The 70,387-nt window shown below is 51.8% G+C and overlaps 1 protein-coding gene and 1 long non-coding RNA gene across 2 annotated transcripts; one reads left to right on the top strand and one right to left on the bottom strand.

The window, feature by feature from the left end:
- The first annotated feature begins 10,872 nt into the window (after positions 1 to 10,872).
- Positions 10,873 to 18,449, top strand: Mrpl23 (mitochondrial ribosomal protein L23). The gene is made up of 5 exons (XM_057779079.1): positions 10,873 to 11,020; positions 13,356 to 13,478; positions 14,373 to 14,455; positions 15,081 to 15,154; positions 18,223 to 18,449. The coding sequence occupies exons 1-5, from the start codon at positions 11,004 to 11,006 to the stop codon at positions 18,364 to 18,366; spliced, it is 441 nt and encodes a 146-aa protein (XP_057635062.1). The 5' UTR covers positions 10,873 to 11,003; the 3' UTR covers positions 18,367 to 18,449.
- A 34,722-nt stretch (positions 18,450 to 53,171) lies between these two features.
- LOC130880036 (uncharacterized) lies at positions 53,172 to 55,813 on the bottom strand. Its single transcript, XR_009057587.1, has 5 exons — positions 54,479 to 55,813; positions 54,261 to 54,397; positions 54,053 to 54,178; positions 53,854 to 53,974; positions 53,172 to 53,770 (listed from the first exon to the last, which is right to left on the bottom strand). It is a non-coding gene; the product is annotated as an uncharacterized LOC130880036 (long non-coding RNA).
- Between the last annotated feature and the right edge of the window lie 14,574 nt (positions 55,814 to 70,387).

Raw genomic sequence — 70,387 nt, 5'->3', positions numbered from 1 at the left:
CCCAAGACAATGCGAAAAGATGTTCAACGGAAATAAGATGTATAACTTCTGGAAAGGAGGAGACCGAAATACCACATTCTTGCGGCCCCCAGAGAACCAGCGGAAGAGTTCTCAGGATGGACGAGGGGTTCAGGGAGCAGTCAGATGCAAAGTGTGTATTGTAAATCAATATATTTTATTATTTTCCACCAGTAACCAGCCAGAAGATACAGAAGAGGGGAAAAAGTTTCCGTTTAAAAAAAAAATCATAAAAACAACAGCCGAAACCAAAGGCATAAAAGTATTTAGACACGATCCTCCTGAGAACTGTTCTGGTCTGCAGAAAGAAAATTTCAAACTACTAAAGCATGCTAAAATGAAACTTAAGGAAAAGATAAAACCAGAAAAAAAATCATGCTTTTGCACAGAGAGCTTGACTCTTAAAATAATCATTTATTTTTCCAAAATTAGTGCATACTGTATGACTTACCAGATTTTTAATCAAAATTATTTTTGATTTGATTGTCTGCTTGTTGGGATTCATGTAGTCTAAGCTGACCTTGGACTCATTACATAGCCAAACCTGCCTCCACCTTCCAAGCGCTGGAATGGTAAGTTAGTGCTCCAGTGTTCAGGGTCAAGCAAAATCTGAATAGAGTCTTCTTGAGGGAAAGTTTGAGCCAGGGGTAAGATAGCCTTTGTAGTAACAAATCTAAGACTCAATACAGAGGAAATAGGCAGATGCAGCAGAGAAAGCGCAGGGTCCAGTCTCCTAAGGTGTGTTCCCTGCCTGCTGCGATGCACAAAACACCCTTGCTCTTTGTCTCCTGTGACCCTCACAGCAAAGGAAGTGGACCCTACCATCATTTGGATTCCCAAATGAGCGGCACACAGAAGCTCAGGCCAGTCCCCACAGAGCCCCCAGACCACCCAGCTACCAAGTGACAAGCTCAGCCGGAACAACCTGGCCATGCCTTCCATGCCCTCTGCTTTTCTCCACTATAGAGTTCATCCTTTCCCCACAGCGTGTATCAGCATACAACTGTGAACACATGAGAGTTTAAGGAGGGGGTATAGAGGCCGCCCAGTTGAGAAGGGGATATATTTAACAGAGGAGGATGGGAAAACAAAATATAAATTTGGGAAGAAAAACATGAGAGAATGAGATTTTTGCTCTATGCCAATAACTAAAGGGAATTGGGAAGTTCAGCAGAAGAAAGATTGTCAAAAATCAAATCCAGGTGGCTGGAATCAAGGTACATTGAATGTGTGAAATGTTCAAAGAATAAATAAAATAGTATTTTAAAACAAAATAAAAATTCAGATGGACAGTAAAATCTGGTTTTGTTTGTTTGTTTTGTTTTCAAGCTGAGAAGCATTTTCCCCAGCTTAAAACAAGCAAACAAACAAACAAACAAAACCAAGAATTTTGGAGGAAAAGGAGGTTAGTAAATTCTACTTCTTAAAAGTTAGTGTTTTTGAAAGAGTCTCAGGTAGTCCAGGCTGGCCTTGAACTCACTGTGTAGCCCAGGCTGACCTTAAACTCATTACGTTTTCTCAACATGACCTTGAACCTCTGATCCTTCTGAGTCCACTGCTGGGAAACTTTAAATTTCTATATGTCAAAACATTGTCCACCAAAATGAAAAGACATATTTCCACTCCTGGCTAAAATGGAGTAACAGAGACCGGATTTACCGGCCTGCCTGCAGCAGCCAACAAAACAACAGAACAAAACAAAACAGACACAAAGCCATGAAACAATGGTGTCTAGGGCCAGCACATCAGCTGGCAAAGACAATGACCCCTGTGCAACGGAAACGTCTAGGGGCCTCTCGCTGCCCAGCTCTCTTCCCTGAGAGAATTCCCAGGCCTTAGGCAGGAAGGGAGCAAGGTGGAGCCTCGGATACTTGAGTGAAAGAGCTGAGCAGAGGGTCTGAGGGACTGAGGTAACTGGAGTTCAAGAGACAGCCTGGAGAGGGGGGAGGGCAGCGCTGCACAGTGGGAGAACCTGGGGTCCTGCAATCGCATAACAAGCATGGCTGGGGCCAACACTGAGCCTGGGAAACAATCTTCTGAGCCCTGCAGCTTCCCAGGCCCAGGAATGGTGGCTGTTCCCACCAGCCGGGGCAGAGGGCTGCAGGCTCACAGGTCTTGGGTCTGGGAAACTTTGCCCAAGACTTAGGGACCTTTGGCCTGGAGCTGAACATTCTTCCAGACCTGCCTGTGAGAAATCATAAAAACAAGACCTGAAGGATCCAACTCCCAACTCCCCCCGCCCAACCATCCCCTGCCTCTGTGTATATTTTGAGATAGGGTTACAGCCTGCTTACTCAGTTTCTACAGTGCTAGAGATCAAACCCAGAGCTTCGTGTGTGCTGGGCATGCAGTCTATCAACTACAAAGCTCAAAAATATTTATAGAAATGTAAAGATATTAGGCACTTGCTGAGGCAAAACTCAGGATGTCCAGGGTCCCATAAAACCCATCAAGCAGAAACAAAGCAGGAAAGGGGCAGGGGTCACCAGGCCAAAGCAAATGGGGTGAAGCTGAATGAGACCCCAAGGTACCCCACTGAGACAGACTGCAGGGGTCACAGCTGGAAGGCACTGATGAAAAAAAACGGGACGAAGAGATGAAAATAAGTTCAAATCAATGCAAAGTGGAGTTGGGGGTAGGTGGGTAGGGGGCCATGGGACAAAACAAACAGCTGTGAAGACTGCAGGCTGAAAACAGTCCTGAGCAAATGGCAGGGCAGGCCAGGGTCGCTCAGATAGAATGTGTGCTTAGCCTGCACAAGGCCCTGACTTCCATCTTTAGCATCCAAAACGCAAAGTCAGACAAAACTAAGTGGTAGGTCCAAACATCCCAGGAAAGAAACAGACTGCAAACTGAGGCTGGAGTGTAGCTAGAACCGTAGAGCACCCGCCCGGTGAGCACGAAGCCCTGGCTTCAATCCCCAGCACAGCATAAATGCAGGGTTGTGGTGCACAGCTGCCATCCCGGGAATACATGTGACAAACCAACAAAACAGTTACTTTTTCTTATAACAGCCCATACTCATACTCCTGGGTGTGTTTTTTTCCTTTCTTCTCTTTTCTTTACTTTAACCCTTGTGCTTAAAATTATTTAAAACATCTTTTTAGAAACTAGAGAGACGGCTCAGTTGTTAAAAGCACTTGCTGCTTTTTCAGAAGACCTGTGTTTGATTCCCAACAGCCACATGGCAGCTAACAACTATCTGTAACTCCAGTCCCAGAGGATCCAATGCCTTTTTCTGCCTTCTGGGGACACTGCACTCACTTGGTGAACAAACATACATACAAGAACACATTCATACATACAAAATAAAAATAATTTTAAAATAAAATAATTTTTTTAACAGATCCAAATCTGTTTCATACTGGCAAAGAAAGAAAGGAAGGGGGAAATCAAGCTTGCCAGACTGGATGTAACAACAGCAAAAAGAAAGGACACCCCCCTTCCACCTCCTCACCCCACTCCCCCATTCCCAGCACCCCCCACCATCCCCCTAGTGCTTTAAATGTAGACACAAATGGTTTAAAAGAAATAACAAAGTTTCAAATGATGCCAGCAGAAACTCAGAGAATTGAAAGGAAGAATAAAGGAATCCCCAGCTGAGCCAGGCTGCAATGTGCCCAGTGTGCCATGACCATCCCAGCACTGGAGAGGCTGAGGCAGGAGGATTGGTAGTGTGAGGCCAACTTGGATTATATAGTGAGACATTGTTTCTGAGAAAGACAGGGGTGAGAAGCTCCGGCTGGTGGTCTAACACTTTAGTGACTGTCTCCCAGTAATTAACAGCAAAAGAGGGCGGAAAACCAGCAAGCCTGGGGTGGACCTGACCATACAATCACCTTAGGTGGCCTGATTGACAGTGGCAGGGCATCCCCTCCGAGGCACCTCTTCCCAGTGTGTAGAAAGTACTCTCTCACACACACACCGGCCCCAATTCCGGGCCTTTACATCAGCCTTAATAGGTTGAGAAGGATTCAAGCCCTATAAAGTATGTGCTTTGACCATAATGGAATTAAATTATAAATCAATAACAGAAAGATCCTTGGAAAATCCCCAAGTATTTGGAAACTCAATAACATACTTTTAAACAAGAAAAAACTCAACAAGGAAATTGGGGAGTGTTCTCAACAGGATGAAAATGAACACCCAGCGCTGAGGGCTAAGAAATGCCACTCAGGAGGCACTCAGGGGAAACGCTTGTCGCCTGAAGGCCTGTGTGAGAAACTGAGAAAGGGCTTGACCCGGGGATCTCAGCTCTCACATCTCACAACACAGAAAAAGAAAAACAGCCGGACCAAAGGAAGCGGGAGGAGGGAAATGGTCCAGAAGGCAGAAAAAGGCATTGGATCCTCTGGGACTGGAGTTACAGATAGTTGTTAGCTGCCATGTGGCTGTTGGGTAAAGCAAGCTGCTTTTTCAGAAGACCTGTGTTTGATTCCCAAACCTGGTTCTTAGAGAATCAGTACAATTGATCAACCCCTGGCCAGTGTAATGAGGTGGGTGTGAGGGACCTAGAAATTGCCACCATCAGGAAAGAGGGAGGTGGCACCATTACAGCCTCTAAGGAAATATTTTGAACAACTTTATGTTAATAAGATTGACAAGTTAACTAAATGGATACATTTCTTGAAAAATTCAAAATGCCAGAGCTGTCAGAGAAGCAGGACCCTGGGAGTGCTCACAGTACAGAAAGTAACTCAAGCCTTTCCACCCAAACCCCCTAGGCGCATGGCTTCTCCAGAAGAATCTGACCAAATATTTAAAGAAGCTAGAATAGCCATTACATACATTCTTAAAAGAATAAAGAGGAGAGAGGTACCTCCCAACTGCACGAGGCCAGATTATCCTATACAAAATCAATGTCATTATAAGAAACCAAAAGCGTGGACCCCAGCAGAATCCAGCACTCCATAAAAAAGAGAATGCATGGTGATCAACTGTGGTTCATTTCAAGAACTAATGAAAAATTACTCTAACACTGGAAAATCAAAGCGATCCATTGTATGAGGAACCCAAGGAGGAAAAACACAACTGCCCTTTGGTTGTTTGAGACAGAATCTCAGGCAGGCCCACACTAACCATGTAGCCTAGATTAACCTCAAACATCTGACCCTCCCACCTCCACCTCTTGAGTGTTGGGATTCTTAACCACCCATGAGGCCCTGCTGACATGATCATCTCATTAGGTATGGGAATGGCATTAGCAAACATTCATTCCTGACTTAAGGGGGAAAACAGCGGCTCTCAGCAGTGGTGTGGCGAGAATTCCCTCAGCTCCTCCAGGAGGTCCAAGGCAGCCCTCCCTGCTGCTGAGAACCAGAAGGGGCCTGGGATAGCTGACGTTCCCCAGGCCCCTGCTGTGCCCTCTTGCATTTCTCTGTTGGGTTTGCTCCCTTGGGCAATCCAGGAGAAGCGGCTACAAATATGAAGGTAAAGTTGAATGTGGTTTTGTTTATAGATTACACGGGCATCTTATGTGATAAAATCTACACCCCCAAAATTGCAAATATGGGTTTGGTAAGGTTGCAGGAGACAAGATGGATACACAAGATCAAGTTTATTTCCACAGAATGGTCTGGCATTGACATCTTCAAGATGTCACTTTCCAGTGATAGAAAAATACTCCATGCTTAGTTCTGACAGGGTGAGATACCAATGCCTCAAAAAGAAAAAAAGGAAAGAGAAGAAAGAAAAGAAAAAGAACTGAAGGACATCCTTGAATAAATGGGGCTGCTGAGGGCTAATGTTGATAAGCAGCCCATTTCTCCCTGAATTTGTAAAAATTAACTGGCGATTGTAAAATTTAAACTGATGGAGAAACCTGCTGAGACTGAGATAAAATTGTTCTTGTCAGACCCAAACAACTTGAGAGCCGGGAAGCAATAAAGACCTCCTGCCTGACTGGCTGAGATAACTACTTTCTCAGGCACATTCTGAAGGCCCACCAGAGATTCCTTCTCATTCCACACCCCCATCGGCTCTGCACGTATGCACAGATTTCTGCAACAAAGTTTATCTTTAACATTCTTTAAGCCTGCGGCAATGCCTACAAGACACTCTGGACAGAACACATAACCCCACCGAGGTACCTCCACCAAGAAGCTGGCGCCAAAGCCGCCCCTGGATTTTCAAGATTGACCGCTGAACTTTGTTCCCAGGGAGCTTACGTAAATGTCTCCCTTTTTATGCTCTTAAAAACTTCCCGTTCGTTCAACTTTTGAATGCATGCATACTTTACAGTGGCACCAGAGCTTCCTTACAATGTTCTGCAGATGAGATCCCCTGTAAACATCATCACTGATGATGTTTTTGTGGACAGATGGCCCCAAACAGCCCAAACATCCTTGAACAAGAACAGTAAAATCAAAGAGCCCATATTCTGAGAACAAAAACTCCATAACAGGGTGGCATGGGTATAAAACACCGGAATAGGTCAAAGGAACAAGATGGTCCAGAGATGCACACGCAGGGACTTGAAAACAAAACATTTTTTATTGCATGTTCTTATTTATTTTATGTGGAGGGTACGCACGACACAGTGCTTAGGTGGAGGTCAGAGGCCAACTCTTCCGAGTTGGCTCTCTCCACGTGGGTTCTGGGAATCCAGTTCAGGTAGTCAGCTCACATAGCAAGTGTCTTTACCTACTGAGCTGTCTCTGTCTTTTAACACAAGGCGCAAAGACATCTAGGTGCAAAACCACTTATTTGAGAAAATTGGCTAGAACAACTGAATATCCAAAACCAAACCAAAAAAAAAAAAAAAAAAAGGAAAAAAAAGAAAAGAAAAATAGCAAAGTTTATACGTTATACTGGATGTAAAGTCTATTTACAAAGGAATTGTAGGAATAGACTATAAATGAAAATCTTTGTGGTTGGGGGTCATTCAAAGAATGGTAACTACAAGGAGGCTGAGAAGACAAGCTAGGAGCCAAGAGAAAGCATCTCTGCATAGCATGCAATTCATTAGGTCTGATCCAGGACCCTTCAGGAGCTCTCAAAAATCAATGATCAAAAAGCAAACACCCAAATGCAAAACGTTTGGCCAAGATTTGAACAGCAAGACAGGCAGATAGAAGCTAGTCAAGCAAATGTGGGACTGGAGAGATGTGAAGTGGAGACTCGGTCACACTAGACACTACAGGGCAGGCTGAAATGAGAAGATCACCAAGGCCAGCCTGGCAGGATGATGGCTCACGCCTGTGATCTCAGCACTGTGGAAGCAGGGCAGAATCATTTTGGATAGTTTGAGGCTAGCCTGGTCTACCCAGTGAGATCCTGTTTCAAAAAGCCAAAAGAGCCAGATGTGGTGGTACCTGGCAGGATTTTTAATTTGGAACATTCTACTAGGAAGGCAGAGGCGGGTGGATCTTTGTGAGTTCCAGGTCATCCAAGAGTACATTCTGTCTCAAAAACAAATAAATAAACAAGTCAAAAAAGGGTTAGAACTGTATGTAGCTCAGCTGGTAGAATGCTTGCCTAGCATGCCCAGCGTGTTCAATACCCAGCACTGCTTAAACTAGCATGGTAATGCATGCTTGTGAACTAATACTCAAGAGGTAAGGGTAGGAGGGTTAAGAATTAAATGTCATCTTGGCTATATAGTGAGCTAAACAGCATGAGATTCTGTATCTATCTGTATATATATATACATACACACACACACATGTATGAGGAAGATTTAAAGGAGGAAGAGAAAAACAAAGTGGCAGAGTCTGGGGAGGACAGATCACGAGGGTAAACACTAACTGTATAGCAACCTGGGAACCTGGGCGATGAATCCTAGCAGAAACGTACCGCGAAAGCTGTCAGACAGAAGAGACCACACCCTACAAGCTCATTTTCATGACACGTCAAAAATGGCAGGGAGCATGGGTCCAAGGAGATGTGGGAAGGACCACAAAACCATAGGGATGCTTCGTTGGCATCTCACACAGCAATCTGTGTTAACACAAATCCAAATGCCCACCGTAAATATGGCCTGTCAATTATACATTATGAAAGCCACCTTCAAATTAAAAGGCTAATGACAAATTGGAAAAGAGGTGTGTGTGTGTGCGTGTGCGTGTGTGTGCATGCGTGTGTGTGCGTGTGTGTGTGTGTGTGTGTGTGTGTGAGTAAGTGACAGGGTTTCTTATAGTTCAGGCTGGTGTCCAACACATTATGTAGCTGAGGATGACTTCAGACTTCTCGTCCTCTTGCCTCCACCTCCTATGTTGTGGGATTACAGGCGTGCCCCACCATGTCTGGTTTATCCAGTGTTGGAGATGTGGCTTGCTCAGAGGCCACAACCACTACATTTGAGCCAGAATGGAGCCGAGGTTGGTGTTAGGAGCCCCTGAAGTCCTCCCCTACGCTGTCCATCTTCAGTCCCAGAATCATCTGACACCCTATTTGAAAATTCCAACCAGAAGAGAAATGTGGCACCTTGGTGGGACAGGCTTGGGGTAGGCAGTTGAGGTGGCATAAAATCCCCGTTTACAACGTGTCTCAAGATGAGTTGCTCATGACTCTCCAAAGGCCCTTACTTCTCTCTTTCTTTTCCAAGCCATAAGGAACTTGGCTCCCAGACGCTGTGGCATCATCTCCCTGCTCTGCACCTTCTTCATTCCTAGTCCCTTCTACTCCTGCCCTTTAGGGAGTCTTTTCTCCCTGAGTTATACACCATCTATTACTTACATGGTTGCCTCATACTTCAATGCTTTCTTCCCAAGGGATGTCTTAGAGCCATCTTGTTTGAAATCGGGCCAACAGGATAATTCAGTTTGGGTAAAGGTGCTTGTTTCCAAGCCTGATGAACCTAAATTCAATTTCTGAGACCCAAGTGGTCTATCAAGTCTATTGTCCAGCAGGCATGGCCAGCTTTGAACTCAGTTTTGGGCTACAAGCTTGAACCAATCAACTGGCAGCTTAAAATATAGCTTCCAATAATGCTTAATAAGGAAACACCTTTTCTGGTTCTCATGTCTCCTCTTCTAGCCAGTGGCCTCTTAGAAGAGATGTGGGGTGTGTGTGTGGGGGGGGATGTGCACAGGGCCGTGGTAGGGCAACAAGAGAAGGGAGAGGAAGGGGGAGAAAAGTCTGACCTGGAGATGTAGGGAAAGAGGCCTCAGGACTCAGGCTGGGTTAAGACCATCTGCTGCTAGGGCAATGACCTATCCAGCCAACAGTCTCGTGTGGGTCATAACCACACTCAGTGCATATCGTAACACAGGAGGCCTAGATATGGGCATATGGGAAGGGACCTCTGTTCATTATCCCATTACTCATCTTCAATTCCTTCATCCTGGGTAACCTCAATGGTCATTTTCATCACTAAACAGGTGGGGCGGGGGGAGGGGTGTAGTCCAGATGCTCCTCGAACAATGGTTCTCAACCTGTGGGTTGTGACCTTTTTCCCAGGGGTCTCCTAAGATCATGGAAAACACAGATATTTATATTATGATTCATAAGAGTAGCAAAAGTACAGTTATGAAGCAGTAACAAAAATAATTGTATGGTTGGTGTCACCACCACATGAGAAACTTTATTAAAGGGTCACAGTCTTAGGAAGGTTGAGACTCACTGTCCTAGAGTCACCACTGTTCTACCCAGCTAGTTCTAGTAACACAGAGCACTAACCGGCTAGGGAACCAGAGCCTCCTGGGGGTCCATTTAGAGAGTGCCTGATATCTCCACCCATGCCTCCTCCCCACAACCAGCCTCAAAAAGCAACTATGTTGCCATAGGGTAAAGATAGGAAGCTGGGAGGCGGGGGAGCTGTAAACCAGCAGAGGAGACCGGGTAGGGGAAGTGGGGCCCACAAGCAGGAAAAAGCTGCAATACCAAGCCAGGGGCAGGAGCTATGGACAGGGGTCCCTTAGTAAGGGCCAGGTTAGAGGGTCCCTGGCCTGCAGGGCAGAGGGCCAGTGAACAGAAAGGCCTAAGAAAGCTAGTGGCCTCTTGAAGGAGGTGTGGCCAGGGGCTCCTGGGACAGGGAGTATGCAGGGATGCTGGGCTGCAAATGTGGCTGGGCAGCCAAGAAAGGGAGGGAAGGAGAAAGGAGGGGGTCCTGGGAGTCTAGCCTGGGAGGGAAAACAACCCAGTCCGGGTTGGGAGAGGGGCCTTAGACCTCAGACAGGAGGTCCAGCCCACCCCACCCTTCCCAATCTTTGCTGCCTAGGCTGTGACTGAATTGTTGAGGAGGACTAGGGTCCTGTGTGGACTGGGGGATGGGGTAGCCTCTTGATGTGCTTGTTGTAGGAGGGAAAGGGACAAAGAGGTGGGCATAGAGGAAGGCAGTGTGGATGTTTATACAGCTAGGCGGTGGGACACAGGGTAGGGGCTGGACAACCAGGCCTTGGTGAGCCTTGTGGGGTGGATTGATGCAGTTGAGAAAAAGTGGAGTAGGAACAAAGGTAGTGCTGGACTACCTACAGCAAGGGGAGAGGAGGAGGTTCACAGGGTAGATTTGGGGGTGCAGAGTGTATGACAGTGCTTGACGGGACCATGCAATGTTGGGACGGGGAAGCAGGACAGTGAGTAGGTACCCTTTGTAGAATCTACCAGCCAGCAGTGCAGAAATGCAGGGTGACTCGTGGCAAAGCGCCGTGCCCTTGTGAATGGGAAAGCACGTGGGTGTAGGTTGCCTACAGGCTGAAGATCAGGGAGGTACAATGTACACCGAGTTGTGCGCGGGACTCTGCTATGTATGGGTCTGGGTGAAAAAAACGGGTGCAGTGTGCACGCGGGCTTTTTGCGGGTTCGGGTGAGGGGCGTGGCTGTGCATTGTGTGCCAGGCCTCCGGAGAGGCGGGGTGAACTGTGCAGGGGCGGGGCCCGGGCAGTTGGCGGTACACGGGTGGGGGTGGGGATTTGCGGAACACCGAACATGCGGGGTCCTGCGGTGCGGGGACAGGGGTAGCGCGGCCTCCGGAAGCGAGGGGGCGCTGTGCCAACGCGGGCACTGTGCGGGACGTCGCTCCTTCCGGCACGGGAGGTGCGGCTGCCATGGCGCGGAATGTGTTGTGAGTAACGTCGTCGCCGGGCTGAACGGGCAGCACAGGCCAGGTCGGGTGGGCGCGGGGCCCGGGCGGTCCCGAGGACCGGAAGCAGGAAGCAGGAGGCGCCCGCACTCGACTGGTTTCCCCGCAAAGGTCCACGCGGCAGAGCCACCGCTGTGTAGTGTACTGGCTGTCAATCACAGCCAAAGGCGCGGGTCTGCTCTGGCAAATAGCCAGAGCTGGGCTGAGATCGGAAGGTGCTCGCAATACTCCTGGTCCAAGCCCCCCAAAGTTGCTGCATTCACAGATCTCCACGTGGCCAGCAAGGCTGGCCTCCCACAGTCTAAGCAGGAAACACGTGTTCAGTGAACACGTGACCCACTGGATGGGTTGCCCTGGGTTGAGCATTAATGTGGGTTTGGGGGTTCTCATGGAGAAGGGATATGGGGAACCATGCACACAGCTGGGGAGAGGACTGTAGGAATTGCCTGGTGGGTACCCGTGTGATTTTTTTTCGCAGGCTGACTTAGGAGGGACAAGGGCCCTCAGAACCATGGCCGTGTGAGCCAGTTTGGTTCAGCTCCCGTGCTCATCCCCTGGCTTTGCAGGGAGCTAGTGGGACCCATGTGTGAATGATTGGTGGTGGGTGAAGACAGAGTGAGATCAGGGATAAGGCCTGAGCTACCGAGAGCAAATCACAGCCTAGTTACCAGTGAGGAGGAGACCTAAGAGTTTCACTTGAAGTACGCTGCTTGTGAAGAATAGCAGGAAGGAAGTTAAGGGAACCCTGAAAAGCTAACGTCAGAAGAGCAGCAAGGCTGGGACCAAGAGGAGGCTGCAGTTTTTCTAGGGGAGTCACCAGCCTTGGGACACACCCAGCAGGCAGTTTGTGGGGAGAGTTGTGGATAATGGCATATCTAGGGAGAACAGAGAAATGCAAATAGTTCACATGGCCCCAATGTGGTCTCAGGACCTCTGCTCTCAGGTCCTAATCCTAAAGATTCAGAGACTAGGAAGTTTAGTGTGCACTGTACCCCCCCACACACGGTTAAGGAAGGCCTTCCCAATTTTGTCCTCATGCTATGCACAGTTGAACCTTAACTGATAATGTGAGGCCATCTTGAGTACCACAACTGACCTGTACTTCAGGGCTCCATATCCCCCTTTTCTTTCAGGAGCTTCTCCCTGACCCCTTTGCTTCCTGTTCCTGTAGGGACAGAGTTCAAGGTCCTCTCAGGGAGGCTTCTGCCAGAGCATCAGCAGCAATCTCTAGGCCACTAGTCTGGCAACAATGTATGGATTTGATCACTGGGTTGGCTTTTGAGCTATCAAGTTTAGCAAATATTTAGCTACGGGTCCTGCCTCAGAGGCTCCCAGCAGGCTACCTTCAGAGTCATCTGAAACCCAGGTATCTGCTTCTCAGCCCTGAACACACACACCCGTGCCTGTGCTCCCAGGTTTGACCCACATGCCACACTGATGGTTATCAGTGGGAACTATAGGTGGTCCTGTGTACCCACCCTCCACCTGGGCATCATGGACCGTGCTCCTCTAGTAAATCCACAGGCCTTGAGTTTCTCCACTTCATGACAGTTCAGTGGGCTGGGAGGGTACAAGACCACCAGGCAGAGATTCTGCTTTGTCTGATAAGGGTGAAAAACAGTGGCTACCCCAAATCCTTAACAGCTTCTGCCTGTTTGGGTAGTTTTAGGAGTCCAGTGAGGTGCTGCCAGCTTGGAGCACCATGTTGGAAACACTGTTTTCACCAGCCTCCGGCCCATTGGTCTCCCTCTCAAGGAGCAAGGGCTCTTCTGTGCTGAGGGGGAGAAGAAAGGGGTCCTTCTCCCAGGCCATGGGGATATCCAGGAGCAGGAGTTGGTAGGCCTTCGGAAGACATAGTACCTTCAAGTGGAGTATCACTCTGCTCATGAGGTCCTCCCTCCTTTGCTCTCTTGCATTTTTACAAGCTGGGACTACGCCCATTATTCTGCCACCATGCCACACCATAAGCCTCAGCTCCTGGTTTTTGTTTTTCAAGCTGCCCCATTGCCCTTTCCGTAGGCAAGTTATAGTGTCCATAACCCTGGCACCCCAGAACGGAGGCTAAGGACTGAGAAGCTTCTTGTCCCCCTCCTGCCCACACATCCCAACCCACCCCTGCACTGATCAGACCATGCAGTAGGGACAGACCCTGTGAATTCCATGTCCTGATACAGGTCCTGTGTATAACAGCCCCCAGCTTGCCTTGACCCTACTGGTGTGAGTAGATACATGAGCCTGTAGCACTCTGTGTGTGTGTGTGTGTGTGTGTGCGTGCACACACGTGTGTAGCCCTAACCCCCTAATCTCTCCTGAACAGGTACCCCCTCTACCAGCTGGGTGGCCCCCAGCTCCGTGTATTCCGAACCAACTTCTTTATCCAGCTGGTGCGGCCTGGTACTGCCCAGCCTGAAGATACTGTGCAGTTCCGGATCCCCATGGAGTAAGTCAGTCCCAAAGGAATTTGGGGGCTGGGAGCAGCCTCTAGGATGTAGGTCCTGTCCTGTTTTCTAGCTCAGCTCCCCAGGGCCAGGCTTTTCCTGTGGTGGAAAGACCTGGGGCCACTTTGCTTGCTCAGCAGATGGTGGAGGGGCCTGGTGTTTGCAGAGCTCCAGGCAGCCAGAGAGCAAGCATGCTCTTGGCTGCTTTCCTGGCTCGCCCTCCACCTGGGGAAAGCTTAACAGAAAGCCTGAGATTTGTTGAATTCTTGCCTCCATCCTTTTCCCAGGAAAGGAGTCCCCAGAGGCTGGGTTGGAGCATGCCGAGATTTGCAAAGCTTCTAGATTGTTAGCCCGAGTTCCTCACCTCCTCCTGCTCAGTTCAGTGGGCCACTTTTTTAGGAAGGCGCAGTGCAATCCCAACTGCTGGTGCTTCTCTGAGTCCTAAAAGGGGCAGGGGGAGATACCTATAGAAGCTGGGGTAGGGTCTCTTCAGTCTTACAGACATGCACAGGAGCTTATGGTGGCCAGGGTTGTGCTGAAAGCCTAGGTGGGCTTCATCTACCCTGCCCTAGAGGCCCCTTTCTAGCAGCAAACATCTCTTAGCTCACAGTAACAAGTCTTTAGTCTCAGGCCTGATACTCTACATTTTATCAGAGTGAGCCCAGCTTGCTCCTGGTGATAATCAAGGACCCAAGAAGAGAGGACCAAGTAAACCAAGCGGTTGAAACCAAGCTCTCATTGCCCTAACTTAGCCCGGAGAGAGGACAGTACTGAGACTCAGATCCATCTGGCCACAACCGCTCCTGAACTCTCATCCTTATCCTTGGGTAGGATATCTTCCTTTGTATCTTTTATCTAGGCTTAGCTTAGACTTGTTTTCTTTCTGTCTCCTCCAGGATGACCAGGGTGGACCTCCGGAATTACCTTGAGCAAATTTACAATGTTCCTGTGGCTGCTGTGCGCACGCGGGTGCAGCATGGTGGGTACCCATGTTGGTGACTTGCCTCCAGGATACAGCCAGCTCTGTGTCTACTCCATGTTATCTCCAGACTCTCCATGAGGGGCTTGGGTGACTTGCCAGAGTCACATGGTGCTTGTCAGTGGAAGCCTGCCCCTAGTCCCTTGCCTTGTAGTTCATTGAAGGTCCCCAGAACTTTTAGCTGTGACCCTGAAATGTCCTCTGCTCCTTTGACCCAGAACCACCTCCTTAGCCTGGGCTGGTCCCTAGTAGGTTTCCACAGTCCCCTCCTGTAGTAGACCCTGATGTGGCCCATCAGTGGCAGAACCAGTGGCCAGGGCTGGCTGGCAGTACTGCCCCCCTGAGAAGTACCCTCCTTAGAGAAGCTACATTTCACCAGAGAGGAAAGAGGTCCCTTTTATTCATTTAAAATCTTTTGTTGTCATTTCTATTTTCAAAGACTATTTTTACCTAAACATAGAAACTAGTTTTGGTGGCAATCCTGGGAGATCGGTCTGAGATCCCTCCTGGCCCTTTGAAACCCCCACCTCTAGATGAGATCCGAGGCCTTGTTGGAAAATGGTTCCTAGACTGTGGGGCTGCTCAGGGGCCAGGAGCTAAGGTAGGGTTTGCTGTCCCCTCACAGGCTCCAACAGGAGGAGGGACCATAAGAACGTAAGAATCAAGAAGCCGGACTACAAAGTGGCCTACGTGCAGCTGGTGAGTAAGAGCAGCCCTGTTTCGGCTCCTTGTCACAGCTGGGTCCTGGGGCTGTTTGTGCAATACAGTCCACCTTTCTGGGACTTAGACCTAGAGACCTGGGGAGGGAGAAGCCGAGGTCCTGGTGCACCTCCGCAGAGCTCAGGAAGTCCATTCCTTCTTTTGTGGTAATGGCCAGTGCCTTGGCTTTGAGTTTGGTGAAAACAGAAATCAGAGGACGGATGTGAAAAGTCACAGCTCCGTGATGACCCAGCCGTGAGTAGATCCTGGGGCCTGGTGCAGTGAAGAGGTTGAGATCTCTGGGGCACAAGGGCCCTGCACATCCCGCTGACAGTGATTCCACAAGTACAGGCACCAGAACCTGGGGTCCAGGGAGAGGACTTCTAGTTGGAGCCTTTATTCACTGAGATGCAGAGTTCCAGGAAGTATCAAGCATTTTCAAGCCTGCTTTTGCTCTCCTATCTCCTGGACCCCAGGTCTTTGAGACCAGATTTTAAACCACCACCCTTCAGTCTGAGTGTCCAGGAAGAATCCCCTTTTACCTCTGGGAATCTTGGCGGGAAGACTCCACTCGGCAGGGTCCATTAACTAGCTCCCCACTGCTTGAACCCCACAGGGGGGCTTCCTCCAATTTCTCTAGTTTCAGTGTAAACAGCCCTCCAGGGAGCCCAGCCGCTGCAGCCGGCCACTAGATGGCAGTCATGCTATTAAGAACTGGCTCCTCTCACCCCGCCTGGGCTGGATGGCTGTTTGTTCAAAGACCCTGTGAGGGAGGCAGCTTTGCTGAAAAAAGAGCCACGGTTGTTCTAAACAGGGCCTAATATTTGCTGTGCACAAAATCAGCCATGCAGGTGGGAAAAGAAGGCCCATCTGAAGGCCTGTGTGTGTGCACACTGGGTGTTGAATCCACCCATCTGTCTCTGTCTTGGCCTGTGGGGCCACATCCACATGCTGGCATTTGCCACAAGTCACTTCAGAGAAAGCTACAGTTACAAGTGGCTTTTGAGACATCTGAGCCCCTACATTCCCCCCCTCAGCCCACCACGCTCGTGAAAGCTGGACTCGGTCGTTCTTAGATCTGGTGTCTGCAGCTGCCCTCAGACATGTCCATCTTCCTCTGTGAAATCGTGATAAATGGGGGCCCATCATCTCCCCACTGGGCAAGGCTTCTCGACCGGAATTAAAATTTGTAACGCACCCCGTTTCCCAGCTCCAGTCTAGAAATGGTTAGTGTTTGGGACTTCCAGGCTGTATCTGCAAAGACTGTCTTTGTCTTCTAGCATGGGGTGGGGGGCTTCTGGTAACTGCATTGTGAGGCTCAGGAAGGGGCAACCAGAGAGACAGTTCATTGTGAGTGTGGAAGGGAAAAGGCGGGTCCCACATGGTGGGCGTCCACATTTCTCTTCTGACAACCTGATAAACATCTTTTTGGTCGGGTGGGGAGGGAGCCTTAGCAAGCTCTCAGTCCCCACATAACAAAAAGAGCATTGACCGTGTTTACACAGAATGGTGTTTGACTGAGTGGTGCACACAGGCCCTGAGCCCTGGCTCCAGAATAAATGCTATGGGCAGGCACGGTCCAGCCCAACAATGGCCCTTGGGGCCCTGGGATTACTGGAGCCAGGACTGGCTTCTCCACTTTTCCCCGTGGCCTTTTTTTCTTTCATGCCTTGGGCCCCTCAAAACCGGCTCTCCCTCCTTGGAGGGTGGGTGGCTACATTTTTTAAAAAGTATGAAGTAATTATCTTTAGAGATATTCCTCAGAAGTCTCAGAAGTCATACGGGCACCCGTAGATGGTGAAATAGGTCCCTTGCTTGTTGTCTCTGCTCTTTCCCAATACCGCCCACATAGGCTGTCTTAGCTTTGTCTCTGGACCTTAGGCTATCAATTTGGGCTCCAGCTGCCACCAAACCCAGCTGTCAGTTCTAGGTGTACAATCAGCTCTGCTTCTGAGCTACTGCCTCCTTTTTTTTTTTTTTTTTTTTTTTTTTTTTTTTTAAAAAACAGGGTCTCGTATCGCCCATACTAGCCTTGAAACTCCTTGTGTAGCCAAGAATGGCCTAGAACTTCTGATCCCCTTGCCTCCATCTCCCCAGTGGCAATTACAGCACCAGGCATGAGCCACCCCAAGTTTTTGTGGTACTAGGGATCAAACCCAGGGCCTCATTCATGCTAGGCAGGAACTCTACTAACTAAACTATCTACCCAGTCCCAAAGCAAGTCTTTGGGGGCCAAGTGCACACCTCTGGCAGAGCTTACTAAGGGGCCCCAGATTCAGAATTCCCTAGTTGTCCATATACGAGACAAGAGGGAACGGTAGGAGGGGTCTCTGCCTCCAACTTGGATCTTTTGTGCCCCTTCCCTCTTAAACATCTTATCTTGGAGATGTTAGCAGGCTGCAAGTGAGCCTCCCAGCCCTGTATCTGCCTAGAGCCTTGCAGAACTAGCTCATTCCCCCTCCCAGGGCCTTCACTGGTGCTGGCCCACGTGCTTAGGGCCCCAGGCTGGGACGTGGCCATGCTGACACACTCTGAACTTCTAGTGAAAGACGTAAAAGCAGTTAATTTGCAAAGCCAGGCTTGATTTATAGACTGCTGCGTATGTAGGTTTCTCTGTACGTTGTGTGCATTTTATTTGCCAAGTTCGGAGCCTGGAGGAGGGCGGCCTTTAATGTGGCTGAAGGCTTTTAGATATTTTGGATGGAAAAAGTTTTAGCATGGCACCAGACGTCATTTGTGTCCTGTTTTTCTGCTCCTAGTTCCTGCCCCCAGTTCCACCGGCTGCTGCCTGGTGAATGGGCCTTTGCTGGACTACTTTTAATGAGCCCTGGGCTGGTGCAGACCCCTGTAAAGAGATAATGTCCATGAAAAGGGCCATTGTCCTGGTAATAGCCTGCCGCTGATAGATAAAGGTTGAAGGGCTGGCCTGCAAGGTGTTTGTTTTCCCAGCAGGAACCCGGCCTAGAGACACTGGTGGCTCATCATCCTGTTGTTTTGTCATCCAGGGTCCAGGATTGCTAGCTTCTAGGCATGGAAGCCCTCTACTAAGCCCCTCTTTTTCTCTCCAGGCCCATGGGCAGACCTTCACCTTCCCAGATCTTTTTCCAGAGAAAGAGCCCAGTCCTGCAGACCCTCTGGAAGAGGAGCCTCAGCAGCAGAGGCAGAGCAGCGACCCCCGGTGCCCTGGTATCCCTTCTTGGTTTGGCCTATGACCTGTGATAACAGGGACTGGACCACAGACCTAGTAAACACAGTAGTTCTGACAAACCCAAATAAAAATCCTTTGTGGAGAAAGAACTGGACACTTTGCTTTCTGTCATGGATGGTGCCTCTGGATCTTTGACACATGTGGTGCAGGAGGCCTGGCAGTGGGTAGAACTGAGGCAGGTCAGCTTTCTGGGACACAGACAGCAGTGTGAACGTTCGTGCCTGATAGGACTCAGGAGCTCAGGGTGGCTCTGTGGGTGCAGAAGCCCACCGCCAGGCACGTGTTTGAGCCCCAGGAAACAGTCGCAGATTGCAGCCCTCATTGGGGGGGAGGAGGGAATTGCCTGTCCAGACAGGTTTTGGTGTGATACAATGGCAGGAAGGACCAGAGAGGGATGGTGAGCAGGAAGGATGTGGAAGGGCATGAGGGAGATCAGAGGCAGATCTGCAGGCTTCAGGACCTGTGTCATCGCAAGGAGACAGCCAGACCAGACCACCATGACCAGAGGCTATAGGTGATGAGACATGAAAGAGCCGCATGGAGCCAGTGTGAGCACAGGGACGAGATTACAAGGAGCAGAGGGCCTGCAGGATTGATTCCTAGATAAAGACCCTTGCCTGTAAGTCTGGAGACCAGAGTTTGATCCCTAGAACCCACGGAAGGTGAATGTGAGACAGAGTAGACCCCACAAAATTATCCTCTGGTTTCCACACATATATGTAACACACCTGCCCACACGCACCCATCATATATACACGGACAATAACTTTTAAGATTTTATTTTATTTTATTTTATTTTTATTTTTTTTTGGTTTTTCGAGACAGGGTTTCTCTGTGGTTTTGGAGCCTGTCCTGGAACTAGCTCTTGTAGACCAGGCTGGTCTCGAACTCACAGAGATCCGCCTGCCTCTGCCTCCCAAGTGCTGGGATTAAAGGCGTGCGCCACCACCGCCCGGCCAACTTTTAAGATTTTAAAGAAGAAAAGTCATGTGCCTTTAGCTACATCGGCTGGAATTTTGAGAGTGTGCATCTATCGATTATCTTTTAGCCTTGATTCCTGAGTGTGTGTGTGTGTTTGGGTTTTGAATTTTCATGACAGGGTTTCTCAGTGTAGGCCTAGCTGTCCTGGAACTTGCTTTGTAGACCAGACTGGCCTCAAACTCAGAGGTCTGTCTACCCCTGCTTCCCAAGCACAGAGATTAAAGATGCGAGCCACCAAGCTGGCCCTAGTTTGTGTTTGTAACTGCGTCTTTATAGGACTGTGTCTAGGTGTCAAGGTGTTTGTCATTCACTGACTGACTGTGTGGGTCTCTGCCTGTGTCCGGTATTACGTGTGTTAATATATCTGAGAATATGACTGTTTCTCAGAGCATGTGTGTCTGGTTTTGTGACTGTATGTCGATGTGTGTGTCTGAAACTGTTTCAGTGTGTGTGAGAGAATGTGACCATGACTGTGTGTCATTGTGTGTGAGACTAACACTATGTGTTTTGGTGTGTGTATGTGTCTGTGACTTTGTCAGTGTGTGGGTCTGAGTATATGACTGTGTGTCGGTGTGTTTCAAACTGTCATTGTGTGTGTCTGAGTGTCCGTGTATATGTGACTGTCTCAGTTTGTCTGTCTCTGGGTGTGTGATTGAGTCTGTGTGTGTGTATGTGTGTCTGAGTGACTTTTAAGTGTGTATGATTTAAATTATGACTGCCTCGGTGTTTCTGATTATGAGTGTATATTGGTATGAAATTTAGTTCTAAGTAGGAAGTTTGCTTAGAGATTTGGGGAGCAGTTGTGGTATCACCAGATGCTGTGGATAGCCCAGTCTCATCACTCATCTGCCAATGTGGCATCTTGCCCATGTCTCTGGGTGTCTGTCTGCTGGACTTGGAATCCATGCTCTGCAACATGGCTCTGCTGTGGGCTCTGGGTTCTGAGCAGAGCTTGGGGCCCCCTGAAATGGAGTCAGTGTTCAGCCCCACCCTGCTGGAGTGCAGAGCTGGAGGGTGGGGGATGGAGAGCATGCTGATGGAGCCTGAAGGCCAGCAAAAGCACCCTTCAAGTGTTGATTTAGAGGATGGGGAAGGTCAGGAAGTGGGCAGGACAACTGTATTTTCCTTAGAGAAATAATTCATGGGGCCCCGGGCACAGAGGACCCTCACTGTTGGGGGAGGAGGAATCCCATCTTTCACACTGCATGCACAAGGAACTTTTTGCAATCTCCACAGGGGCACAGGCAGCCCTGGGGGCCAAGGTCACTCTTCATCATGTCCTGCTGGCTGCCACAGTCCCCCCACCAGTCTTGCCCCAGTCACACACACACACACACCAACCCCCACTATGGTCCTTACAGGCTCAGGCTACAGCCCACTCTCCTAGCCAGGGGAGGAGACAGGGCCTCCAGTTGCTGGTCCCTGCTTCCCCCATGCCCAGGAGGCTCCCCAGGTAGGGCAGTTGGGGTGTCCTGGGGTGCAGTAGTCACTCCAGTACAGAGCCAAGTCATCTAGGGTAAGGCGTCCCAGGAGGACACGTGACCTGGGGCATGGAGACAGGGTCACCTATCTCCTTGTTGCCAGACCCCTTTGCCATCTCTACTTAGTTCACATAAGCCCACTAATTCTAGAGGAATTGCATAAGGACAGAGCCCTTCTGTACTCCTGTAACTCACAGCCTCAGCCCCAAAGGGTATGCTCATGACAGGGTGACAAAAGACCACTATAGCAGGCTGTGTGCAAGTGTGCAGGCACATATACACGCACACCTCATGAACCACAGAGAAGTCACTTTTGGTTCCAGTCTGATCGAGCTTGAGATGGCCTGCCCCAGTCACTCAAGGAGTCCTGAAGCCTCTGTGTCTCCTTCTGTTCTCCGGCTGCCTTGTTGGCCCCTCAACCTATGAGGCTCATCTTCCCCGAGTGCTTCTTGTCTGGCTAATCAGAGCTGGCAGAAAAGCCCAGCCTCGCTTACCACACCATGGATGTTGCCTGAGGAGAGAAGTCCACAGGCTGTGACTTGGGGTGGGGTGTTCTAGAAGTCAGGAAAAGGGCCCTATCTGAGGCTGCCTACAACCCCAGGCGCACACTGTTCTCTGAGAGGAGCAGGCTGGGTGTCCCCTCTCCAGCCCCTAGTCCCTTCTCCCCAGCTGAAGCATCAGGAGGGGAGGACCAGCCAGTGCTTTTAGCAGGTTCATCAGTGTCCCTGGGTAAGATCTCCAAGGACTGACTTCCCTGTGACTCAGTGTCCCTTTCTCCTAAATAACCCCTCCATGAAAGTACCCCTCCCTTGTGATTCTTTTTTTTTTCTTTCAAGACAGCATTTCTCTGTAGCTTTGGTGCCTTTCCTGGAACTAGTTCTTGTAGAACAGGCTGGCCTGGCCTTGAACTCACAGAGATCCACCTACCTCTGCCTCCCGAGTGCTGGGATTAAAGGTGTGCGCCACCACCACTTGGCCCTCATGATTCTAAATTACTTCACCTGAATGCGAGGGCAGGAGAGAGGGACCGCAGAGACCACTAAGAACCCCAGAAAGTACTGAGAGTGGGTGCAGGAGGTTGGAGCTCACAGGTCTGGTGAGAGGCTGATCCCTCATGTTGTTACCCTGGGCTGGAGAGAGCTGGCCTTGGGACATTCATGTCTGCCTTTTATTTTAAATTATATTGATTGAACTGGAGAAATGGCTCAGCCTTTAAGAGCACACACTGCTCTTGTAGAGGACCTGGGTTTGGTTCCCAGCACCCAGATCAGGCTGTTCACAACAACAGTCAACTCCAGCTCCAGGGGGATCCAGTACCTTTGAGCTATGCAGGGGTTCACTTGTGTCCATCACACAGATGAACACATAGACACAAATTAAAACTCTTTCAAATAAAGTAAAATTACATTTACTTATTTATTTTGCATGACTGGGTGTGGAGATCGGAGGACAAGTTTCAGGAGTTCATTTTCTACTTCCAGGGAATAGAACTGAGCTCATCAGACTTGTTGGCAGGTGGCTTTACCTGCTGAACATTGTCCCCAGCCCCATCATTTCTGGCTTTGAAGCAGCTTTACAGAGAGAGGTATACTTCCCCCTGCACAGAGTGCACGTCCGTCGGTGTGCGATTCAGTGGCTTTGAGTGTGTTGCCAGAGTTATGTACATCTTCACAAACTCTCGCCCCTTAGCTGTGCCCCCCTCAGTTACTGGCACCCACAATTTACCTTCTCCCATCCCCGTGGATATGGTAATTCCAGGAACATCACATGAGTGGTAATACAGAGGACCTGTCTTTCCTATGGCTGGTTCCTATCTTTAAACAGTACCTTTAAGGTCCATCCATAGTGTAGCAGAGGGCAGGGTTTTCTTCCTTTTCAGGGCCGTGTGATAGTCTGTGGTATGGGTGGACTACATTTTGTTTATGGCCTAGTGGGCTCACAAGCTGTTTCAGCCATCTGGCCCTTGTGGCTGATGTCGCTCTTCACATTTGTATGTGGACATATGTCTTTGCTTCTCCCTAGGGGACTGATAGACCTTGATAGACCATGGCTAAGGATGCTGGCTGCTCTGTGAATATGGTCCCTTCCCTGATACCCACCCTTGTCTCCAGGCTTGTGCTCACTGTCCCAGATGCCGCTCCAATCTTGAGCCTCTTCAGGCAATACGCTCAGCTTCGAGCCTCAGGAGATAGCAGATTTCTGTACAAGGTTCAAGAAGCAGCTGATGGGCACATGAGTCTCTCTGCGGCAGCCATCTGTAACGTATTAGTCTCCTGGGCCTGGGGAGATGCGTCAGTGGGAATAAAGTACTTGCTGCGCAAGCATGAGGGTCTGAGTTGACTCTCTGGGACCACCATAAAAAGCTAGGCATGGTAGGACTTGCTTGTATTCCTAGTGCTGAGGAAGTAGGGTACCTGGGGCTCTGCTGGCCTGCCCAGCTAAATTAATGAGACCCCCCCCACACAAAAAAAGCTGATCTCTCTCCACACACATACACAGACAAAGAATTGTTCTGTACTTTGCTGCTACCCATCCCAGTTTTCAGGACTTCTGACTTAGCCTGTACTGCTTTCTTTGCTGGGGGGTGGGTATAGTTTGCCCCTCACACTTTCTGCCCCTGCTCCTCTCTCAGGCAAAGAGTTTCCAGAGACAAAGGGAGAAGGCCTCCCCAGGGACCTTACTTGACTCCCACGAGCTCAGCCTTGCAGCGGCGAGGCCACTGAGGGACCCACAGACCCCCATTTCACCTGAACCTTGGAGGAGCACCACCTCCAGTCCTGCCCATGAGGAACCTGCTTAGCATCTGCACTGGTCACCCCTGTCTGAGCTACCCCCAGCACCAGTTCCCCAAATGGCTTCATTATTTCTTTGTAAATAAGGTTTTTCTGTTGCTGCCACATCTGGCTTTGATTGGTTCAAGCCTCCGAGGGTGCTGGAGTTCTGCTGTTCCGGCTGATGAGGAAAGCTGTCCTGGTCCCTCACTCCTTCCCCCTCCAGACCAGTCCTTGCCCCGTGCTCTTGTCATACATCTGCATCCTCCTACTTCATTAGGTGGCTCGGAGCGGTGGGCCATCTGCTGAAGTAGAAATCAGCCTCTGTAGGGTTCGGGCCCTGAAGGTTCACCCTGGCCTATACTGTACCCCTCCTCACGCCGCCATGCCCTCAGAAGTGTCCCTACCCTTAGAACCAAGCCACCACACCACCTTCCCTTTCCGAGAGGAATACCATGTTGAAGTGTTCATAGCTTCTACACCCAGTGGTATGAGGTGCCACGTGGGGCTCCTGTCTGCCAGTACTGGAGTTGTGTGTGTTCACCACCGCGACATGTTCTGGAAAGACGAGGGGTCTGGAGTGGAGGCTGCCTCTGTGAGGCTCGAGGCTGGGAAGGTGGTGAGCCTGCTGAATCTAGCTATAACAGAGTGGTCTGGGCCACAGCTTCCCAGCAGGGTCCCTGCATCTTACAGAGCGACGACACAAGTTCCAGGCACTTACCAGCTCTCCTGAGACCAGGCCTGGTTCAGGGCCTCTGAAAGGCAGAATTGGTCCCTCCTTTCTCAGGCTGTATTTAAGGCAGCAGACAGCCTTCCTTCTTATGAGAGAGCCCCCAACCCTGGTCTACTGGCATCTTCGAGCCATGGGGGGGGGGGCAGTGTCTCCAGGGCCCTGTAGAGCAGAGGGCCTGCTCTTAGCCTTTGTGGGTACTAGCACCGATTGTGAAAGTGGAGTGCGCCCAAACACCAGTGGGACAAGTGGCTGTGTGTATGTGTGTGTGTACGTGTAAGCGTGCGTGTGTGCGTGTGGTGGGGGGATGCAATCTGGACAATAGAACAGAAACTGCTGTGTGATGGGAGTCTCTGTATCTGTTTTTCTCTGTTCATGCTTCCATGTGCAAAGCCAGCAGCTCTCCCAGGGTTATATGTGCTTGGATGCCTGGGGCTGTCCATCTTTCCATCCCTCTGCTAACTGCTGGACCTTTGGCTAGCCTTTCAGGGCTGCTCTGAGCTAGTTCAATTCGTCAGTCATTGTATAACACTTATGGAGGTGCTTCTCCACCTTTCTCATGCAGTGATCCTTAAATACAGTTCCTCATGTTGTGCTGACCCCCAATCAGAAAATTAGTTTCCTTGTTCCTTCATAACTATAATTTTGCTACTGAATGGTGTCTCAGTTCCTAAGAGAATCAAAAATGTATGTTTTCCGATGGTTGCAACCCACAGGCTAAGAACTGCTGAGTTAGTAGTAGGTCAAGCCTGCAAACATCGGGGCACACCATTGGGTCCCCAGCACAGATCAGATCTGTAGGAGTTTACCCATTGAACCTAGGAGGTACGGGGGGACAGTGGAAATCTGAAAGATCGCTAGGAGGGGTCTGACTTCTGTCCCTAGAACTCAAAGAATGCCCTAGGGGTAAGACACTTTGGGGTGTTGTTGGGGGCTAGTGGGACAACTTCTCGAACTCAATGGCTCTCTCTTTCCTGCTATAGTCCAGAGCCAGGGCCTCCCAGGCTGGCCTCTAGGAGTGAGAGTATGAGCTTGGCCCTTGCAGTTTTGGGGAACCCCCTCTTTCACTTTCTACCTTCACTTTATGAAGTGTTTGGAATTCCATGGGCCAAACAGCTGGATGCTCCCTACCCCAGTTGTCCCTGGGACCTCAGTGGTGGCTAGGACCTTAAATAATTCTTATAAAAACCATGTCAGCCCCAAACTGTGTGACACCTGATTTGTGGCACTCATAAAACTCCAAGCCTGCTGCCAGAAAGGGGGAGGGTTGAGACCAGCGCACAGAGGCCTCATTGCCTGCCAGTGTGTGTGTAAGTGTGTTCACAAGTGACTGAGGGATGCCCTGGGGGGAGGATCACCTCAAACAGTAAGACCCTTCAGCTCAGGTCTCCCTCTGTGTTTACCACCCCCATCAGGGACAGCTGGTCCTGCTCAGTCCCCATGAGTCCCAAAGGCTGACTTTGTCCAGCCTGGGGTGGCTCACTACTTCATGAGGCACAGCCGTGGTCAGAGGAAATCAAGATGGCTGCAAAGATCAAAGGAGCCCACCAGAATGACAATCTGCCTAGGAAGCGGCATGATGAAGAGGGAAGCTTCTGCCTGATGGATGAACAGTCTTGGGAAATGGACAAGGGGCTGCCGATCCAGCAGTTACTCTGAATCAGCTCCAAGAGAAAACAAGGGGCTGGACTGTAGGAATCTGGGGATTGGGCCTCTAGCCCCCAAGCTCCAAGGGAGCGTTCTGTTCAAGTAAGTGAAGAGCCCTCAGACCTGGGCTACAGCATATGTGTTCGTGAAAATTCCCAGCAAGCCCAAAATGATGAGAAGTAAAGAGGATCCAACCTCAGGCACAGAGATGCCCAGGTGACTCTGGGGACAAGCTACCCTCACAGACCATCCCCCTGAACTCAAAGGGAACATCCTCCCCCACAAGGGAACAAGAGCCCTTAGTGTCCACCCCAGGTGGCAGCCAGGCTGGTCCCAGGCCGGTCAGGTCATCGGGTCTGGATAATAAGCCTTGTGCAGGCTGCAGGCAGGATGAGAGGCTCCTGGGTAGGGGGTGTCGTTAAAGCCCCAGATCAAAGGGCCTGGAAACAGCTCATTAGGAAAGCCGGCCAGGTGGCAGGCACAGACAGGGTCTGCTGTTTCTGCGCTTTGCCTTTGCTGGATGAGAAAGCCCGAGCCCTCCCCCATCTCCCCACTGGACCATTCCCTAGGGCCACAGATTACCTCCTGGAGTTTTGAGGAGTTCAGGGTGGCCCTCTGGGCTCCTATTTTACCACCCCTCAGCTGTCCTCTCTCAGTTTCTGAGGATACGTGGGGAACCTGACCTAAAGGCCCTTATGAAAGTTTATGGAACACCCTAGGTGACCACAAGGGTGGGAATGACACCCCTTCTACTCCCCCACCCCTGACCTTGCTTCTAGGGTCTAGCAGACAGCAGTCACAAACTGAGCATTTGACACAACTGTGAACCCCACACTTAGGAAGTTCAAGTCCAGCCTGGGCTACATAGTGAGACAGCCATCTCAAAAAACTAAAGAAAGCAAGACAGTCAAGAGTCAAAATCTAGGCAGGGAGCCCTCATTGCTTCAGGGAACATTTGAGCTGTTGGGGGTCAAGAGTAGACAAGGTTGCTTCTAGGAGGGAAACATGACCTAAGTCAGGGTTCAGTTACCCCTCTAAGCCGCTGGCCTTGGAACTGTGAGGTCCTTATTTGTATAAAATGTGTCACAGCCAGGCAGTGATGGTGCATGTCATTAATCCCAATCAGAGGCAGGCGGATCTCTGTGAGTTTGAGGCCAGCCTGATCTACAAAGTGAGTTCCAGGACAGCCAGGACTACTGTTATATAGAGAAACCTTGTCTTGGAAATGACCCCCCAACAATAAAAAAAAGAAGTGTCATTAAGGCCAGATGTGGTGAGGTAGGCCAGTAATCCCAGCACCTAGTAGATGGATGTGAGGATCAAGAGTTCGAGGCCGGCCTCATCTTCATAGTGATTTCAAAGCCAGCTTTAAATACATGAGATCCTGTCTTAAAACAATGAACAGCAGTAATTACAAAAGAGCATCTTATAAGCTGAACATGTGGCTCAGTTAGTAGATCACTTGCCTGACATATAACAGGCCCTGGGTTCAATCCCTGGTTTTGTTGGAACCAAAATAAAACAAAACATGTGGTGTTATAATGCCAGTCACATGAGGCCCTGGCTGGCAGAACAATAATAGGGTGATCTTTTCCCAGGATTCCCTGGGATTAGGTTAGGGGATTCCCATTCCCCTAATGCCTAGCCCCTGTCTTCTGTCCCAGTGAATCCAGGAGTTAGGCAAAGCCTCAATGCCTCCCTGTCTAGCCTGGTCCCTGTCCCTTCCTCCCAGTGGCCACGGTGTGGCAGAATGTGGCCAGGCATGGGGCACCTCATGGACAAACTGCTCCTCAGAGCTGGCACGGCTCCTGCTGGCATGGAAAGGGAGCCTCCCTTTGTGCCGGCCCAGACCCCGACCACGAGGTGGCGTGGCCAGCCTGCCCAGTCACCAAGACCAGCTGTCATGCCAGTTGGAGTGATTCTATTTCCAGGATGGCCACGGCTTTAGAAGAGCCGTAAAATCCAATCCCTAAGACCTATCAGACCCCGGTACATCCTGCTCCCTGAAGGAGGCTCCCAGGTCTTAAGGCATTCCATAACACTATGCCCAGCCCCAAAAACAATCTCTCACTGGGCTGGAAGTAACCGAAAGGGCCCTGTGTCGAAGTGACATCACTGTTGTGAAGCTAGCAGAGACTCTGTGGAGGTCTTAGGGTCCTGCTGGGTCTCTTGTGTGGCTGTGGGGCTTCAACCGGATGTTCTCCACACTGCTGTCACTTGACTCTCTCGTAAAAGGTGTCTTCTTCCTCAGCCTCCAGAGTTCCTATTGTTGGGACACACATACCCACATACCCTGACTGCAGAACTCTGACTTTCCCTATGCCCCAACTCAGCTGAGTGGCCTTAAGTGAGTGGTTTATGCACATGACAGGGGAAGGAGCAACTGGCCTGGCTCTAGGGGTCTGGGGGACAACTGGGGCTCATGCTAGCTAAGGTGCAGTTGTGAATGAATGTGCCACTGGAAACTGTGCCCAAAGATTGGGCCCACTTGTCCCAGAGACCAGAAACAGACAACCCATTGGGCACTCTTGGATTTGAGGGGTCATTCAGATACTGGGGTATCCTGGTGTGTGAACATTCAGGGTTTTTCTCTGTGTCTTTGGGTTGAGGTAGCCTACATTCTGGAAGCGGCCTCCTAAAAATAAATCCCAGGCTCCAGGTTCTGCAGGCCCTCTGGGGTTAGGAGCAGCTGTTCTCCCCATTTTGGCCTGTCTTCACCTCCCAGAACATCCCCGGACTGCTGGGCCCTGGGCCTCACCCGAGCTAAATCCTCCTTGGCCCCTCGACCGGTACATAACGGGAAAAGTATGTGTTCCGAGCCTCCTTTGGGGTTTGAGGAGGACATGGCCACTTGTGCTGGGATAAAAGGAGCCAACAGCTGCCCAAGGAGGGTAATGAAGGATGCCAGGAATGTCCTTTATCCGAAAATATCGGATGGCCCCTGAGATGGCGGGAAGCCCTCCCCAGCCGTTCTCTGCTGACATAGAAGTGTCTCTTGGAGTGTTCCCAGTTGCTCCTGTCTGTCAATATGGCCCCAGTCAGAATGGTGCTTCCTATTGCCAGATCTTGGGAGGTTTCAGGGACTGTTTTTTGGGACCCCATGCCATAAAACCTTCAGAGGCCTCCCGAAATGAATGAGAGGGGCCACCTAGCTCCCCAGGTCTGCTGTCTCACACATAACCTGGATAGGAAACAGGGCAATGCGCCTTACATGTTCCTGCTTCTTCACAAGCTCTTCTCCACACCCTAGGGTCCCTACCCACTGACTACAATGAACAACCGTGGGGCCTAAAGACAGGGATGACCCCAGGATGTAGAGAAACATTGTAGAAAGGGGTGCCAGATACAAACGCTTTCTTTGTAGAGTTGTGGAGATATAGTGCAAAGGTCAGGGTGCTTCCATTTGGGAAACTGGACCTGCGAGTTAAGTGGCCTGAGGCTCCAAGAGGGACAGGGTGACCAGGTGGGGACATGGGGCTTAAGAGTTGGCGCCAGTCTGTTGGACTTAGTCTGGCATACTGAGCCGCGTGCTTGCCTATGGAGCTCATGGAATATTCTTGGTGGGTTTGGAAGGGTTGGGGCAGGGTACAGGGCACCTGATGTTGGCGCTGGGCCCCCAGCACCATTCGGTCATTTCTGAGATATGATTCCTTCTTGGGCCTCTGTATCATTGTCCTGGCAACACTGGGAGGGACAGGCAAACAGTAGCCTCAGGCCTGCAATTACTTCTTGGTGGGATGGGTGACAAGAGAGACAATTAGAAGAATTAGAAGTGTATACTGGCTTTGTGCAAGTCCTGCTTGGTCATGGATGCCCTGCCTTTTCCTGCCTAACCCACCCAAGTTAGTATTGCCATGTAGAGTTATGGGGGAGTCAGTGTGGGACTTGGGTGAGTGTGGCCTTGTCCCCAAGGTAGAGGTCTGGGTTCCCAAAATCTTAGGATCATATAGAGAGCTATGTGGTATCTCTCCCCACCCCAAGATTTTTGGGTTTTGTTGTTTGTTTCATTTTTTGGACAGGCTTGAACTTGTTCTGTAGCCGAGGACAACCTTGAACATCACATTCTCTTGCCTCCAGTTCAGAAATTACAGGCATGTGCCACCATGTCCAGTTTCTGCAATGCAGGAGATCAAACTTACGGTTTCATATATACTAGGCAACCATTCTACCTGCAGAGCTGTATCCCCAGCCCCTACCCACTGAATTCTGGAGGATCTGGGATCTTTAATTCAAAAGACAGCACCTCCGGCCCCATAGGTCTCTGTGTCCTGGTTCTTTCTGTTAAACATAGGATTCCCCCTTGTTGGGGTAGCTGAGTCTCAATCAAGAGTGCGCAGCAGGGTCTCTAGAGGAGCTGGTCCTGAGCCTTGGGCCACCTGAAGGGGGCAGTAAAGGCGCAGGCATGCCCAGCTGGGCTTACTGCTTGGGGGGCCTCCTGCCCCCAAGCCAGGCCAGTTGGTTCCACATGGCGCCTTCCTCCGCCCCCACCCATGGAATGCCGCTGCAGAACTGCAGGTCTGGCGCAAACACACCCAGGGCCCCGCCAGGGCAGCCCACCCCCACCCCATACCTTCCTGGCAGGGAGGTCTCAGGCTCTGTGCTCTGCTAGCCTGTTTTCTGATATGTTTTTTCTGGGTGGGGAACAACCTAGACGAGTTGGGTCTGCTCACAGGAGATAGGGAGCTGAGGCAAGAGCCAGGAGTTTTAGGTTCTTTGTCTTTGGAGGCTCATGCCTAGGGACGAGACAGTTCTTGATCTCCAACGTCTACATCCAAGCCGTGGTGGCTCTGAGGGTTGTGTGTACCCCGGGCCATGTGGTGGGTAGGGGCAGTGGGAGTATGGTGTCCCCAAGTCTTTACCAATGGTGGCGCTGCTGACCAGGAGGCAACAGGACATTGGCATGAGAGGTCATACACTCTGCTGGCCTAGCTGCCCTTTGCAGCTTAGCTGTTCCCAACCTGAGCCTTCCAGGACCCCAAATTAGTCTCTGAGGCTGCTGGTCAAGAGGCCATGGCGTCACTGCGAAACCTGAGCTTCCTGGGGCAGAGGGGTCCTGTCCAAAGAAGGGAAGACTGTGTCCACAGAAGACCAATAGCCTTCTAGAAGGCTCAAGTGTCCCTTTTGTGGATGTGCCCCCAAGGCAGCCTTCTTGCTGTTGCCTCCCCCTCTCCCCACTCCCAACCCTGCAGCCTGTGCCTCACAGCCTCAGGCCCTGCCTCCCAGACTGCTTTCTGTGTTCCAAGGATCGGGTTCCCTCCTGGCCGTGTCTTATCTCTGGAAAAGCGATTACAGGGTTTCTACATTAAATTTTCAGCGTGAAGCTTTTTTGTATGAAGTTTGAAGTGTTTTTTTTTTTTTTTTTTTTTTTTTTCAAATAACACCTGGAGAGGAAGCACACAAAAGAAGAATGTTGGCTCACAAACTCTGGGTTGGGGGTGGCCGTCCTGCAACCCTGCCTCACTCAGCCCTTAGTGTCCCCTGCCATGAGTTATTATAAGTTAACCCTGTCATGGCCTTCATTCTGCCCCAAACTCTTATCTGCCTACAAGTGGGTACCACAGCCTACAGAATCATGGGCGCTGGACCCCTCAATCATGCACCCGTTCACTGGCCTTTTGCTTGGTGTGCAGTCTCCAGGCCTCCTGGTTCACCTTTGCTTAAAGCTGGGCATGCCTGCTTCGGACTTCTCTGGGCCTGAGTTACCCCCGTCTGCAAAGCATAGTAATGGCTGGGGCCTGCTGTTTTCCTCTCTTGGTAATTGAAGGGGCCACTTGGGAAATCTACTCTCAAGCTTGTCTGTTGGGTCATTTTGATTTGGGGATTTCCAAACATTGCGGCCATGAAAGGTCACCCTGCTGACCCCAGCCTGCCTCATTATGTCACAGCCAGATTGCTGTGGTACCTGATGGAATCCAGAAGGCCTAAGCGGGTGGGAGGGCAGGCAGGCAGGAGGCTGAGGCGTGGGGGCAGGGCACTCTTTGGGCTGTGCACTGGGTCCAGCTCACCCCAGTTCTGAGCAAAGCTGCCTCCCAGTCTCCCTATTTTCAGAAACCTCTCAGCCTTGGCACCTCAAGTCTGGGCTGTGTGGGTCCTGACAAGTTTGCCCCTGGACGTCAGGCACCTACCTGCCTCTTGTCCTGACTTTTAGGCCCTTGGAAGGGCCTTGCCCCATCCAGTCTCTCACATCTGTCCTTACCTTCTTCCCCACTTCTATTGGATGAGTAGCTAGCTGCCTTTGGCCAAGTTCATAGGCCCCTAGTCCTCCTGCAAGCACCTTGACAACTTCCCAGCTCCTTAAAGCCCCCATGGGCCCCTTGGCAGCCCCTACATAGGACTGTAGGGATTTACCCACCCAGCCAAGTGAACAACACTTCAAGACACCCAGTCCCTTGCTCAGCTTGTCTGTTGTTTTCAGCAATTTGATGAGCACCTGGAGGGTCCCCTTCTGTTCCACATTATAATTTCCTTGGGGGGGAATTACTGAAATCAGGTCCTAGCTCCTCCTCCCCCACCACCAGCAGCACCCTCCCCACCAGGAGAGAGGTGCAGCCTTGGGGAAAAGATATCTCTAAATTAGCAGAACTATGATTCCCTCTGGCCTCCCTCCTCTCCGGGTGACTCCCTTTCTCTGAGTGTCTAAAACACATCCATGCCCAATCTGGCTGTCCCCTAACCCATGACTCCCAGGCAATGGCCATCTGTACTTCTGAGCCCCAGAGGATGATACCTATGGCCAGAAAAGGCCGCTAAGAGCACAAGCACGGCTTTCCCGTCTGCCTGTAACCTGCCAGCTCTCAGTGCTTCAGCTACCCCATAGTCCCCTTCCCTTCCACACTGGGGTGAGTTGCATTGCCTAGTCCCACCCTTGTTCTCCTGGAAGGAGCTAGTTGGCCCTGAAATCCAGCTTTCTTCCAAGAGTGAGGATTGAAGGGCATTCTAGGGTATTACAGGGGCTGGAGTGTAAGGTGGAGGATTTGTCCTGTCAGTTCCTAAGAGATGTGTTCTTCAAGGCCTTGGAAGCTAAAGTGTGAAAAGTAGTTAAGTAATCAGGCTGGAGGCATGGGAGAGGAGGGTAGATATTTCACCTCCTCCCCCAGTGACAGTCAGTGGCCCTGCTGAGCATCCAGGCCTTGCCCGTCCCCAGGTGCCCTGGAAATGGGAGACGGCTCAACAGTGCCCGAGGCCAGGCACCGAGCATTGAGCTCCTTCCTGTCCCTTGGTGCCTGGCTTGGCCCATGGAGCTTAGCTGGTCAGCACTGTGCACAAACCTCATGTGTAGCAGTCATAGGTTGGCCAGTGAGGCACAGCGCTTCTTCAGAGGCAGAGTTGGCCAAGGCCAGCAACTGCCCAGGCCACTGTGTGCCAGACTCAACCATGTTTGTCCGTGCTTCCTCCTCACCTTCGCAGCATCCGGCCTCCCCTCTGCGCTTTGAGACTCCTTCACCTTCTCCTCTGGCTCTCCCTGACCCTCTTACCCACACAACCCTCCCGAAGGCCAGTGAAGGGCTAGATGGCTGGAGCACCGGCTATCCAGGAACAGCTTGTTTACTCTCTCTTCCAGCAGGGGCAGGCACGCCAAAGGAGAAGGGCACCCTAGATATGGTAGCCCCGACCCCAGAGGTGGGATCTGGAGCCTGGCCGCAGCACCTCTTGGGATGGGAGTCTCTTGTTCAAGTAAGACCTTGATAGTCTGGTGTGGTGTTTGGGTTGATTCTAGACCCCAAATCCATCTCGCTTGCTGCATTAAAGAGTGTCCATGGCCAGCTGCAAGCCCAAAGTTCAGTACTATTGCAGGTCTTTGGGGTACAGTGGGACTCTGTGCCATGCTATAGAAAGAGCAATGGTGTTAGTTGTCTGACCCTGCAACACAGTGGCTTTCAAGGTGAAGCAATGCCTACCCGTTCCCAGTAATCAGCACAGGGTGGCGCATGGTTATCCCTCTGCTCACAGTGAGCCCAGCACCAGGGAACCCATGTACTAGCCCTGCCCAGCTCCAAGGCAAGATCTTTCCCAGCTCTCTTGAGCTCCTGTGGCCCTGGATGAAGCCCTTTCATAAGCTTTTCACATGGCAAAGCACCCTTTTCCCTTCCTCTGAGTCCATCCCCTCAAAAAAGGCTCCAAGCCATTATATCTTGACCCAGAGTCTCCTGGACCATCATCTTCCTTCTGACCCTCCTGCTATCATATAAGGAGGGACTAAGAGGAAAGGGGAAATTCCAGGAAGAAGAGAAGGAGGGGCTGTTGCATTGATGGGGCCAGGGCCGGCCTAGCAGGTGAGAGTACTTGGGGAAGGCAGGAGCCAAGTGAACATTTCAGAGGAGGGTTTTGGGAAGAGTGAAAGGAGAAACAGATTAAGGGAAATAAGTAGGCTGCTGAGTGTGGTGGTAGCTTTAGGGGAGGGTGACATTCTGATAGAAGGACGGAAGGACAGATCAGCAAGAAGCAGAGAATTCCCGTCAGAGCCACCATCAAGATGGGCACCATTTTTTTCCTCTTTTTTTTTTTTTTTCTGACCATGTGTTCTTCAGGGCTAGAGGTAGTGGGCACCTTCAGCCAGCCTGGGACCTAGAATGCTGAACAGTCAGTAGCCAGAGTGCCCACGCACAAGGCTAACAAGTTCAGGAAGAAAAGGTAGTTCTGTGTCTTGTGGGGAGGTGGGGTGATAGAAGGGAATCCGTGTGCTGGTTTGGGGTAAGGTGGGATAGATGGATCCGAGCTGGGGGCTCTGGGACCCACTTTCCTCTCCTAGAAATTCCACCTAAGAAGCTTAGGGAGAGGAGAGGGAAAAGGGTTCCCAAGGTAGTAGACACCGGGAGGTTTGTTTCCTGAACTGGCTAAACTCTAGGGATTGAGACATGGAAGAGTCCTGTTTGGATGAAGAAGGCCTTTTCTCAAGAGACTTGATCAAGATGAGGTATGAAGAGGATCTAGGAACCTAGACTGGTCCCTCTTCCCTGCCATAATCTGGGAGGTACCTTGCACACAAGGTAGTCCCAGTACTCCCTCAGGTGATGAGACCCCATCTTGTCCCCCTGGCTGGTCCCATATCCCATAGCTCTCTCTGCTCTCTGGACATTGGTTCTGATGTGGACGGAGGTACCAGCTCACCCGTCTCTGCTCAACTCTGCTGGGTTGGGCTGAAGAGTGAAGAAAGCACCAAAAAAGGAAAAAAAGTGGGGGGGGCTGTTGGTTAAAGGGTTAAGGGCCTGTTGGTTATCTCAAGACCTAAAAGGGGAAGGGGAGGAAGGCTAAAGACAGGGAACAAAGATCAGATTCCTGACTTCCATCCCCTTGAGTCTTCCAGTCTCTGGACTAATTATTTGTTTAGGTCAAAGCTCCCAGCCTGCTGGGCTCAAGGGGCCAGGGGATTAGGGTGAGGGGCACAAGGCTCTTTCCGGATGAGATCTGCTTATCCCAAGGCCAATTGGCCTTCAGAGCAGAACAGTGAGGGCGGCTAACTTGTTCAGGGTACAAGCAGGCTTATCTGCTCAGAGGGGTACCCTTCTGAGACTGGGGGCTAGGAGCGGTCACTCTGTTCTGTATCTCTAGGCAAGTCAGGAGGAAAGGAAGAGATGGAATTAGATGGGGCTGAGGATGCATCCTGATATGGAAGGAACCCCTAGGGCCAGGACAAGATCCTTCAGACCCAGATATGCTGGGGGCTGGTGGGGAGGGTACCGCCTCTGTAGGAGAGGTTGCTGGTACCCACAGCCGACAGAGCTAGATGCTGGTAACTGGCTCCTGTGTGGTCATCACAAGGAGGCAATGGTCTCCTACAGGATGCTCAGCCTTGATTGGCCCCTAGGCGAGTTCTCAAGTCCTCAGAGACCCCCATTGGGCCCCTACCTGGCCCTCCAGTGCTAGGGCCAGACTCCAAGATTCATTGAGGGCTTACTGTCATCAGCTCCCAGAGATCCATCCTGAACATCTTGATACTGACCTGTCCTGAGCTGGTCAGCCAAGATGTGATAGTGGCCGTGCTGGGCTGTGGACTGTAGTAGTCTTCGGCTTTGGTGCTGCGAGTTGAGAGAGGAGGGCTGGTTCTGAGAGATAAATGTCCTTCGGCTTGGCCTTCATGTTCTTCTAGTCATGACATGGCTTTATGCTGATCCCCATCCCTGCTCCATCCTTGATCATCTCTCTAAGACCTGGGGACCCACAGTGGCTGCTCCCCCACAGTGGCTGGCTGGGAAAAAGCCCACGGTTCAGGGCACACAGCAGGGCAGCCTGGGATTGGTCACTGCGTGAATGTCCCCGGACGGATGCCCGAATGCCCTTGGGCAGCCTTCCCCTCGGACAGTCTGTCCAGGCTGGGGAAACCCTAAGCCAAAGGGATTAAGAAGAAGGGACACAATTGACTCTCCCTTGGCTGTGCTAATTTGTGCTTCATTTAGTGTATATTCACCCAGTGGGTCAAAACATGAAGGTGATGATGCCAGCGGTCCGCCAGTATCCGCTTGCTCAGGTCAGCCTCCCACAGATGCCCAGCTCCGCCCTGCCCCACCCTGCCCTACCCATTGCTTTCTTCCTTGCTTTCCCTCCAGCAGCCCCTTGCAGATTCCTGTGGCTGCACAGGAGGGGACAGAGAGCCTGGTCCCAGATTCTGCGTACATGGAGGTATACAGGGACTCTTAATATGGATGTCCAAGATAGTCTCAAAAGAATAGCAGGCTTGAGTCAAGATCCAAGGGTTCTGCTTAACTATCTAACCCAGATTCTGAATGCTGATAGATGTCCCCTTTCCCACCCTCCTGATAGCCACTGCTTGATCAACGTGGAAGCTTTGACTGGGAACTGGTCTGAGGAGCCAAGCTCACCCTTCCTACAGGGAAAGCAAGTTTCTCTCTTGTAGACTGAGGTTGTCCTTGGATGCTGGTGGGGTATCTTGGGGATATACCCTGAGTCAGAGAACTGAGAGAAGAACTAGGGTCTTGGGTTTCATGTTGTACCACCCCTTTGCTGGCCCCCTTATACCATTTGAGCTCCATCATTGGTTAGAGACCTCCTGGAAGGCATCCTTCTGCTTGTGGACAGGGGTTCAGCAGGGATAAGGGGGGGTCTTTCTTATGTGGCCCTGTGCAGAAAATGCTCTACACACTTTCCTACCTGTCAGTAACAGGGTGATGATGGTAGCCTTGTTCTTAAACATCCCAGGTCACCTTTGGAAAGGACAGGGGAACCTTAAGTGACAGGGAAGGAACAGAGCCTCACTTCTGTCCTACCTCAGCTCCAAACTTCTTTTGTCTTGCTCAGCCCCTGCCCAGCAAAGTCCTTCAGTCTATTTCTTCTGGGGCCAAGCCCTCCATAGATTTCTTTCTGGGTTCAGCACTCCATCATGGCAGAAGGCCCCAGTGTGCTGGCTGAAGTATGGGGGTGGGGCAGCTTTCTCTCTCTCCTCAAACTCAGACTGGACCACTTAAGAATAATGAGGTCCAGGTGGCCCCACGTGAGTCTCGATCCTTGCTGGCTGCGGGGCCAAACCTCCACCCCTCCACCTCCCGCCAGGAGCAGCTAATGACAACCAGAGTTGGGAAGGTGTGAGTCTTCAGCTGTCAGGGTTGTGCAGGAACCCTGGCCGGCAGGTGGGATCCAGGGCAGGCCTGGGTCAAGTTGCAGGGCCTCCTCTGTGTTCAATCTCCAGGACATAGCCCTAGGTTCTGCTGGGCCTGGGCCCCTTCTGCCTGCCTCTCTGCCTGGAGGTAAACTGACATCCAGTTCCTTCACCACGCAGGGCCACCTTTGTATCCACTCTGCACTTAGGAGTGCAAATAAGCTGAGAGGCCTTGGAGCAACCAGGGAAGGAAGCTAAAGCAGCCGGATACTGCCCAGTACTGGGCGCATGCTTACTACCACTAAGCTGTGTGCTTGCATGGCCTAGTCGGCTATATATCATACCACAATAAAACAAAAGGCCTACAGTGCACTATGAAGGAGTGAGTTCACCAAGACCAAGAGTCCTCTCTCTGTCCCTGCCTGGGAGAAGCTGGGCCTCTAGGTGTTCTGGTAGTCCCTCACCTTCTTGCAGAAGACATGATCTCTCTGCTTTCACCTTTGTACCCTAGCTTCCGGTTTCCTGAGTAAAGGAAGCTATCCTGCTCTAGATAGGCCAGCAGTGGACATCTTGGCAAGATGTGGAAATGTGTGGTGTATAAAGGCTACGTGCCCCTTGAGCATATGGGCCCAATGTCTCTAGTATGTTTGGCCCTGTTAAAGATCCTCTCTTGGAGTGTGGGGGGACATCAGTTCTTCCTGAGGGAAAGCCCAGGCAGGGCAGAGACACTGCAGAATCTCATTTAGAATTCAAAACCATAGGGAAAAGGCCCATAGGGAGAGAGGGTAGTTAGTTTAGTGAGTGATCTGAAGGCCCAGTGGTCCCAGTTCAAGAAGACCTTTCGGCTACATTACTTGAGGGGTTCCACTGTGGCACGCAGAGGAAATTTTCTGCTTTCTCTCATGAAATGAAGTGGATAAAGAGGAAAGCAAAGATGGACACCTTTGACGGGATGTCAGGGCCTCGGGCAGGAAGGGCCAGGGTGGGGGTTCGATCTGGCTGCAGTGAGCGGGGGGGCAAAGGGCAGACAGCAGGCGTGGGGGGCAGCTAGGGATCAAGGCCGGGCCGGTGGTGGGAAGAACAAAGGCTGAGACCGCTAGAATACTTGCCGATAATGACATGTGGGGCGGGCGGGAGGGCAGGAGGGCAGCCCAGCCCCTACAGCCCACCAGGCTCTAAGCATTTCTACACCTAGTGATAAGGCACTGGTTACACAGTTACAGGCTGACTGGGAGCGACCCCAGAGACGCCAGCCCGCCCAAGAGAGTCCAGGAAAGGTTGGGGTCCAGGGTCTAGTTGTGCCTACCACTCCCTCTTCCCGTTATCTTCAGTAAACCTCTCTTGTCTCTCCAGGCGGTCACCACGTGGCCCCTCGGCCACTTCTCACAGAGCCCAGAATGTGTCCTCCGCAAGGTCCTCCTGGACACGTGGGCAATGGGGGCTGGGAATCCATCAACCACACAAATGTTCATGCCCACCTGGCTAGGTTACCCACCAGGCCTTTCTTGCCTCAGGGTTGTGGCCTGGCAGCCAGCTGGTATCCAGGTCCCGGAAGGCATTATTCTTGTGCTAAACTCTTCCTGGAGAACATACAGGGTACTTGTATGGTGACTGGGCTGCCCAGAGCCTCTCAGCGGTGGACTGGCCCTGTCGTAATGATGTATTGAGAAAAGCCTGGTCTGGTGGACTGATACCCACACTTAGAGCCAGGTAACTCCAGCACAGGCAGGTGGACATTTTTGGCAGAGCCTGTAGCCTGCAGGACATAAGTGTCCCCAGCTGGGACTCCCACCTGCCTCTCCCTAGGGCACTTGGAGGCCAGAAATCCAGGCCGAGTGGAATGGGGCCACAGGCAAAAAGGCCTCTGGGTATCTTTCCTTTACAGCTTTCCCACGACGGCCTGATAATCGGGGCTCTTCTCCCTGGCACCCCTACACCTCACAGCTGCCCAGGCACAGCCAGCTGCTGCTCCATCTACCCTGTGCTAGATGAAGCCCCGCCTGGAGATGCTGTCTGGGTTGAGGCAGTGGTGTCTCTTTCCCATGGCTGGGATTTGGGGTGGCTGGGGCAAAGAGGAATTTGAGGAGGAAATAGCAGCAGCCTGAGAATTTTGAAAATGTGTCCAATTGCCTGGGCTCTTGGGAAGAAGCAGACAGGAGGATTAGGAGTGGGGGACAGCATTGTCCTTGGGTGGGCTATGACTGTTGGGGGCTGAGTGTCCAGTAAGAGAAAGGCACCTCTCCCTGAAGGCTGGCAGCTGTCCTCATCCTTCAGACTGTCTTAGCTACTTCCAGCAACTCATCAAAGACCTTCAAGTCCCCTGTTGAGCCAGATTCCATAGTTTGCCACACCTTGCCGGTGAACTGCGAAACTGCGACAAACTTCTTGCTAGGCTTCTAATTCTCATTTGCAAAGTGGGGCCCAGGGGCAAGTCCTCTGATACCAAGAGGTACCTTTGGTACCAGCTCCATCTTCTCTGCCACCTACTTTTGTGATGCCTGAGTCTCTCCGAATTTGACTTGACTCTTGCAAGGGAATGGTTTGGGAACAAGAATAGGTGACATTGGGGGTTACCCCCTGATGGCTGGTGGGTCTGGTCCTTGAGAACCCTGGAGGAACAGCAGCTGTCCTTGCCTCTTGGAGATGGCTGACAGGTCCAGTCTGGCCCCCCTGGGCTAAATCGTCCACGGTGGATTACAGTGGTTATCCACACCAAGAAACATGGGCTCCTAGAAGCCTAGCAGCTGCTCTAAGGAACTGAGGGGCCACAGGGGCTGGGGGCACCTCCCCCATTCCATCAGCCACCCTCCTTCCCCCACTGCCTGTAATGTGCCTCTCTGCCCTCTCAGTGCAGCGCGTCCTCCCACACCTACCCCTCCTCAAGGGTAGGCCAGGCCCGATGCTCTGCTGACGTTAGTTGGGTAAATGGAGTCATCTCCTGGCAGCCCGATCCCCTGCTTGGGGATGATGGGATTACAGAGCCCCCTCCCCCATCCATCCTTCCCAGGTCCAGGGCAATTAGCAACAGTGTGGAGGCGGAAAATCGCAAATCATACTGCCAGGACCAGACAGGCTGATCATGCACAAAGGCTCCAAGTGCCCCAGGATGAAGGACACTGCAAGTGTCCCTGGGGAGAGGGGCCTGTCTCAGTTGGGACCAAATGGGCAGATGCTGAGCTGGCTTTTGGCCAGGAGGGCAGCAGAGCTTGACAGAGACCGGCAGAGGGGGCATGGCTGGCCCCTGACCCTTGGCCTGGCCTCTGCTCAGTTAAGTTTGCAGAGGGGACACTGTATGTAAAGAGAGGCCCAGGTGATAAGGATTCCAGGTCATTGACGTCTGTTCTATGACCCTCACTGGACTCAGGTCCCTACCCACCCACAGCCCCCTGCCCCTCCCAATTGTTGTCTCACTCTTCTGGAACATTCTCAGATCTCTGGGAAATGCTTGTCGTCGTTTCCTACCATGTAGGTGTGCTTAGCACCCTTATTCCTGAGGCCAGAGGAGAATCAGCATTTTCCCCTTAGACTCTGGGGTGCCCTGGGACTCCCACATAACCTCCTCCCCCTACTTAATACATCCTCCAGAGCCTGGGTCCTGCAGCTCCGTGAGACTTCCCCATTTAGGTGGACTTTACAGGACCCTGTATCTTTTTCCTTTGTATCTAGGCATAGGATAAGGGCCCTGAGATGTGAGGACCCCTCAGGGTCCTATTTTCTCGATGGATTGTGCTAGATGCTCCTATAAAGGGCTTCAGCATGGGCCCCACAGAAGTAGGCAGAGAACACTGCTCAGTGCAATTCCTCCAGCTATTATTTGTGGGGTACAGAGGGGTGTCCTTGTATGATTCTTTGCCCCCAACTTGGCCTTTCCAAGAGTCTCCCTCCCACCACGTCCCCATCTCATCCTGCAGCAAGCATGGGTAATTGTGGGAGATGCAGGCCACATGCCTTGGACCCATTTACACTTAATTCAGTACAAGGAGCTTCCTGGGCCTTTGATGTTGCCAGGACCTGTGGCCTTTAGTGTTTTGTGGGCTGTGAGGCAGGAAGCTGGGGCTCAGGGGCAGAGAAGCAGCCCCTCCACTCTTCAGCAGTCTACTCCTGTCTAAGTGCCGGCCATCAGAGCTCTGGGGCACACCCCCTCCTGCTCCTGGAGAAGGGGGTCTATGGCTCCCTGAGCTCTGCTCCTGAGAGAGTTGAGAAGGGAACTCCTGAGAGAGGAACAGGTGAGGTTCCTCCGCTCCTCACTGTGCTCAGCACTGCTGGGCCTCAGTCTCCTCACAATGAGCACACAAAGGCAGCTTCCAAGAACCCCCAAGGTACCCTAAGACCGCAAAGTGGAAGCAAGAAAGATTAAAAAACCAGCTATGGGGCTTGAGTCAGAGCTCAGTCAGCAGGGACGGCTCTGGGATGCCTTCCTGACTCCTCACCCACCCATCAAAATCTCTCCCAGGCCCAGACAGTGGATGGGGATCAGGCAGTGGGGCACTGATGGCTAGGCCAGAGAGAGAATCACCTAGAGCCTGGTATCTGCCTGTAAAAACTATGGGACGGAGGACTTGGGACCATTCTGTGGACTGAGCATTGGGTACCCTGTGTACTTCCCAGAGTGGGGAGCTCAGAGGAGGGCTGGGGCAAGTCTGGGTGGCCAGAAGCCCAGCAGGAGCAGCGGCGCTAAGGCGGCCTGTGGTATGGCGCGTGTACTAGGAGGCTAATGCTGTGAACTCCACACTAGGGGTGCTGGGCCCTGCTGGTCAAGACAAGCTGTCCCTGCATGCATGTGACCCCAGGGCCATGGGGGTGTGGGCATCCTGCTGGGGACACAGCAAGCCTGGGAATAGAGCCCAGAGCCAGGATCCTGTGCCCTGACCACTGTGGCTGGTATATCCCCAGGAGGTATCTCATAGCCCCTGCCCCCAACCAGGGTCTTCATGGGGCCTGGGAGTCGAGACAGCTGTTTGTCTCCCCACATTCCAGGCAGAGGGTCAAGCGTTTGGGGGAGGCCATTTTTCTTAGAAATGTCATTTGAAAATAAACACTTTGCCTGCACTGCTGTGATTTCCTCTGATCCTGTGGAGAGGGGCGGGTGGGGACCAGCCGAACTGCAATTGCCCAGGTGGCTGGAGGCTCTTCCGGGCCAGCATGGCCTCTGACCTTCCTGAACAGGCCACACCACACCCTCTGGGCTAGTGTCTTCCTCAACCAGATGGTTCTGGCAGCTGGGCATCCCCCTCCTGCCCCATTTGTCACCAGAAGAAAGGCCTGCTTTGCCTGGGCAGGGGGTCCAGGAGGTAGACTTTTGCTCATAAGTCATTCATAGCTACAACTCTAGGTCCAGAGGGACTTGCCTCCAAAAGAAGGACTGTGTAGAGTATCTGGGGGTGATGAAGGAGCTCACAACCCCTCCCTGCCCAGTCCCGGATACAGCAGTCTTCTCTGCATACCTGAGGCTCTGAGACCTGTAGACACCCTTCCTCTTCTTGAGTGGCTTTACAGCCTCCATTTTAACTCTGCAGCCTGAACTCTTAGAGACTTTCTGGATATAGCGATACCTTGATTGTGGGTCCTCCCAGCCCTCTAGTCCTCTTTCAGAGCACTGTGATTCTGTTTCCTCTTGAGCGAAAGTCAGCCTATCTTTTCCACCCTCTTGTGGGTCTGATCCACAATGGCCACAGCCATTATCGCAGGACCATCGCTTTTTTCCCTATCTGGTGTTTAGCCCCCAGAATGTGCCAGAGGTACTTGTGGAATTTTATGAGCAGGAGCCTGGGGTATACTTGGGGAAGATATTTCTGCAGCCTGAGGGCTAGGAGCTTTGATGGTAGCTGTCAGAAATATCTGGAAGCTGGTCTAGGATTGCCCCCACCTCTCTGTATGTCCCTTCTCTTCCTCAGCTTCAGTGTCTCGGGGAAATCAGTGTTCCCTTTCTGGGACCTTTCTCGACTGCCAGCACTGTGTGGCAAAGGGACACTTTCTTGCCTGTTCCAGCCCTGGGTTCAACAGGGACAGGAATGGAGGAAATATCCCTTGTGCCCTGATTTGCAAATGGCCCCCAGAAGTAGAAATGAGACATTGCTTCCTGGGGCTGACAAGGAAGGTCTGGAATTGGGTCCGTGGGGTTGGAACTGGAGGAACTGGCTGACAGAGGCCTTGAGAGCCTGGTCCCCCATGAAGGATTCATGTTCTAGGGAAAGTGGGGCTCCTCTCCACAAAGGCTGGGTACCATACTGCTGCCTCACTGTGAGGGTAGTAGGCCTGGCATGTGCTCCCTGGTCTCAGAAGCCCCTGGTTACCTCTCCAGAGAGGCTGTGGCAAAGACAGCAGTGTAGGACCGCACTCACAACGCTGAGGGGCTCTCTTGTCCTGCCTAAGTTTGCACCATGATCCAACTGCCTGTCCAGGGGGTCGGGTCTTTGTCCTGTTTGAGTTGTGCGGTCAGTGTCCTAGGACTTTGCCCCTTTCAATCCTGCTTGCACTGCCTGTCTAGGGAGGGACCGTGGGCTGGATTTCTGCTGGCCTTAGCAGTGGGACCATTTTACGTGCTAGGAAGTTCCTGTTTCTCTATTCCATAGCTGATCCTCAGGAACTATCTTTTGGCTGCCCCATGAAGTTTAGGGACCTCTTTTAGCTGCATGTTAGTGATATTAGAGGGTGGTTGGGCCTATAGATCTGGGAAGGGGCCCAAGGTACACAGCAAAGCTGGTATGCCAAACTTTCCACCTAAGTCCCTATCCATCAATGTCCAGTGTGCCAATTTGCCTCATTTCTATGTTCTAGTGGTGAGAATCCAACAACCAGAGTTCCTTCTTCCTGACCCAGAAGACTACCATACCCTAAGTTCTCCTCTACAGAGCTTCCTTGGTGTCCCTGGCTGGTCCTCTCACACATGGCACCCCAGGTAACCTGGAAGTCTTTCGTGGGTGGACACATCCAGTCTGGAATGGAAGTCTCAAAGTCAAGAGGCACAGAGCCGCCAGACCACACCAAGTGGACTTCCCTGCATGGGCTACCTACATGGACAACAGTTGTTAAATAGGTCATGGATGTCCTGTGGGAGCTGCTTGATCTTGCCTGGATACTCAGTTTTAAAATTTAAAAATAGGACCAGAATGTAACTCAGTTGATGGAATGCTTGCTTAGCATTGCACCAAGTTCTGGATTCAATCCTCAGCACCATGTAAACCAGATGTGGAGGTGCATGCCTGTAACCCCAACACTTGGGAGATAGAGGCAGGAGGAATAGGAGTTCACAGGCATCTTCAGCTACTTAGTGAGTTCTAGGGCTATCCTGGGCTACATGAGACTGCCTCAAAAATCAAACTAACTAAATAAGAACACATCTGTGCTAGTGGAGTGAGGAAGGTGAGTGCTTGGGGAGCTAAAGAAAAATCAAACCAGGAAACACGGCTCATACTCCATGGGCTGGTGACTGTCAGGGTTCATCAACTGAAGGTAAGGGCTGGCGCGAAGCATGTGGTCTTTCTGACATAGACTTTCTTTTCTGGAACTTTCCCCAGAGTTTACAGATGTCCTGTTTACCTCTTCTCTATTTTCTGCAAGTTTCCTGGATGGGAAGGGAATCCTACCCTTAAAGGACACTGTGTTCTTCCACCACTGTCTCGCCTCCTTCCCTGGCTTTAGGGGAGGCTGAGTCCTTACGCTCATCCCCGTCTTAGTGAACACTAGTCTTGACTGTACACACTGAGGCCCATGGGAGACTGGACCCCATAGATTCTGCTGCCATTTTGAAAGTTCAGGTGGAAGAAGGATGAGCTGTCCTCCCTGGAGGTGGAGATGTCAAACTGCATCATGAAGAGTCATTGGTAACACTAGCCACCAGCATGCTGAATATTCTAGGCAACCCATTTCTGAGATAGTCACTGCTATACCCAGATTACGGTTTGGAAGCTGTCGTAGATCTCAAGCAGGAATCAGGCAGATGTGGATATACACCCTTCTTAAAACACCAGGGAGGCACTGGCCATGGAGGGGAGGGACTCAGATAGAGATAAGGCATGAGTTTATGGACTCACAGGTCCTATATGAAGAGGCCACATGGATTCCTAGCTTCACAAGGGGACTTAAAGCCTACTCCCCCAAATAACAGACCCAGGGATCATACTCAAGAGATTGGTGGCCAGGCCCTTCTTGCCAGTCTATTTCTAGAGCCCACCCTGGTTCCCACCAGAAGCCTTACTAGGATGAGCTGGGCTGGGTCAAGGGGGTAGTCCCAGATTGACAAGAAATCTTGGAGGACTCTCTTGGAGGACTACCCTTCCATGCCTAGTGAGACCAGGTGACTAGAGATGGGGGGGGGGGTCTTCTGCCAGTCCCAAGGCATTTTGACCACCCAAAGAGGTTACCCCAAGGCCCACCTAGGCAGGTGGGGGTGGAAGTTTTGAAATCCCATTTCCTGAAGACTAGTTCCCAGTACCTCTCTGATTTGAGAATAATATAAACCCTTAATCTTATTATCTCGACTCTCTCCACATCAGCCAAGTTTTGGTCCACATATCTCTGACGCCTGTTGCCCTGCCTTGATCATAGGTTGGCAGCCCCTTAGATAGGGCTATACCCACCCAAATCACAGACCACATGCAGTCCTAGTTAGGCAGCTGGACGGTGAAGCCTTACATTGGGGAAGGATAATATCTAGGACTCCCAGGCACCCAGGGAAAGTCTAGGGAGCTAGCGGAACGGATAGCCTCTAGCCTCGTGTGGAGCCTGCTGTGCAGCTGCACCCCCTCCTGCAGGTACAAACACATAGGAGGGGGGAGCCCAAGGTTGCACAAAGCCCTACAGCCTGGCCTTGACTCCCGCGGCCCCCTCAGCCCCCTCTGGCCCCATGCCCACTGGGAAAACAGCTTTCTATCTCAGCTGCTTCTCATGAACTGCAAACAGCCACGTGGACCACAGGGCCCCTCTTGGCACACATGTACTCTGCCCCACGACCTGAGGGAGAGGGAGGCCATTCACCCTCTACTAGGGGACAGTGCTGCCTGGTGAGGGGAGGGGTTCATGACAGGGCAGAGCCAGGTTACAGCTCTCACCAATAGAGACCACTCGGCGGGGTGGGGGCCGGGAAGGACATGAAGGGACATGAAGGGACAGAATTGTATCCAAGGCCTGCTCACGGGGGAAGGGCTTTTGGGACAGAAAGACAGCCAATAGGAGTTGGGATTTAGTGACAGTTGATAGGTTCCTTCCTAGTGTCCCCAGAAGGCTCTCTCTTGCAGTTTGCCATGCCAACTCTGTCTCCCTCCTTGCCTTTCACCCTCAGTGTCCCCTCCATTTTGTCTCCAGTTCTGACCGTATTTAAATGTGTAAACTTCAAGTGTTCCTGGGTATGGCTCACAGGTGATGGAGGCCACTGGACATGGAACTCTGAAGGAGGCAGGACAGAGGTCATCTGAGCTTTCTCTCTCTTCTCTTGCTCCTTAGCCAGCAGGGTTGCTCAGGTCTAAGGACCCTGTTGCTTTTCAGGGAACCCCATGTATCTCTACCTCCCTATGAAAGTATCCTAGCTTCAGGTAGACCAAGGCTCTTTGCCCAGGCTGACTCATTCTGTCCAGGTCCCAGAAAACTCCTGGGAAAAAGCAGCAAATCAGAACCCCAACAGACTGCTCCCATGGTGGTGGTAGCAGGGATTAGCATAGTTTACAAAGGCAAAAAGATTCCACTCAGCTGTCCTAGGCTACTGGTTCAGTGAGAAATACACCTATTCCTAGGGTTGGCTACCACTTTGGGGATTATAGCTTCTCTGGGGAGGAGAGGCTTCCTTCTGGGTCACCATTATTCAAGTGGGCACTGGGAATCAAGAACTTCAACTCCCCTCTGTCCTGGTTGCTGGGTGGGCTGTTAGCCTCTCTAGGAGAGAAAAGCAGGACTCAGGTCATCAGAAGTGGCCTTAAAACTGCCGAGAAAGTGTGTCCTGCTTCATTGGGAATCCCAAGGCTGTGTGGGCAGGGGTGGTCATCACAATGGCTTTTCTGACTATTCTCTGACCAGTGGCCACCCTGCAAGAACTTAGTTAGGGTCAGAGAAGGCAAGTCTGTGAGGCTGGCGCCTGAGAGAGCCCCTCCCTACAGCCTGTCTCTCTAGAGTTCTCATCCAGCCTCGTTCTGCTCTGTGCTGTACTTTTGACTCCATAACCATAGGCACAGGCTGCAGGCCTCTATGGCCCCAGGGCCGCAAGCTGTTTTCCGGAGGGAGAGGGAAGAAGGGTCTGCACACCCTCTGGCCAGGGATGCCTAGAGGGAAACAGCTGTCCCAGGAGCTCAGAGGTGGGTGAAAGAGTAGGAGGCACCAGGATGTTACGGAGCAGCCTCCACCCCCAAGACCCTAACAGTGGGCCACTGTGTGGGCCGAATAAGGTGGGGGCCCAGGCAGGGTCGCGTCCCGCTCCATAAACCCTGGCCAGCCGGGAAGCTGCAGACATGGTGGTGTTGACACAGGAGTGAAGTCACCAGCAGCCAATGGGGAGCCTGTTCAGGGCTCTATGTACACCTCCCTTAGTCCCATGGGCTCCACCACGCATGCGCACAACCTGAATGCCACCTGAATAAACCAGTCTTTCCCAGCCTTTCATGGGGCCCCACTGTTCCCCCAGGCCCCATCCCTGGCAGCACTACCCCAAGCCCTCCGCCCATGTGAGGTCGGAGCACAGTGTACAGTGGGAACTTATATTCTGAGCCTGTTCTTTCTCAGACGCATGGACCCCAGAGTCTGACACCAGGCGCCATAACCCTACCAGTCACTTTCTTGTCATTTGTGGCCTCACCTAGTGAGCACTGTACCCCGTGATCAGCCCTGGGAGTCATCTTCTTCCATCTATCCCCTGGCCTCGGCCTGGCTCCTGGCGGCCAGGCCTGATGCTCATCCCCGTGCTGGTTCTACTCTCTTGTCCAGAACTCTGTACGTGCTCAGAGGTTCCCCTGTTCTCAGATCTCTCACCGTCTTTCCTTTCATTTCTTCCCCTAGAAAGACTGGAGTCCAGGCTTTCTCATCTAACCCCTTCTCCCAGACCGGTGCCCACAAGGCCTTCACTCCGACTCTCCATAGCTCTCTACTGTCTTTTTCCCTGGCTCAAGGCGATGGTTTTTCCCAAGCCCCTTCCCTTCTTCCCCGTGATGCCTCTCTCATGTGACCCCAGATCCTTGGGATCTCCCGTTCAGGCAGAAGATATCTACAAAGCCAGAAGCCCAGGACTGACCTCTCCGTGGACCTGCTACCAGCCTCTCCCTGGTGTCCGCGTGGTGTCCCATCCTTGGGGACCTCCCTCTTGCACCTATAGCTGTTTTGGGGGTTTGGCATGTACTCATCTCAGAGGTGTTGCACAGAGGGTGGGGGCAGGAGCCTCCTGTACTTGGCGCCTTTGCTTGTTTATGGGTTCAGCCCCCGCCTCACACTGCTCCCCGTGGCCCGCCTGCCCGCCTGCTGTCTTGCCAGGTGTGGGGTGATGGAGCTGGGCTCCCTAAGGACAAGGAGCACAGTGTCTGCTTTATTTGCAGGCTCGCGCTGACAAGGAACAGAATACCCACAGTGACTGCTTCCAGGAAACGGCTGCGGGCGGGTGGGAGCCTGAGGGAGAGCAGGCCCCTTCCCAGCAAGCCTTTGCAGGTGGGCTTCCAGGAAGGGCCCCCGCCGGCTCCCCTCAGCCCTGGAAAGGGGCCAACAATGTCACCAGGAGAGGGGGGGAGGAGGAGAAAGGAGAGGAGAGGAGAGGGGAGGGAAGGAAAGGAAAAGAAAGAGGGTGGGTAGTATTGCTGAGCCAGCCTGGCTACAACAGCCTGAGGGGAGGCCAGAACTGACCACAACTCCTTCCAGAACCTTCTGTTCCCCTTTCTGGAGATTCATACAATCTTAGAGAAGGTCCTAGTTCCTCATGACATACGCACGCACACACACACACAAACACACACACGCATGCACGAGCACGCGCACACTCACGCACACGCATGTTCCCTCACACTTACGCACGCACGCACACTTACGCATGCACGCACGCATACGCACCCACACGCAAATGATAAGTGAAGAGCTAGGATCAAGCTGGAAGGGGACAGACAGCCTTCGAGCCCAGTTTCTGGTTCTCGTTAGATGCTGATCTGCAGGGCTGGAGAGGGCAACATAAATCTCTCGACTAGACTGGACTCCCAGCCTTGTGGCTTCTCTGGAAAGGAGACCCTCCTTTGTGCAGTTTGGTTAGGGGGAGGCCAGCCTCTGCAGTCCCACACCATGTTTGAGATTCTACAGGGTGTACTGCAGTCAGACCTGCAGCTCCCCCAGCCCTCCCCTCTCGGGGCCTAAGAGGCCTCCTTCCCTGCACAGTATTGGAATGTTCTCTACTCAGTGGGATAGCAAATATTCTGACTGCTGTCCCTCCCCCATGGCCATGATTCCTGCCTGAAACGTGCTCTTGGGTTACTCAGTTCAACCTGAGACATGAAACCACAGACGCCCAATACAGTCAGACTCAAGGGTGTACTTTCCTGGAGACACTGTTCCCACACATGGGGCCTTGACCACACGTACCCCCACAGAGAATCCTGAAAAAGGACGGAACCTCAGCCTGAGCTTCAGCCTCAGCACCAACCTCTGGCCAACTAACTGGTCAGCACACAGACCGGGGTATAGGTGAGGCCACGTGGCCCTCAGACACACAGACACACTAATCCACAGCACATGGGGCTCCAGGGACAAACCCTGAGACAAACTGTGGCCACACTACCGGATAAGGACTCTCTAATGAGCTACTCCAGTCTCTGTCCAACCTAAACTTGTCACAGAAACATAGCTGGGAAGGGGGGTTGGGTGTGTGAGGACTCCTGTAGTTCTGTGCCTGCAGGGTGGGGGTTGTGCTGGGGACCCTGGGCCCCATGAAGATTTGAAACATCTCCTCCCAGGCTGTGCTGCGCGGAGCAGCCAGCCCCTCCCCACCCTCCCCACTACCCACCCTGGCTGGGGTTTGGGGATGAAATTCAAACCCCTGTTAGCTTCTCAGCACGGGGGTGGGGGGGTGGGGGGGTGGGTTGAAAGTGCCTTTGGGTGGCAGGCTTGGAGCCTGTCTAGCAGCCCTCTCTAAGCCCCTTTTCTAAAAAGCAGGAAATCGGGTTGGGCTAAAGGTAAACACATTCCAAACCGTGGGCTGATGGAGGGGCTGTGCTGGCTGGGGGCGAGGGGGGCTGGGCCACCTCTGTTTTCCCAGCCCCCACCCCTGGGCGAGGCTCTTGAGGCCCAAGACTCACAGGCACACCTGTTTGCAGAGCTACGGTGATTTGGGGGCCTACACCTTGAGGTCCTGCCCCCATACATCCCCATTCCAACCAGTTCTCTTGAGGGGAGCTCCTGGCTCCAGACACCAGCTTCAGAACCTTCTGCGTTAAATAAAGGAGGTGTGGATAAACCCATGACAGACCCTGGCCCACAACATCCTCACCATCTGCCGCACTGACAGGATTGGTGCATGGAGGCGTCCACTGCAGACAATTCCTCCCTTGCCGTACTGGCACCCCCATTTCCCCAAATTTGTCTTAACATCTTCTGGGTAGAACTCCAGAATGGTAACGTGTGATTCCAGCACCCCACACCTCAAAGTCTGGGTACAACTCAGTTTTAGCATGCTAGACTTTTCAGGTGACCAGGAAAGCAGGGCCTAGAGGAGGCACAGCTCATGTCATTTCTGACCCCCCTTTCCACTCTGTGACTCTTTTTCTGTGTCTCTAGACAGACTCTGGGCCTTCTTGGGTGCTCTTACCCCAATGGTCAACGTCCATCTCCTGGGCTACCTGCCACACTGACCAGCTATTCCAGCCGACATCTCTGGTAAGGTAGCTTTTGTTCTGAGCCTGGCTTTTGCAGCATTGGATGGTCAGATGTTTATATTAAAGGCTGTAGATACCACCATCAGTGACACATAGTAGATGGCTACTTTGTCACTGGGGCAAGTCATGGGGGGGCGTTCTTAGGAAGATGGACATCATCTGACTGGAAGATTTTGAAATCCTCTATGGATATGAACAGAGAAACACCCACATGTAATTATGTCCAGTGGGTCCCAACCACCCTGTCCTAGCACAGGGAGACCACAGAGGTCCCCCTCCCAGCAAATTCGAGGGTCAAATGATGATGAGAAGAAGGGTTGTGGAGGGTGCAGAAAAGAGACCAGGCTTGTGGTGAGGGTGGGGAGGAGCTGGCCCACTGCCCAGAGAGGGTATGGGGTGGAGAGGGTGGGTGTTCCTGACAGTCAGTCCTGTCTGGTCTTTGTCAGCCGGAGGAGATTTTTTTTGACTGTTGTAAGCAGTGGAACTGGCGGAGGGGGATGAGGGCCAAGGACCCCAGCCTCATTTCTAAGAGCTGCTCTTCAAGTCCCTTCCCAGTATTGGTACAGCTAAGAGTCTAGGAGCTAGAAGGTTGGTAGGAGGCTCAGAGACAGAGGGGTCAGCTCAGCCCATTGCTGTCTATGAGGACACTAGTCACAACCTCATGGGGTGTTACGCTTGCACCCTAGGAAGCAAGACCCCAAGAACAGCCCTCCATCTACCTGCCTTACACTCTGACCTCTTCATGTTCTTGGGTATTCATTGTACCCCATGTTCTACACTGCAGTTACGCACAGACCTGTGCATGACCCTACGTCTCTGCTGTGGCCCTTCAGCTCCTCCCCACAGCAGACAGCAAGGGAAGATACCACTGCATGCATCTACCTGGGCTCCAGCACAGAGCTCGGTGGGCAAACCATGGGCCTCCTTATGTGGCTGTGCCCCCCCAGCCTCAAATATGGCTGTCTACCCCTTATGAGCCCCACTGCAAGTCAGATTCACTTTACAACCTACATTACCCCACCGGATTTGGGGCTGGTACGAGAACTCAGGGAGTTATCCAGGCAGGGCTGAGCAGCAGTGTGGAATCCAGAGGTTTCTGGTTGGGGTCCAGCATCTCTCTCATTGTGAAGAATACCCTTCACCTCCCAGCCCCCCTCTTTTTAGGGAACCTCCCCACAGTCCTGCCTCTGTCTTCACATGGCACAGTGCCACTCTCCACTTGTGATATCTACTCCTCTGCCCATTCCTCAGGGACCACCCTTCATAGTCACAGGCCCCTTCCAGACCATAACTTCTTGGCATCTCACGAGCCCCTCCCTGTGTGCCTCATATCCCCCATCCCAAGGTCCCACTTTTTCATAAGCCCCTCCTATCCATTATTTCCCATTCCACCCTAGAGGCCCTCCCCATTCCATAATCTTCTTCATTCTGGGTGCTATACCCCATCATGAGCCCCCTCCCTGTGTGCCTCCTGTCCCCCATCCCAAGGTCCCACTCTTTTTCATAAGCCCCTCCTATCCATTATCTCCCATTCCACCCTAGAGGCCCTCCCCATTCCATGATCTTCTTCATTCTGGGTGCTAGACCCCATCATGAGCCCCCTCCCTGTGTGCCTCCTGTCCCCCATCCCAAGGTCCCACTCTTTTTCATAAGCCCCTCCTGTCTATTATCTCCCATTCTACCCTAGAGGCCATTTCATGATCTTCTTCATTCTGGGTGCTTTACCCATCCCTTTTATCCCTCTTCCCTCCCTTTTATCCCCCTTCCCTCCCTCATTTCTCCCAATTCCCCCCAAAGTGAGTCGCAGACATCATGATTCCCTGAGACCAATGACTGTAACTGTATTTATTGATGGACCCAAGACCTCTGGTGAGGCCCTGGTGGGGAGGGACAAAGGATGAAGTAGGGCTTGTTGAACACTTTATGATGGAACTGCTTCCAGACTAGGCAAGGGGAAGGCAAGGCCTCAAGCACACGGCCACACCCAGTTGCCCCCAGACAGAAGTGGGTGACAGGGAGGCACTGGGGTAGCATGGCCAAAGGGGCCCGCACATTCCCTGTACACATTCACACGGAGAGACACAAGGCGGTCTCCGGAACTCCAACCAGTGCAAACGACTTAGTGCAAATTAAATTCAAGGGGAGGGTGGGGAAACAGAGTCACGGACGCTTTGAGTCTCTCAAGCAAAGAAAAAACAAAAGGAAAGAAACAAAAGGTTGCAGGAAAGGATGAAGAAGAAAAAGACAGGAGGGAGATGATGGTGGTGGATCCATCCCGGGGTAGAGGCTTGGTTCCGGGATGATGTGGGTGGTGGTCTCCCAGGTGAGGGCAGAGTTGGCCATGAAGATGGAATTTTAGGGGTGGGTGGGTGCTGTAGGTCTGCTCTTTCAAGGTGTCAACACCGTCTGTTCCTTCAGCTTCACCTGCATAGAGAAAAACAGAGAAGTGAGTGGGGGCCAGGAGTGGGGAGGACTTGGCAAGCTTCCAGAAGGGTGCCCTGGCTCACCTTCGAGCCGATTCCTGAGGCAGGTTGTGTAGTGGTTCTAAGTGCAACAATTCTTGAAGAGCTAGACGGACTTAGAGTCCCAGGGTTCCAAGGCCCAGGCATGAGCTGGGTAGCACCATTTCTGTGGGTGGGAAAGAATGATGTCCCTGGGCTTGGCAACCTGCCATGCCCCACCCGCATGGGGCAAAAGAGTCCTTACCTTTCATCTTGTGGGTTCTAGGGGGAGAAGGATCCAGAGAGCAGCAAAGATGCGTTAGCTCTTTGGGAAAAGTAAAAGAACAGACGGCTTCTGTGGCAGTGCCCCACGGCGCCAGCCCATGGTGTTCTGCAAATGACAGAATCTGGTGTGAGTGGGTGGGCAGCTAGATGATTGAGGGTGCTGGTCCTGTGGCAGGGAGGATGCTCACCAGGAAGGCTGGATGACTGTCCTTCTGTCCTCTCCGTCACACCGGACCATGTAATATCTTTCTGTCAGGTTTGACCACACCTGTCATCCTGGCCTTCAGTGACTGGCAGGCACACCCACCTCCGGCTGGAGACCTGGCTGTGGGGAAGAAAAGAAGACATGAGTAGAGTGTACCGGGGTGGGAGGAGACTGGTGACCACAGGTGAGATGGACACTTACCCTAGTCTCCAGTCCGAGCTCTCAGACGCACCGATCGCTGCTCCGTCGCTGCCCGCAAGGCCCTCCTTGGCCACGGACTCTGGAGGCCAGTGCCTCGCTGGCTCACCACCCCAGATGCTTTGCCTCGCTCTGCCTACGCCCCAATCTCCCTCCCTAGAAAGCTCACCCATTCTGCCCTGCCTGCCTTGCCTTGTCTGGCTTCATCCTGTGCCCTTGACTCCCCTGGAAATGTTCTGTCTGTCATGCCAGACCCAGGGGCTGAGCGGTTAGGGCATACAGTGCACCAAGTCCACTGTGGGCCCTTTCCGCGCCAGTCCCTGGGCCGCAGTGCCACGTGGGAATGGTGTATCTGCAGGCTGAACCCACTGCAGCCTCCTTGCTGTTGAAATCCCCCTGGAGTCCAACACCTGCAGACCCCCACTCCCCTCCTGATGACACCCTGCTATGTCGCCTGCGCACTGCCTTTCTTTCCCACTCTCCAGCCTTCGAAGCTCTGGCAAAGGCCTCAGAAGGCCCTGCCAGAGCCACTCTTGAACCTGCTTCAAAATGAATTACAGTGGGTGGGATGTGGTGGCGGCTGGGGACCCATCTGTGTCTCGTGACCCCACCCTGCCCTGTTTGACCCCAGCCTGGAATGCTTCTATTCTTGCTGGATTCCATGGCCTCTGCCACTGTCTCCAAGGTCACCTATCACCTCCCTGGAGTCAGCAGCCTCAGTCTTTACTGGCAGCCCTGCGTCCTCTTCTTCCTTCCCTCTAAATGCTCTGTCCACTCCGGGGTGGCCAATGGTCCCCCAGCCTTGTTCTGTCTCGGCTCCCCCCGAGACGATGTCTCCTTTGCTAACTGTTCTGCCTCTCCTGTGCCACTCTGCTGGGAGGCCATCCACTTCTTCTCGCCGGCCTGCTTTCTAAACCTTCTTTTAGAAGGTCAGCGTAGCGAGGCCCAGAGAGAAGAAGGAGACTCACCTGCCCAGCAGACGGCGGTCCTCACCTGCCCACTGCTGCCAGCTACACCTCCACTGCCAGGTCTGGGGTCGAACCCTTCCCATCAGCTCCCCTTTATCCGACCAGCCGCCACGTCCTGTAACCAAAAATGACCGGGATGAATGTCTGGCTCCCCATTCCTCACTAACCCTAGTTCAGGCCCTTCAGCCCCACACCGATGTCTTCCAGCCTCTACAATGCCTGAGAGCTACACCACGCTCCTCCCAGGCTCTCAGGTCCCGTGGCCTCTGCACTGCCTGAGCTAGCCCCTCTGCCCTTCACCATTCCTGCCAGACTCCAGATGCCGAGGTGTTCCTCGGCCCCACACACCTCTCCTCCAGCACCCCAACTTCCCCAGTTTCCCCCATCACCCCCCACCCCCACCCCCCACCCCCCTCCCGCACCCGGTACTTCGGGCCCTCTAGCCCGGGCTTTTTCTAACTGGAGTGGCCCCGCCCAGAATTCCCGCCCCTACTCAGTCAGCCAATCAGTGCAAGGCCCTGCCGGGGCCCCCGCAGGGTCCACCTCCACCCTGGATCGTTCCAGCGCACGTTCGCCTCACCCCGCACCCGCACCCGTCCTGAAAATTCTCCAAAGACAGCTTCACCATAACTCGCACTTTGAATTCCTTAGACAGGGCCTGGCATTGTCCCCAAATGTCTCCCTTTGGGTCGAGAACTTATAGCTTCTTAGCCCACTGGCGCCTTTCATGGAACAGTGGTGCCCCGGGCACCTTGCCATGCTGGAGCTGTTCACCACTGAGCTTGTAAGGCGACCACGGCAGGAGTATGGGGGCAGAGGTCTCCTACTGCCACAAGACGAATGAACAGTCTACTGGTGGCCAACCCTCGGTCTTTTTCTCTGTTTACTTGACTGACTTTGTCTTTCCACAGTGGCTTAAACGAGGCAACTAATTTGGGTGCTCCTCACTACCCCTTTCCTGGCCATCAGGTTTACCAGTACCGTTTAATCCTATTAGTGACCTCACTGCCTAGCCCCCCATCTCCCCAGTTAACCAGGGTCTCCTCATCCTACTGACAGAATGAAGACAGGAGAGATGCCCAGTCCCTCTTGCCATTGCTCTTGGCCTCTGTTCAGAGTTCTGCGGCTCTAACCCATAGGGTCAGGCACCCACAGAGAGTAGGACAGCCTAAACAGAAGTGACTGGAATGCCAGGTGTGAGGAGGACCCTGGGGATGACCTGGCACGACAACTCAGCAGGTCCTCGAATGCAATAGCGCCTTGACAGACCCTCCGCCAAGTCGCTGCATGCTAGTTGAGAACTAGTTTCTGACTCTTGTTCTGGCTAACGCCCCTCCCCCATTTCATTTTTACTCTGCGACAGCTCCTGTCAACTCCATGGGTGGACCCCGGGTTACAAAACTGACAGACGCCGCCAATTTGGTCATAAGTAGACCCCAGCCTCTCTTATCTTGGAGCTGTAGTGTGTGAGTCTGCTGTCGCCTCACAGTTGCGTCTATCCCTATGCGCTTAAACAAATGATCCTTTTCAAAGATCGGTATGTAAGATGGGAGAGAAATCATTCTACGCTGGGCCTAAAAGCTCAAGCAACTCCCTTAAGTATCCCCCTCCCCCATGAACCTTAAGAATCCTGGCAGCATCAGCATAACAAAGGCTGAGAGTTGACCACCCGCGGGCTGGCTATTCACTGGCCAGGCAGCGGTTGGCACCTCCTGCCCTCCATTGCTTCTAACCAAGCTGAGCCCTCCACATACACCTCTGCCACTTCTCGCTATGGTTTCTAGGTGACCTGGGACATTGCTGTGGTTGAACCTCAGCCTCTGCTTTCATGACTATTGGGGTTTCCGTGTGTGAGACTTGAGGCAGCTTGTGGTATGTGAGCCTCCCGACCGTAACCAATTCTATGCGATTTAGAGATTGAGCAGATCCGGCTAGTTTTGGTGGTCCCAAGACATAGGAGACCACTTCATAAGTGCACAAATGTCTGACCACTATGACTCTTGGTAATCGTTGAAGCACAGAGCCTGGACATTGGTACGAGCAAACCCCAACCTTTGCCGCCTCTGCCTAGCATTGTGTAGGACTACACTGCCACCACGCAACATTTCGTCCTCTTTGGAGAGTGAGCCGACTGGAAGGGTCCTAGACCGAAGAGATCAAGAAATGTGTGCATTCTACCATCCCATGCCCTCAATGCATCATTGAATGCTAGGACTGAGCCGAGTGCCCTAGGACACTGCTAGAGGTGAACCCCAATTCCATCTCCTTGTGCCGAAATGTGTAGGGATATGCTGCCACCGCGCGGCAATGTCTGTCTCTCTAGCCATAACCAATTCTGCGCTGTATGGAGAGTGAGCCGATCCAAAGGGTGCAAGACCGAAGAGAGCTATGAAGAAATAAATGTGCATGTCCTATCATCCCACACCCTCAATGCATCATTGAATGCTAGGACTGAGCCGAGTGCCCTAGGACACTGCCAGAGGTGAACCCCAATTCCATCGCCTTGTGCCAAAATGTGTAGGGATATGCTGCCACCGCGCGGCAATGTCTGTCTCTCTAGCCATAACCAATTCCGCGCTGTGTGAGCCGACCGAAGGGTGCAAGACCGAAAACTACTCAAGAAACGTGCGTGTCCTACCATCCATGCCCTCATGCATCCTTGAATGCTAGGACTGAGCCGAGTGACCTAGAACACTGCCAGAGGTGAACCCCAATCCCATCGCCTTGTGCCGAAATGTGTAGGGATGTGCTGCCACCGCGCGGCAATGTCTGTCTTTCCAGCCATAACCAATTCCGTGCTGTGTGAGCCGACCGAAGGGTGCCAGACCGAAGAGAGCTATGAAGAAATGTGTGTGTCCTCCCATCCCATGGCCCTCATGCATCGTTGAATGCTAGGCTTGAGTGACCTGGGACAGTGCCACAGGTGAATCTGATTTTTGACATCTTCGTGCCGAGATGTGTAGGACCGACCATACTGTCTCCGCACAGCAACTTACAAACCACCGCCGATCCTGTTTTGTGTAGGGAATGAGCCAAGTTCTCTGGTTTCAAGGTGCAAGGGCACCACTCTAGAGGTGCACACATCTTACAATCACCATGAACTACATCAGGTTTGGGTGTCCTAGGACATTCCTGGGAGTGAATCCCCCCAAGTAAGCTGTATTTCGGCAATAATACATAGGAGTATACTGCCACCGCGCGGCAACGGCCATTTCCCTACACTTACAGCGGCTTCTATGGCTTGAGATAGTGAGCCATTCTGGCTGGTTTAGGGGTTCAGAGACTAACAGATCCCTCCAGAAACACAAGTATTCCACCCTTTTATTATCATTTTCAAACACGGAGACACTGGGTCTTTGGATATTGCCACAGGTGAACGCTAAATTTGGCCCCCGACCTTGCCGCGGGCAAACTCTATCTTTGGTGCTTCTGGGCTACAACGGTTAAGACTACGCTGTTACCAGAATGGTAATTTAGGTCTTTCCACCCACAATGGCTTCTTTGCCATCTGGTACTGAGCTACATGCACTGGTTTATGAGATATGAGACCAAAGGAGACCCTTCTGAAAATGCGCAAGTGTCCTGCCTTCTGATGACTCTTGTATGGAGGCTCTCAGGGATGGTACAACCGTTTGCCACCTCTGAGCTGTTACTTGTGTAAAATGATGCTGCCACAAATGGCAACTTTGGGGTCCCACCATACCTACAGCTGATTTAGGGCCGGGCTTGCACCCAAGACTGAAACAGGGTTCTGCAGCTCCCTAGGTAAGGTTGAAACTTGTTAGGAGAATCCTTAGATTGCCAAACAATTCACAGCTGTGCTCTTGGCTGCTTAACACCTGAACTCCCTAATTAGCATCTCAAAGCCCAGATTGACTGGCTTTGTTAGTGCCTAAAGAGTCTGGGGCGATCAGGGCCAAAGTAAAGTGTTCTGTTTAAGCGGTTCCTTCACCAGAGGTGTTAGACATCTGTACCATGAGGATGGTACCGAGTGGGGTTGGCACTATGATACCTGCAACACATTTCATGATCACCACACATAGTAGAAATGCCTTGATTTCCATACCACAACATCGACAGCCTCAGAGCCCTATAGGTAAGATGCCTGGTATGGCTCACAAGAGAGTTCTATTAAGGACTCTTGTGAACTTCTGGCCTCATGAAGCCCAGGCCGGGGGGATCATAGATACTGCTATGAGTGAACCCCCGATCTCAGTCGCAGTCCGCCTCGGGACTGCGATGCGTGAGTATGAGACTTCACTGCCATCGTGCAATAACCCCGGTCTTTACGCACACCGATAGTTAGCCGATCTTGCTGATTTGGGAGGGGGGGGTCCAAGACCATGGGGACCAGCCTAAAAACATGTGAAACCTGTCTTCCTAATTACTTTCATGATCTACTGAGGCACGGGATCTGGGTGACCCATGACATCGCTACTTGTGGATCCTAATGCCGGGGTTCTTTACATTTGGAGCAAGAGATGGTGCTGCCACCGCGCGGCAACTTCAGTCTCTAAAACTCGCAATGGATTCAGCGGGCACCCAAGAATAGCGCAGTCTCCTTTCGAATTCCCGTTGTTTGATGGAAGCCCATATATGTGTGTGGGGGGTGTCCCTTGGGATCCTGGGCTTAAGTGCCCTGCCGAGGACACGGGAATTGAATCTCTCCTTGCTTGTCAACCTTTACCTTTTCCGTGGTCGTGCAGGAGCCATAGGTAGTGGCTGTCTTTTTGGCACTACTTGGGCTCTGGGCAGACCCGGTGTTCTCTGATCATCAGAACACATAATCTTCGTGGCACCATGGCTGCGCTCCTCTGCTGTGTTCTTCCTGGAATTGTCAAAGATCGTTGGGGTTGACTGCATTGCATCCAACTACTAAGGTGAGGAGGTTTTTACGGGAGAGCAGGACTCCCTTGGGTGGGCTAACAGCCTAAATCTGTATTTGCATATCTATTGGATGGAAGCAGAGCTCTACTTTCCAGTACCTGCTAAGTGTGTCTTTGTCAATTTGGAGACTGCTGGGGCTTGCACGAGGAGTGGAGATTTTGGGGACTCGTGGAGCCAAGCCTGACCTGCTCTGGACATAGTAATAGTGTGTGAGATTAGTGACTAGGTGATGACTAGCAGCTGATGGGCAAACAGACCCAACTAGAGCATGGTACTCTAATGAGAGTCAATACCCCATGGGAGTCTAATCTGAGCCCTGATGTTGGATATAGAACTTGGTCTGGTGGTGGAGAGAGCCCAGCTTCATCGAGATAGGAGTTAGATTCCTTTTTACTGAGGTTGAGGACAGAGAGAGTGGATGTGAGACATCCTGGGAAGCCCCAGTTTCTTCCAAGGTCATGGCCATCTCCTAGGTCCTAATCTCACATTATGAGCCTTCTTAGTTGGGAGCCAGCTCACATTGTTCATTTCTGGACACTATCCCCATAAAGAACTAACCCCCACAATGTGTCTCTCAGACACTGTGAGCATGGTGGTACCATGTAACACCTGGACAGAGTGTTGTCACTTGGACAAGAACATGTGTATGGTGCTGGCATTTGGATAGCTACATGAGTGTAACACTGGTGACCTAGATGGGAAAATGGTACAGAGGTGTCATGTAGATGGGACGTGGGCACAGATGTCACCTAGAGTGGGCATGAGCACAGAGGTGTCACATAGCTATGATAGGGACACCGGAGTGTCACCTAGATAGGATCTGGTCACTAATGTGGCACCTGGAGGCATCGTGGGCACAGAGGTGTCATCTGGATAGAACATAGATGCAAGAGTGTTATCTATATAGGACATGGACACAGAGTGTCACTTGGATAGGATACAGGCTCAGAGGAAAGGACATGGATATATAGATGTCTTTAGAAGGAACATGGGCATAGTGGTACCACTTAGATAGGACACAGGCACAAAGTGTCACCTGTGTGAGACACAGGTACAGAGGTATCTCTTAGATGGGGCATGGGTACAGAGATGTCATCTATATGGGACATGGTATAGAGGTGTCACCTGAATAGGACATGGGCCCAGTGTTATCAACATGAAGACATAGCACATCCCTGTCTAAGGACCGGAACAAGATATAGTGTGTCACTCAAAGTGAATTGAAGATGCCATCTATAAGCCAAAGAAACCTAAGGAGAAAGCAGCCCTACAGACATGGATACCTTGACTTTGGCCTTGAAATCTTAGTGTATAAGAGAACTGATTTTTGTGTGAGAAGACAGGGTCTCTTGTAGCCCATGCTAACCTCAAACTAGCTATGTACCAAAGATGACCTTGAATTTCTCATCTTCCTGCCTCCACCTCCTGAGCGTTGGGATTATAGGTGTGCCTCGTCATGTCTAGATAATGATTTTGCTTTCCAGAACACTCAGTTCTTACCGTTTCTTACAGCTCCTGGTCAACTAGCCTGGCTAAGATTAACCTGGACGGTGGGAGAGTGTGGTGGTTTAAATAATATATGCTTCACATAGGTTTATAGATTTGATTGCTCAGTCACCAGGGAGTGGCACAATTTGAAACAATTAGGAGGTGTGACTTTGTTGGAGGAAGTGTGTCACTGGGGGGGGGCTTTGAGGTTTTAAGGACCGAAGCCAGGCCCCGTGGTTCTCTCTTCCTGCTGACTACAGATCCAGATGGAGAACTCTCAGCTACCATGTCTGTCTGCATGCTGCCATGCTCCACCATGAGGAAAATGGACTAGCCCTCTGAGATGGTAATCAAGCCCCAAATAAATGCTTTCTCTTATAAGAGTTGCCATGGTCACAGTGTCTCGTCATAGCAGTAGAACACTGACTGCGACAGAGAGCAGCAGCTAATTGTGCATCGAAGGTGGTTTCTAGATGTCACTGCATCCATACTTGCAGTGCCAGCCCCTTGCTACTCTAACCAATGCTTTATCTCAGGTTTGTCCTGCAGCTGGTGTGGGTACTGAGAGGATTGTACTACAGCTTCCTCATGAAAGGTGCTAGTTTGCCTTGGCAGCCCCTCACCCTGGTTTTGGAGTGTGTGGGTATCTTGAGATTTCCCCCAAGTTATCACAAACTGGGACTGAAAAAGCAGGAATTTATTCTAGCACAGTTCTGGAGACTACGAATTCAGGATCAGGGTGTTTTCTCAGAAGGCTTCTGGAGAGGATCCTTCCTGTCCATTCCAAGCTCTGGAAACACTAGGTGTCCTTAGATTCTAGGTCACTAGGATTCCCTAGGTCTCTGCTTCTTTTCCTGTGTGTGGAAGCTTCCCCGTGTGTGTGTCCAACCTTTCTCCTCTGCAGGATAGACACCATTATCAGATCTAGGGCACTGTCATCCTTTGTGGAACAGAAAGGATCATTGAGTTATACCTGTTCAGGCAAGAACAGACCTGAACTGGGGAGTAGTATTTCAATACAATCCAAAATTGCAAGGGGCAAACATAGTTTGACTGTCCACTTGGGTTTCCACATATCTTTGTGATGTCCACATGGCCTGTACCCTCTCCTGCTTTTTTGACCATCTCATTCTTGACTGGTTGATCTCAGAACCTGAGCAGCAGTCTCTCAAACAGTTAAGCACCATGGCTCCCTCATTTCTGGTTTGACCCCTGTGCACAGTCCCCTGCTCTACAGCCACTATGGGCATCTCTGGATGAATCCTGGCAGACATACTGGGTCTTCTACAACAGAGTGGGTAGACACAAAGCATGATAGCTATTTCCAAATGAGAGTTCTAGAAAGATGAGGATAGAAAGAGAAGAGGGAGCCGAGCATGTCTGAGGTGTTGCCCTTTGTGGCCCCTGGATATATGCTGAGTCTGACTGAGTTTTGCAGTTACCACTTTGAGGCCACCTATACATGGTGTCTCTACTGTTTTGGCAATCCTGGATGCTTTCTTTCTCTACCTTCAGCCTTCCTTTGGCCTCTTATGACCCTCTGGTTTCTTCCTTGCTCTTACACATCTATTACAGTCCATTTCCACAGCATCAGCCCTCTGCTCGTTGTTTCTGCTCTGGCTGCAAAAGGCATATGAGCATCATCTTTGACCCAGTGATGTCACCATCTGCAAGAACCTGAGTTCTTATTCAGGGACTGAGAAAAAATACACAGACCCTGACCTCAAAGATAAACTATGTGTTTTCAGGGGTCCTCTCTCACTCTTGTAGACCGAAACAGCTTTGTTCTTTAACCAATAAAAGCAACACATATATAAAAGAACTTCCCATGCCATGGCCTCACCAGGTGGGCCAGGCTATCATCCATGTTTGCTACATCATAGGACCACCACTATCCCATGATCTACCATATGAGGTGGGTGAGACCAGGAAGGTGAAGAAGGCTTTTAGGGCAGGTAGTAACTCATCACCTAGATTTCTAGGGACAGAGTGGGTGCTGACCCACATCTGTATGAGGACAGTAATGGAAGAGAAGAGGCCTTAGTGCACGAGGGGAGTGAAGGATCAGGCAGTGAAGGGAGGCCAGACCCAGTCCAGTATTGTGACAGTGACTTCTTGAGGGTAGTCTTGTGACAGTAACTTCTTGAGAAGTGGGGGACCAGTTCACTCACTACTTAGCAAGAAGGGTACTGGCAAAGGTTTCTGAATGCCACACTTTAGAATGCATTTAATAAAGAGAGGTAGACTGAGTGAATCAGATGATGCTTAGAGCAAGAAAAATGAGGTCACCCGGTTCATCTAGGTGGAGGATGCTGTCCTGGTTTGCATTCAAGAGGGAACAAGGGCCTCCTTCCTCCAGCCTTGTGGATTGTTCCTGGCCCTCCTGGAATCATCTGGAAGTTAATCCTTTGGAAAACAAATATTTCAGACATCTCAACAACACAAGCCCTCCAAGTGAGAGCTGAGCAGATGGGCCAAAAGGCCTGGAAACTCTCCCCTACACCCAGATGCTTAAGCCCCCCAAACCTCAGCAGTGTCCATGGGGGATGGAGACTATGGCCAGGAAAGTGTCAGAGCCGCCAGCCACCTGCCTGGGCCTCACTCCTGGGTCCTGTCCATTCTCTTTGGCAGCTTTGGCTATCGACAGGACATTCCTGAAGGCTGAGGCTGTGCACTGGGGGCTGCTGTTAGAAAGGCCAGAGGAAGGTCCACTGTCACCCTGGGGCCCTTGCTGTTCCCTGGCTCTTCCACTTTCCCACACTCTCTTCATGGCTTGGGGACTCATTAGGAAGTAGGACATTTCCCTTGTTTCCCTTCCCGAAGTCTATGTTTAGGGGCTCAGCTGGTCTTTACTCTCTGTTACTATCCACTGTCCACAGGTATCTATTTGGGCTGGCTACACCCATGCCCACGTGCCCTCTTGTGGGTAGACTCTCTCTTTCCCTTCCATTTTCATGGGTCTGGGCTGCACTTGAAACCACCTGGTTGAAAGCTTTCAGAGCACAAACTTTCTCCTCTCAACCTCTTCCTTTCCCACAAGCACAGTATGACCCTGCTACAGGTCCTGTTGCCATAAGCCAAGGTTACTTACCATCCTCAGCAGAGCACCTCCACCTGCAAAGCCTAGGAAGCCATTATTGTGAATCTCAAAGAAGGCCCCTTGGGACAGAGAGAGACAAAGGCTTAGAAGTGGAAGGCAAGGACATGAGGGGTTAGCAAGGACCCACTCTGTGGATATGTCTCCCTGACTGTAGGCATGGTGCCTGACTCACAAGCAACAACACAGTCACTTTTGCTCTGGCCCCTAAAGGTTTCCAGGGGATCTTCCCCTGTGCCCCCAGAAGAAAGGGCACATTGTCCTAGGATCCCAGAGCTGCAGAGCCACAAGATGGCAGGAACCTGGGACTTTTTTGCATACTACTACTCTTTAGTGATGATTACAGAGAAGTATGCTCATGGGGGTGTCTCATTGGGGAATAAGGAAAGGAGATTTGGGGCTTCAAGAAGACAGAGGGGCATTGGGCTCCTTTACAAACAGGGACAAGCTATAGACAAGGGTGATACATGGCTTGGGTGCACTGGGGTGTCTAAATCATCACAGGGGAATTTCTTTTGGTATGAACAGGCAAGGGCTGGGCAAGGTTGGGGAGGGAGGACCCTAATGGGAGACCACCATCCTTATGGCCTTGTTGACATGGGGGAAAGCAAGCTAACTCATAAGCTCACAGTTCCCATTCCTGCCTCGAACCTTGGATAGTGAATCCAACTAATCCAGACCCTCCTGTGTCACCAGGAGTTGGGACAATCAGGAATAGGGGACAAGAAGAAAATGGAGAAAGGTGATAGTAGGGGTCCTGGGAAGGGGTTTCGTGGCATGTGGAGCCAACAGTGTCTGTCTTGGGGAACACGCAGGCCTGTCCTTTATCTCACCCCTCACGCTACATATTTCCAGAGAAATCATTTCCAATTTCAAAGGCTCCATGGAGGCGGATTTTTCCATCTGGGCTCTGCCGATGAGCTAGTTGGAAGGAACTTATGCGTTCACTCACTTCCCTCATCCGAGCCTCATGTGGGGACTGGGAGGGGAGGCAGGGAACCCATGGTGCCTGGGAGCCCCTCAGACCTTGGAGGCAGCTGATGGCTCCAGTCCCTTCCTGGGCGGGTCTCCACCTGGCTGGTGGTATGACTATGAGTCAGGGGTCTGGATCCCCCCAGGAGACCAGCAGGATCCGGGCAGAGGGGCCATGTCTCTGCACGTGCAACCAGTTCGATGGCCTCCCACCCCTCTCCTGGGTCCCCCTCACATCCTGCTCTGGCGAGGCTGTTTCCCACACTGTGGCTTCCAAGTGCTCAGCCCACACTCAGCTCCCTCCTTCCCCTGGCTGAGGAGATGACTGACTGCCTGTCTTCCCACCAAGGCCCCCGCACTCCCGGCCCTGGGCCTCACCCTTGGGGCCCTGGAGAGGAGGGAGCTTCCATTGCCTGCTCCTCTCATGGCCTAGCTTACTCAGCTCCAGACTGGTTTCTTCCTCAGTGGTCCCTGTGACACACATTTGTTGCCCTTCTCTTCTCGTTGCTTCCTGAGTATCTGTGGGTGTCCTGCCCTAGCCTCCTTCTAATGTGCTATTTCTTGGAGAAAAAAAAAATCCTGAGATAAATTACGTTCCCTCCATCCTCAAACTGATAAGGTGAAACTTGAGCCCTCAGTTCTTTAGGGTGTGACCGTAGCTGGTGATGGCAGTCTCTGCAGAGTAAGTTAATATGACATCTCTAGAGTGGGCACCGATTCACACAACTGTGCACTTACCAGGAGAGATCATGGCACAGATTTGTAGGGAGCAACTACACTAGGGGAAAATACCATCTTACCAGCCATAGAAGAGCCAAGCCAGCAGCCCCTCAAACGTGGGCTTCTAAGAAGCTTCTAGGACTCAGCTGGTAGCTGCTGTTTAACCTGCTTCCTCTGCACTGGTTTGTATGGTAGTCTGAGCCAATTAAAACCGCGACATTCTTGGTCTGCCTCAGTTTCCCCACTAACTCTTGCCTCCTTCACTTTCTTGGCACCACATCCCTCCTTCCCAGCTAGGACTCTCCTCATGCATTCATGCCCCCAGCCCCAGCTCATCTTGCCTCTGAGTGACCAGAGTATTCCTCAGACCCATGCTCCAACGCTAGGCCCCTGTCTCTAGGCCTGATTCCTGAGTCTTCTGCTCCTGGATTCAGGATTATTCCATGGGGACCTGCAGCTAAGGCAACAATTTTCTCCTCAGTGGTCCTGACTGTCCCTGAATGCCATATTCTTGCCTTGGCTACAGTGGGACACAGATTGGTACCTTTGCTAGGGCGTGAAGGCCTGGAAGAAGCCAGGTTCGCGCTTGTGTCTAGGCAGGCCTCAGGCTTCTGTGGAATACCAGGACAGGAAGGACTCCTTCAGCCTCATAGAAGATGGAGGACAGAAGAGGGGACAGATAGGATGAGGAGTCCAAAACCCCACTCTGCTTTAGACCCCAGGTAGAGCAGCCCAGGTGCCCAGCTCCCTTTGCCTCAGAACTGGGCACTAGTTTAGCTCTGCTCTGCAGGCCCTGGGAGAAGTACGGTCCTGCCGTGTCAGTCCCCATGTGAATATCCAAGGGTCCACACTCGGACCAGAGCAGAAGGGCTTTGGATTTAGAAATGTCGTGGGGGAAATCTGGGATGTGAGTGCTGGCTTAGCTTGGATTGCTGTGAACTAAGTTGCCGGAGTCTCCTGGTTTGGTGAACTTGTAGTCTCCAGGCAGGAGAGCTGTCTGGCCTCTTAGCTCAGCACCTCCCCAAACACCGTCTTCCAGTGTTGAGCAAGCTGTGCCGGGTGTATATCCTCCATTTCCCTGTCCCTTTGGAGAATGCCTGCCTGCCAAGCAAGTGATGTGAAACAATGTGAAGGTCATGAGGAACCATTGCTTCTTTAGGGGCCACAGCCCTCTGCACTATCAAGCCTTGGTGACAGTTGTGTCTAAGAGACTCCTCAGGCCATGGAACCCCTTGACAAATCCAGCCAATGTCTGATCCATCTGAAATACCCTCAAGGGACTGTCTCTCTGGTTCTCTTGGAGCCCCGCTTCAGAACGAGTGTTGAACTGACTCAATCTAGCTGGAAGAGTCCATGCTATTTACTGGGTTTTCTGCAGAGAGCTAGGTCTCTGAGGGTGCCCCTGGCCCCTTGGAGCTGCTCCCCTGACCACCTGGCCCCTAGCCTGTTTCTCTTTCCTATGGGACTTCCTCTGACTTCATTGTTTTAAGTTGGTGGTTGGGCCAACAAACAGTTTGAATTTCACCCCTTGTGGCCTCCTCCCTCCCCTCCTTCTTCCTCTTCCTGGACTCCTTCATGTAGTTGCTGTCCTAGGCCCAGGGTGGGCACTGGGGTAAGACTGGGGTAGGAAAATTATTTGCTTGGGCTCAAGGGCCACAGGGGTAAAAAAGAAGAAAAGAACCCCCCAGAACCCTCCCAGCTCCTCATCTCATTGGGGGCTACAAGCAAATAGCCTACTAGCTTGCTTCCTTGCTTCCTTGCTTCCTTGCTTCCTTCCTTCCTTCCCTTCTTCTCCTTCTCCTTCTTCTTTTTTTTTTTTTTTTTGTTTTTTTGTTTTTCGAGACAGGGTTTCTCTGTAGCTTTGGTGCCTGTCCTGGAACTCTCTCTGTAGAGCAGGCTGGCCTCGAACTCCCAGAGATCCACCTGCCTCTGCCTCCCGAGTGCTGGGATTAAAGGCGTGCGCCACCACTGCCCGGCTGCTGCTGCTTCTGCTTCTGCTTCTTCTTCTTCTTCTTCTTCTTCTTCTTCTTCTTCTTCTTCTTCTTCTTCTTCTTCTTCTTCTTCTTCTTCTTCTTCTTCTCCTTCTCCTTCTCCTTCTCCTTCTCCTTCTCCTTCTCCTTCTTCTTCTTTCTTCTCGATGCTGATCCTTCAGTTTTATTTTAGGGGGATGTGGGAACTTGGCAAGGAACAAAGTATTTGTTTTCTATTGCTTTTCAAAAAAAAAAAAAAAGAGCAGGCCCTGGCTATGTGCAAACTGCCCTGGGTTCCTCTTCTGCTCCCAACCCTGTGCAAGGCATGGAGGGAAAAGCCTAGTGCAAAGGCCTGTGTTCTTCTCCCTCACTACCCTTCCTTTTAGGGGCTGAGGTGAAACCAGGGGTAACTGGAACATGTGACCTTTGCCCTTTGAACTCAATAGTTTTTTGATGTCTCAACATTCACTGAGCTTTCCCCAAACCATGGCATGGGATCAGGCTTGGGAGAGTGAGACCCTCTTGACTAAGCCCCTAGGAAACCACAGTGAAGTTAAGGACCCTCTCATCAGTCCTCATCAGTGTTGGCACTGAGCCCTGAGCTAGGCAAAGGTACACAGATGTGGTGCCAGGTTCCCTTCTGGCCTTCGTGTCTTTCTCCAAAGTCAGGGCTTCCTCGCTGGTCCTTGGTCATCTGTGGGCCTTGCAGGCTCCCCCACTGAGGAAGAACAAGCAGGTTCTCCGGCCTCACAATGGTTGCGCCTCTCCCTTGTTGAATACCATGCATGTCTGTCAGACACCGAGAGAGGGTCCCGTTTGTCTCTCTCCATGCTCCATCCAGGACTGGAGCCTCTGGGTGGTAGAGAGCTAGTTTATGTGGTGAAAAAAAACCACCACCCTTTGCCTCTGTAGGCTTGGACTTGGGCCTCCTGCCGACTCCGCTGCCACTTGGGCACCTCCTGGGCTCTGAGGTAGGTCTAGTCATGCTTGCTGAGGCACACTTTCCACAGAACAGGTCTTCAGAAGAGATAAGCCCCTCTGTTCCCTTAGCAGCTTGCAGCCCTCACGTCGCTTACTCACTAGGCACGTTACAAAGGGATAGGGAGATAGTGGTTGCTCTCCAGATCCCCCTAGCCAGTCCCCTCTGGAGAGATAGGGGAAGAGAGTGCTAGACCCACAGGCCCAGACTACTTCCCTGTGAGGTTGGGTAGCCACAGATCCCTCCTGACTTTTTGGAGATAGTTTAGGGGTGAAATTAAGGAAGAAGTCCTTGAGAAACAAAGGGTAAATTTGTGCCTATCCCTAATCTGTTCTCCTTGTTGACTTTGCCATTTCCTTCTCAAACTGGGGTCTCTCATACCCCCTCCCCCCATTTTGCTGCAGTCCTATTCAGGAGTGGCTCGAAATCACACGGAACAGGATTGTCTATGTCCTAGGGTGTATCCTGGGGTGGGGCCAAGTCACACCGAGTCTCAGTCCTGTCTCAGTGGGCTTGGGTCTGAGCCTTGCAGACTGCCCTGAACAGAAAGAGCTCCAGGGTTGGACTGTGGTGGGCTGCTGTGGGCCCAGCGGGTGGGCAGAGGCTGGAGGCAGGGCCCCAGTTCTGGATGCAGGGCCCCAGCCCTGGATGCCAGATAGCCCCTTTCTCCCCGCCCCCGCCCCATCTCTACCCACAAGTGGAGCCTCTGCCAGGCTTCTGAGGGACATTGTTGTTAATACTATTATTACAGCCGCTGCAGGAACAAGCACTAAGCCTCTGAGTGATTTATTTAACATGTGGCCTTATTGATTAGGGCCAGCTTTCCATGGT

This window comes from Chionomys nivalis, chromosome 8 (assembly GCF_950005125.1).
Source record: "Chionomys nivalis chromosome 8, mChiNiv1.1, whole genome shotgun sequence".
NCBI classification, from domain to species: domain Eukaryota; kingdom Metazoa; phylum Chordata; class Mammalia; order Rodentia; family Cricetidae; genus Chionomys; species Chionomys nivalis.
The sequence above is the reverse complement of the archived record's forward strand: the minus strand, read 5'-3'. Positions and strand labels throughout refer to the sequence as shown.

Coding starts and splice junctions, on each gene's coding strand:
- Mrpl23 (XM_057779079.1), top strand. Junction 14,456..15,080: donor GCGCACGCGGGTGCAGCATG/GTGGGTACCCAT, acceptor GTCCCCTCACAG/GCTCCAACAGGAGGAGGGAC. Junction 15,155..18,222: donor AAGTGGCCTACGTGCAGCTG/GTGAGTAAGAGC, acceptor TTTTCTCTCCAG/GCCCATGGGCAGACCTTCAC.